This window comes from Magnolia sinica, chromosome 2, assembly GCF_029962835.1.
Source record: "Magnolia sinica isolate HGM2019 chromosome 2, MsV1, whole genome shotgun sequence".
NCBI lineage: Eukaryota > Viridiplantae > Streptophyta > Magnoliopsida > Magnoliales > Magnoliaceae > Magnolia > Magnolia sinica.
Genome location: NC_080574.1, coordinates 134,180,057 through 134,252,145, shown reverse-complemented (window position 1 = coordinate 134,252,145; position 72,089 = coordinate 134,180,057). Strand labels below are relative to the sequence as shown.

Sequence of the window (72,089 nt, the reverse complement as noted above, 5' to 3'; positions counted from 1 at the left end):
AGGATCCTTATACTGGACAGTGTGGATCACTTACACTTGTAGAGAATTAGCACATGTGATGGGTCATGTAATTTGAGATACTTCCAATTGATTTCAGGGAAAAGAATGAGGAAGCTATTTTCTTAGGCTTAGGCTAAGAAAGATGGAATAGTGGCAAACTTCTATTAGATTAATTGATTCTCCAACATGAGAAAGGTAATATGAGCCCGCCATACAAACAAAGGTGAGAAAATTGAGAGGAAAAATAGAGTAAGACCCAAAAATGATATTAATACCATTGATATTTTACTTATCTTTTAAGGATTGATGTTTTGGAATATCATTATCATTGTCATCATAGCCTTATCCTAAATAATTAAGGGGGGGGGGGGGGTTTACATGCATCCTTCTATGCTATTCCACTCTATCAAGGGTTATTACTCTAATTAGATTATGGGTTATTAAATCTTTTCTGAGTATCTTCACCCATATCCTCTTAGACTTTTCTCTTGCCCTGTTAGAGCCTCCAACTTATACCAAGTCAGTCACTCTTTTTTATTTGGTGTACTCCTTAGTCTTTGATGCACATAACCAAATAATTAAAGGGGGGGGGGGTTTACATGCATCCTTCTATGCTATTCCACTCTATCAAGGGTTATTACTCTAATTAGATTATGGGTTATTAAATCTTTTCTGAGTATCTTCACCCATATCCTCTTAGACTTTTCTCTTGCCCTGTTAGAGCCTCCAACTTATACCAAGTCAGTCACTCTTTTTTATTTGGTGTACTCCTTAGTCTTTGATGCACATAACCAAATCATTGGTTTATTTTTTCTCTCTTAAAATTCATTCAATGAAAAATGGCATGCTCATACAAATATTTTCGACACACAAGTGCGAGAGAGAATTAATTTTGAACAATATCATCTGCACAATCAATTATAGGAAAAAATAGTCATAAACTTTTAAATTTAAAAGGACATTTAAAGTGCCTCTGTGTCTTTAATTAAGAAAATTTTGTTTTGAAATCTTTTTATGTGAGTAACATACTCTCGCCCTTAATCTCCTCCTAGCCTGTACCCACCCCCTTGAATAAGAACTCATAAAGTGTCAGGGCAAAAAAAAATAATTATGAGGCCCATCATTGATGTCTATCTAACATCTACTTAGTCCATCTAGTATCCTAAATCATGTTAGGATGTCAACTAAAAGATAAGGCAAGTTTAAGATTCAAGTGGGCCACGACATTAGAATTAGAAGGATTGGGAGGCCCACCATTGAAATTTTACTGAGGCAATCATAATGTTTATATGCCTTTATCAAATAGACTAGCAAAATTGAATAGAATGATGAAGTGAAAAGTTTAATAAATTTAATGAGTCTCCACTAGCCAAAATCCTCGAAATCTACGGCGAGTTAGATGCTATGGAAATATTATAACCTACGAGTGAAGATGTGCAATTTGATTTGAATATAATTTCACGTAGTCTATGCTAGTTTAAAATGTTAAAAATCAAGATTTGAAAAAATCTAGGAAAATGATTTTTGTCTTTATTAACCCCCTTACCTCAATTGTATATAACTTTGTCATACATTGGAGAGTTGTTAGGAAAACTAAGCCTTTATATTGAAACCCCTCACTAATCCTTTGTATTAGAAAACAAGGGTATGCCATGAAAGCAACCTTGGTATGCCATAAAAGCAACCTCGCGTGTGTGGGTAATAGTCGTATTCGTGGTCGTGGTATAGTGCGATGCAATGTGATGTGTGTTTGATCGGCACTTTTGTTTTCTCTACGTAAGTACATAAGTTTTGTCATACTCAAGCAAATGAAGACAAAGAGTCACTGTACACCTACCTAATAATTAATGAGCTAGCATGTGCCACATGCATTTGTTATGTCACCCGCATGCGCCTCGAGCCTCAATCGCTACTTGCTTTTCTTTTATAAAGAGATTCCCTCTCCATTGCAAAATTCATCTGAAAAATTCTCTATTTTCTTGTTTTTCCTCCGAGTTCTTTCTGGGCAAATTAGTATGGGCATTCTTGAGTTCGTGTGGCAGAGATCGAGCGTGCACCTTATCAACGTTGTTTATCTTGGAGGAGAGTAGTTATATCTCGGGATAGACTTGATGGGAGCAGTGCATCAGGGATTGTCTTCCTCCGGGGGGTAAATTTGTCTTTAAGACAACGATTGTAACGTGTCTCAACTCTCCATATTCTTGTTTCTATTTTTCTGGTTCTATTTTTTAATTTTCTGTTATATCTCAGTATATTAAAACCAATAGTCTACATCCATAAGTTCCAAGTAATAGCCTTGGTTATAGAGAGTAAAGGTGTAGGGCACCCTTCCCCACTCATGCAAATGTACAATTTCTACTTTATATGATTTATGATTATTATGATTTTAGCTCTAAATTATCATTTGGAAATAACTAAATGAATAGGGGAGGAAATAAAGCATAAATACAACAAAAGGTCCATGAAAAGAAAATTGTAGCGATACGGTAGACAAAAGATAATGTAAAGAAAAATCATAAATGATCTGCTTGGACTAATTGAGAGGCTAGAGATGTAAATGGAGATAAAAGAACTTCGACTGTCTTTTGAGAGGAGATGATCAAAGCTCTTAGATCTTCGAATCTATTCTATTAAATCTTTAATCACAAAATGATAAACCTTAATTAAATATGTGAATGAAGAAGAAAAATCACTAGAACTTCAATATTAGATAAAATAATTGGAGCTCTTCGATCCATGCCCTATTCTTAAGACCCTCTTACACGAGGTTTGGGTAGGACTCTTAAAGAAAAGATCTCAAAGAGAATGGACAATCTTACCCTACCCTTTAATGCTTCATCATCTAGAACTCGATATGAGTATAAGTGGAAAAACATTTGTGAAAGGAGAGACTCTCACCCTACTCTTTAAGGCTTCCTTGCATAGAACTTGGAATGGAAAGACTTCCTAAAGAGAGAGGCTCTCAACCTAATCTTCAAGGCTTCTTCTTCTAAGGCTTGTAGATGGTTAAAAATAAGTGGATAGAGGGGTATTATTGTTGGGATTTATGCTGCGAAATCACACAGATCTAGATCTAAGATAGCAATCCAAGAGCACCAAGCAATCACAAGAGAAACACAGATTTAATGTGAAAAACCCTTGCTGGAAAAAACCACAGCACAAAGCGACAGATCTTCGCTATGAAAATAAAAATTACAAAGAGAGAAGACTTACTTAATTCGAACAACCTCGAATCCCACCCTTTGATAACCTTAGAACCCTTTTAGAAACCCTTTAACAAGCCTTAGAATTGATTAGAAAAGCCCTAAGGACCCCTATTTATAGTTTAGGAAACTCCACTTACGCACCTCTCTAAAACCGTCTCAAATTTATGCAGTCCGCGCAGAATCCGAGCACCATCTGCGTAACCTTTTACTGGTCAAGCTTGTCCCTCGACTGGTCGAAGACCTCGGGATTTTCAGAAATGCCGTTGCTGGACTTCGAGTCGAGCGAGCTTCGACTAGTCGAGGGGATCCTCGACTAGTCAAGGCAGCCCCTCGACTGGTCGAGTAGCGCAGTTGAACTAGATTTAAGACATCTGTTTTCAACAATCTCCTCCATGTCTTTAATCTTCAACTGTGTAGCTTTTTGACCTCTTCTCTTATTTCTGCATCACATCATAGCTTCTCGTGCACACTCGGTCCTCCTTTATGTCATCGTCAAGCCCAGAGAAGTTGCACAGAACTTCAACTTCTTTGCAAGAACGATCTACGTGATCATGTCTGCCAAATTTAAATTCATATGCCCAACCACTTTTGCTCCTGTCTTTCCAAAAGTAAAGACATAATCTTCTTACCATCTTACTGTCACCCAATATTGCTTGCCAGGGTATTTGCTCACAACACCGATAGCCTATGAAATAACCGGCCTAATACAGACCATGGCATACACTACCAACCGTGTTCGAATAAGGCTAATGAGATATATCCTACTTTTCCTCATCTGTTTTGGGACATATTTCGAGGAAAGCTTGAGGAGAGATGCATAGGGAACACTCTCCAACTTTGCCTGGTCCATCATATACTTGATCAATACCTACTTAAGGTATTCTTCCTAAGATAACCAAAGCCTACTCCTCTTTCAATTTCAATGCCGAGAACCATCTTTGCAACTCCTCGATCCTTCATCCTAAATGTCCCACTTAACTGAGTCTACAGTGTCATAATTGGTAATCTACATATCATTAACATAAAATACCTGACCCACCATGAAGGAATTAAACCATTGCCTATGCGACAAGTCGTACCACGACTTTCTGCAAACTTTTTTCTCAGCCCCTTTAACTTCGAACCGTTGCTTCATGTAGATCTGCTCTTCTAATTTTCTGTGTAGAAGTGTAAACTTCACGTCCATCCTTTCCAGCTCAAGATCGCATTGACTAACCAACGTCAATCACGAATCTAATAGACATCTGTTATACTATCGACGCGAATATCTTTGAGAAGTTGATCCCTTCTCTCTAAGCATAACCTTTCGCTACTAACTTCGCTCTGTATCTATGTTGTATCCTCCTAAAGATCCACTTGCATCCAACTATTTTTCGGCCCATTGGAAGGTCCACCAGCTCTCATGTATCGATCTAGTACATCGAGTCCATTACATCACCCATAGTTACTTTCCACTTCTCAGTACTAGGCTCACTTACAGTCATCTGAATAGAAGACGGATCCCCTACGATATTGGAGTCGTTTATGTACCTCGTCGATATTCTGCGATTATGCTATGTGATTTTTCTCACAAGTGGCTGCTCCACCTGCTCTGTGTCTCTGTCTGCGCATCTCAGCCTTCATATCTTACCCGCTCATGTGGTCATGCCTAACATGCCACATACGTGCAGAGGTGGAATCCACTACAACCACTGCAGCTCCACCTGTTGAAGTACTCCCGATCAACCTATAAACATTATCAAGTCGTTGTACTTTCATGATTACCCGTGCCTCCTTAGATACTTTAAGGACACCATCAATACTTGTGAACCTGCACCCTATAGCCTCGAGTGCACTAAAAGAAATCAGGCTCTTCTTCATGCCAAGAACGTGCCTCACCCCAGTCAGGGTACAATCTGTCCCATCAAACATCTTGACACACACCGTACCAACAGCTACAACATTACAGGCACTGTCATTGCCCATAAATACCTGTTCACCATCACACTCCTGTAAATGGTGAACCAACTCCGATATGGAGTCATGTGAAAGGATTCCCCTTTGTCTAGAATTCACTCGCCCTTACGATCATCATATGGGCGTCTGATAGTAGACACAGATAAAACATCACCATCACATCTACTCGATCCATCTGACGTGGCAGCATTGACATGCCTTAGATTCTTCTCTCTTAGATTTAAGATTTGTACAATCTTTCTTCACATGTCCTTCCATCCCACAGTTCCAATGCTTTACCTTTCCTTTGCATTTGCCCTTGGATTTGAATCTAGAACCTGAAGAACCTGTACCTTGTTTAAAATTTTTACCCTTGTAAGCAATGCATCAGAAGATATCCCTATGTCGACATTAAGCTTTTTCATAGCCTTTTTTTGAAGGGCTGAGATAACGGTGTCGACACTTAGAGTTTTATTCGGGATGCACATTGTGTCCTTGAATGACTCATATGACGCCGGAAGAGAATTCAGTAACATATATACTTGTTCTTCATCTTTCATCATTTCTTCCATATCTAGAAATTTGCAAACCAATTTATTAAAGTTACTGATGTTAGCCTCTAGATCTCCACCCTCTGCTATCTTGAAATTATACCATTGGCGCTTCAAGTGCAGGCGATTTTCAGAGAATTTTTTCGCATACACATCCTCTAACTTCGCTCATAACTTAACCGCAGTTTTCTCCCTCATGACATTATAGAGAACCTCATCCATAAGACATAAACGGATTGATGATAAGGCCTTTTTATTAAGAGTATTCCAATCTTCATCAATTATAGTAGACTTTTGATCCTCAAGAGCACTATCTTCGCCTTGCTTTCCTAAGGAACTGATCATCTTGATCTTCCATAACTCAAAATTATTTTTCCGTGAGTACTTCTCAATCTCATACCTAGTGCTGCCCATTAATGTTAACCCCTCAGATTCAGATCTGTGCCCCAACTTGGCTTTGATACCACTTGTTAGGATTTGTGCTGTGGAATCACAAAGATCCAGATCTAGAATAGCAATCCAAGAGCACCAAGCAATCACAAGAGAAATATAAAGATTTGACATGAAAAACCCTTGTGGGAAAAAATCACGGCACAAAGCGATAGAACTTCACTATGAAAGTAAAAATTATAAGGAGAGGACTTACCCGATTCGAACAACCTCGAACCTCACCCTTTCTACACCCTTTAATAACCTTAGAACCTTTTTAGAAACCCTTGAAAACCCTTTAAGAAGCCTTAGAATCGATTAGAAAAGCCCCAGGGACCCTTATTTATAGTTTAGGAAACTCCACTTATGCACCTCTCTGAAACCATTTCAAATTTACGCAGTTTGCGCAGAATCCGTGCACCATCTGCGTAACCTTCGACTGGTCGAGCCTGTCCCGCGACTAGTCAAAGACCTCGAAATTTTCAGAAACACCGTTGCTAGACTTCGAGTCGAGCCGGCTTCGACTGGTCGAGGGGATTTTTAACTAGTCGAGCAAGCCCCTCGACTAGTCGAGCAACGCGGTGAAACCAGATTTAAAACATCTGTTTTCAACATTTATAAGTGAAATTGATGTCATTTGATTTTTAATAAATAGGTGAAAGATAAAATATCACATGGTTTATTGTGATTGACTCTTAAAAACACTTGAACAATAACACATTCTCATTAAGTGATCAAGATGATAGGCTTAGTAATTTGAATGAAGTTTATCGGTGGAGATGTAACGTGTTTTTTTAAAGAATTTTTATAAATGAATAAGAAAATGGCCTATGATAAGGGGGAATGATAGGAAATTTAGAAGACCGAAAGAAATGATGTCATAATTGTTGTTGATTTCTAACAACAGGGTATGTTGTTGCCATCAACAGACCATTAGATGCCATCGAGAGTTGTTCGATGCCATCGACAGTTGCTCAATGCCATCAAGAAAATCCCGGTTGCTGGACACTTTAGGTATCCTGTTCAATGCCATCGAAGATGGTTCGATGCTATTAACGTGTCGTCAATGCCATCGAAGTCCCATCGAAGATGTCATCAGAAAAATTCATGTTTAGTTGCTAGAACGTTTTGTTGTTTAGTTTGATGACTTCGAAGATGTTCGATGCCATTGACAGTTTGTTGATGCCATGAAAGTTCTATCAAAGTATCATCAAACTATCGCATAGATTTATGCAGAGTTGCGTAAGTACGAGATTTGTTTCCTATTTTAATTGTAATTCTCATATAGGCTATATATATATGGGTGTAATCAGGATTATAGATGTATCATAGGAATCTTAAAGCTTTTTAATTCGTTCCAAAGGTTTTCGGGGCTTGTATGAAAGTTTCGAGGCTTGTTCGAATACGGTAAATGTCCATCAATTGTAATTTTCTACTTTCATAGTGCATTATTGTTATTTTGTGCCATGTTTTTTCTTTGTAAGGGTTTTTCTACGTTAAATTTAGAGTGTTTGTAATTGAACTTGATTGTGAGATTAGAATACTTTGCTTAATTCATTTCTATATACTTTTGTGGTCTCCCAACAATAATTAGGTCATCAAAAGAATAAGAAAATTAATTTCCATTCCCAGTATCTAATCAAAATTTGACATTTGACTTATGAACGTAGACCATCTCCTCCACTCCCTTTATTACAAGTGTGTGATGTGTCCACTTGCAAATGCTGGCGTGTTTAGCTCTTACCTTCAAATTTATCATTGACCAGAATTTCAATAAGGTAATTTAAAGCCATTGAATTTATATTTTCCTATAACAAGAAACTTGGCGTAATCAAATCGAACTTTTCAAAAATATTTTAATTTCCATTGCATTTCAAGGTAACCCAACAGCTCATGCCATGCTTGCTAAGACTATACCGTACCAGTACTGGAGTTTGTCAGCGGTCTCCACCATGCATTGGAGGCGGCTCACATTGTAAACGGTAGGCTCCAAAAAATCAGTCGTGGGCAACGTAATCTGAAACGGTGTGAAACATGCATGCCTAAAACCTTTAAAAGCACGTGGTGGGGCCCACCGGATTTATTTTTTTTATTTTTTAGAAATGGCCTATTTTTCGTGTATCCACCAGAGATAAGGACTGGGATAATTATTTTATTTAATTTGTATTTATTTATTTATTTGCATCTAGACCTAAAATGACTTGATCCACCTGAGGGATGGCTTGGATCTATGCAAAACAGCAATGTGGAGATTACAAAGGTCCACTTGCAAGTTGACTTACCATCTGATTATTTCTGACACACGTGTGCATGGGGGAGCGGATTAGGTGGGGCCCTTACTGCTTGATGTATGTATTTTATATTCATCCTTTCCATTCATTTTTTTTTTCAAGTCATTTTGGGGCATGAAGCAAAAAAATAAAAATAAAAAGAAAGAAACAGATCGAATTGTCAGATGGGTCATGCCATAGTAAGCAGTGGTGATTGAATGCCTACAGTTGAAAACTTCTTTAATCCCATTGTAATATTTCTAGAATGTTTATTTGCCATCCAACATATTGATAAGGTCACACGAACTTTAATTGAGGAAAAAACAAATACCGGCTTGATACTTAACTTTTGTGGCCTACAAGAAGTATTTAATGGTCAATCACCACTCTTTCTTATGGTATGGCCTACCTGAGATTTGGATCTATTTAATTTTTGAGCTCATGCCTAAATTGATATGGCAAAACTAATGCATGGCATAGGTGGATATAGAATACATACATCATGGTGGGCCCCACGGTCAGGGTTGCACCTAATCCACTCCTGTGCATGGGCATTCTTGGCATTGTAAGGGATGTCGATTAGGAGTGGGGCAGGGGCACCACCCTAATTGGTGGTGTGGTGATGTGGTGAGATTTGATTGGTGGTGACTGCCTGCTATTAGAGAGGGGCCGGCATACACTCCCACCAATTGAATCTCACCACATCACTGAAAACGGTGACGGTAGTTATCTCCTCACCATCTGCATCCAATCATATGGGGAGCAGATTATGTGAGCCCACCTTGATGCATGTATTTTATATCCACACTAAACATCTATTTTGCCAGATCATTTTAAGGCATGAGCTCATGAATGAAACAGGTTCAATTCTCAGGTGGACAATACTGTAGAAAACAATGGTGATTGACCATTAAAAACTTATTGTAGGCCACAAAAGTTTTGGATCAAGCTGAGATTTTTGTGTTTTTTTATATTAGCTTCAGTTTTCGGCACATGCCCTAAAATAGCCTGGCAAAACGGATGGACAGGGTAGTTATATAATACATACATCAAGGTTGGCCCTACAGTAAGGGCTGAACCTTCTTGGGTGCGGCAGGCCACACCCAATTCATCTCTCTCTCTCTCTCCCTCCTTCCCTCCGTGAGTTAAAATAAAGTCAAAAGCAACGATACTAGAGACAAAAGCGATAATGTCGAATACTAAAAGTTCTTGTGACCGTTTGCCTCCAGCTGTACCACAAGCTAGCCATGCCATCCTTTTTGTCCTAGTCATATATAAACCTTCACTAAAACTCATTGGCGAACGTGCTCTTTGATCAAAACCGTCCATTACAATGGCCACCTCTTGGCTGGTCCACTACCTAACAATCAGATGACAAAATAAAAAATAAAATCAAAGAAGTCATCTCCAATCTCCCTTATTTGCATGGACCGATCGATTCGGATTTTAGACAATGCCCCCATTCAAGAGATGCATTTCAATGCATGACTCAATGGTGGAGGCACTTCGTGAAAACACTGAGGTCATAGGTTCAACTACCCATGTGAGGGTGTGTTAAAAATAAATATATAAAAGATGTGGGACGTTGAATGACGGCTCAAATTAGTCGATGATAATGATTAGTTGCTTTGAGTAGGGAAATATTATATGTTTAAAAGAGTGACGTATTCTAGCATGTAATTTGGTGGTTAACTATAAAAGTGATAGGAGATAAATAAAAAAGTCTGTAATCATTATAAATTTATAATGTATTTATTAAAAATTCTTTGTTCAAATTTAGGAGTTACAATATTTTTTCGTATTAAATTGATTCTTATCATTACTAATGTAAAAACATCATCATTATAATTTTATCTTACCTATTCAAATATTAGAATTCTCAGTCCAAACTTCAATTGATTAGAAGATAGATTCTGTAATTTGTAATTATTGCACTTATATCATTCAAAATCATAATTAGTTGTCCAAACAAGCCCTTAATATGGCAGAGATGCAACCTTTGATGAGTCAACACATAACATTTTAACTCGAGTGAGAATATAACCTTGAGCCTTATATTTGACCCGGTCATCGGTCTTAGGATCCACCTGATGAGCCCCAAATTCTCCATCATGGGTTTTCATAAGAACATGCCAAGCCAAGGCCTCATCGCAAAAATGAAGGAAGAGAAATGATGATACAAGATGTCGTAGAAGTAGACAAAGCATGGGGAACGTTTAATGGGCCTCTCCATCCCAGTTGTGTCCTTGTGGTGTGGTCTACCATGACTTTGGATAGGTCTGATTTTTCTGTCAAAAGGGCCAAACAGCCTGTAGAATAGGGAGGATCCCGTGCATATTCATTGAATTATACCTTGGGAGAAAGGGATATGGTTGTCCACCCAAATAAATTCATTGATGAAAATGGTCCCAAATAAATTCATTGATGAAAATGGTGAGGCCCACTTTATTGAAAAATAGGTACACCGTAATAGATGCTTCCTAATATGAAACATTCTTGGGATTTTTATGCAAAACATTTTCGCCAATTTGGATTTTACTGAATAATGCCTCCACGATTGAAAATTTGACGACCATGTTTTTTGGGTGTCACATTACCAAAATTACATCATTTTCCCTGCGAAGTTTTGAAGTCAAGAATTGTGGGCCCAGTTGGCATGTGTATGACATCTAAGTCATCCAACGGATGCACCCTACCATGATGGTTATATAAACACAAAATATGGTGGATCTTATATTGGGTGGTCCACACCATAAAACAATTTACACTATCCAAAATACATTCAAATTCATTTGTAACCCATCCAATGATTTAATATGTAAAATATTTTGTTTGGGATCATATTCTATGTATTTGTTAGATGGGTTAGATGTCATATATAGAGGTGGACACGAGATGACTCGATCTGGCTAACTCGACTCGTCCAACTCGACCCGAACCAAATGGGTGAGTTGGTCCGAACCGAGTAGGCTTCGTCCAATCCGAACTCAAATCGAGTCGAGTTCGAGATATCTAATAACTCAACCCAAAACTCGATCTGGTTAGACCCAACTCGATCCGGAACCTGACTCTCTAATCATACCCGCCGTATCCTACCCCGACCCGATCCCAAAATCTCTCTCCCTCCCTCATCCTCCTCATCTTACAAACCTGGCAACCACTCATCACCATCACCCTCCTCCTCCTACTCCTTTCTCGATCTCTCCCTCCCTCATCTCTCAATCCGACTCGGTGCTAATTCGACCCGACTCGGTACTTCTAACCAAATCAAACTCAGTCTGTACTAATCCAGGCCAGACCGAACTCAAATCGAGTTAGGCATGCTGGACTCAGTATCGAGTCGGATCAAGTTCGGGTCAAGCCTATTTCAATACCGGATTGAGTCGAGTCTGCCCTAACTCGGTCCAACTTGACTCAATGCCAAGCTCTAGTCATATACAATTCCAAACTACTTCGGTAAAGTGTGATTGATGATATACTGGCAATTAGAAATTACATATTTGACATACAAGTAATTTAAATTAAGCTGTAAAAATGATGAGAGCTAGTGTAGATTTGTTATTTTTTTTAAACACACTCACATCACAAATGGATTTCACCACAATGGGTATTCAAACCCATGACCATGTGGCCTATTCATAAAACTCTTAGGAGTCTACCTACCACACGAGGCATGAGTACCTATGTAAATCAATCATGAATTAAGGGCCCGTTTGTTAAATTTGAAGTTGGAAGTCTGAACGTGAAATCAGTATTTAAGGTCCGAATCCGAAGTTAAAAAACTAATATTGAATTTAGAACAACCTATTTGTTAACTAATGTCTGAAATGTTTGGAATATGTTAATTTGGCACATTTGCCCGTATGAAACAATGTGAATTACTACCATTTAAAATCTTCATGTAAAATTTTTTCAAAAATCATTTACCACTTTTTCTTGTACCTTGGCCGCATTTGAGATTTGGATCGGCTTCATTTTTTATTTTTTTGGATCATGCCCAAAATCCCCCCCCCCCCCCCCCCCCCATCCAGATTGCGTACTAACCACGGCAATAACCCTTACCTATTGGACGGTATTGTGTGGCCCTCATCATAATGTATGTGTTTTATCCGATCCGTCCATTCATTTTTCCAAATCATTTTAGATATTGATCCCAAAAATGAGGATGATCTAAATCTCACGTGGCCTAGAACTTTTTAACGCCATTAATGGTCACTCACCACTATTTCCTACCATCTAGCATACTTGATAATTGGATTTGCTTTATTTTTTGTATAATGCCTCATAATTATTTGAAAAAACGGATGAACAGAGTAAACAGAGGATACATACATCAAGGTGGGCCCCACGGTTAGGGCCAAGGTAGGTGGCACGTGGCACACCACGCAATCCGCTAAACCCGACCCGGATTAGCTACGGTCAGTTTGAGTCGCAAGACTCTGCTTGAAGTGACGTCACCAAGTTACGTGGATCCCATCATGATGCATGTGTTGTATCCACACCGTTCATCCATTTCAAGAAATCATATTAGGGCGTGATCCAAAGAATGAGTCAGATCCAAACCTTGAGTGGACCCCACCACAGAAAACAGTAGGGAGAGTGACGCCCACCATTAAAAACTTCTGAGGGCTCCAAAAGTTTTTGACCAGGCTGATATATATATATATATATATATATATATATATATATATATATATATATATATATATATATATATCCCTCCTTTCATGTCTGCGTTAACACATGAACAGGTTGTATCTCGGATAAATATCATGGTGGACCTTAAAAGTTTCAACGGTGGGCCTCACTCTCCCTACTATTTTCTGCGGTGGGGTCCACTCCAGCTTTGGATCGGCCTCATTCGTTGGATAATACCCTAAAATGATCTCGCTACTCAACCTGACAGTAGCTAATCCGCGTCCGTCTTAGGTGAGGCGAGGGCCCACCTAATCCGCTCCCACAACGTATGGCCCTTTATTTTCCTTTAGTAAACAATCCCCACCTTTCAAAATTAGTAAATAATTCTAATTTTAGCCCCATCATGATTGAATGCCGACACTTTGAAGGGTGGAGATATATGATGCTCAGGCGGCCCATGACGCTTGATGCGCAGGCAACTCAGAAATTGCACACGTGGCATGCATAACTCAAACTAAACCAATTAGATTGTGGGAGCACTGTTCCTAAGTCAAAGTCACAAAATTAGATTGGTTTGAACGATCCAAACCTATCATTTTGTGGGCACTTGTTTGTTGAAATAGGACGATTGGATAGTTTTCATTTTTGATTGTTCAATAGATGTCCACTTGGATAGTAAAATAATCAAACTTTTTGGTTCATGATACATCTAAAGTGGAATCATAGTTTGTGTACAGTTAATTTTATGCAATTTCTAGTTAATTTCTCCGCGCCTGCGTATCATCAGTCACACTATGCCAGATTATCAAAATCTCTCTCTCACGCGGATTGGGTAGTACATCCTCTGCTCCGACCTTAGAACAGGTAAGGCTCTGAGGGGCCCACCATAATCTGTGGGTTTTATCTATACCGTCCATTCATTTTTTTTTTATATCATTTAAAGTTATAAGCCCAAAAACTAAGCAGATCCAATCACAAATAGACCACACAAAAGGAAGCAGAGGTGATACTGATGGCCACCATTGAAACCTTCCTAGTACCCACCGTGATGTTTATTTCCCATACGACCTGTTCATAAGGTCAGATAGACCTGGATTAAGGGACGATACAAAAATCAACATTGATTAAAACTTCTGCAACTCGGAAGAAGGTTTTAATGGTGGCCGTTCAATCCCTACTATGTGGTCCACTTTAGCTTGAATCTGCATCATTTTTTAGCTTATAACCTTAAAATGATATTTAAAAATGGATGGACAGTGTGGATAAGACTCAAACATCACGGTGGGCCCCTCAGATCCCCTCCTGTTCCGAGTTTGGAACTGGCGGGGTAGTATCCATTCGGTCTCAATCTCTCTCTCTCTCTCTCTCTCTCAATAATGCCATGTATGAAAACGACATTCGTGGACGGGGATTACCTGCGAATCCGGATCCAGCCAAACGGGTGAGACGCTGACCGTGGGTCCAGATGTATGCATTATATATCCACGCCATCCATCCGTTTTTCCAGCTTATTTTAGGCAATGGTCCTAAATCTACAAAAGTTTTGGATCAGGCTGCTATTTGTGTTCTCCCTTCACCCGGGTCTATATAACATTGTCAACAGGTTCGATGGGAAAACAAACATCACGGTGGGACCTAGGAAGTTTTTAACACCCACCGACCACTATTTTCTATGGTGTGATTCACTTGATATTTGTTTCTGCTTCATTTTTAGAATGCTCTAAAATAAGCTGGCAAAATGTGGATGGACATAGATTGCATCCTACGTCCGCTCGTCTCTAGCCAAGAACACGGAAGTGAATTGGCTGATGTACCTCACACCAGCTATATAGCTGTTGTTAGAGCTGGGCACGTCTGACCTGATCTGGTAAATTCGACCCGATTAGACCTGATTCGACCCGTTCCGAATCGAACTGATAGCCTGAATCAGTGTGGATCGAGTGGGGCCATCAAAATCCGATGGTTTTTCGGGTCAGGTTCAGATAGTGGTCCTTTTGAACTGATCTGATCCGAAAACCCGATTCAAATGGATCTGGACCGATCCGGAGTGGATAAACCACATGCATTCACAATGGGCCCCAATAGAGTTTACTTAGTACCACACACCAGCTATATTGGCAATTTTGAATTTTTCTTATCTCAATATTAACAAAATTTGAAGTCTCCTTCATATCCGAGATTTATCACCACGTGTACAACCCCTTCGGATCTGCCTTCCTTAACACGTCAATAAATAAATAAATAAGAGGCCATTTCCTGGTACAATGTTTGTCAAATAAGTTTATCCTACATTGTTGTGTGTGGGGCCCACCATGAGATAGGTCCTAAATCTACTCCATTCATAAGGTGCATCCTTCAAGTTTAGCCCATACCCAAAAGTCAGATCAATACGGAACACACAGGTGAGTCACACATCAGGGAACAGATGGGATGCATAAGTCTACCAATAAAATCTTTCAAATTGCGTGTGAAGCCTATAAATTTTCTATTTTCCATCCAATCCAACCAGAAGATGCAACACACCAATATTAATGGACAGACTAAAAAAATTAGTCCATTTAAAAATCAGGTGGGACACACGACAATGTGTTTTATCCATGATGTCGTGCAAATACGAGTACTGACGCTCCTAGAGCTCCGAGTTGTACTTGTACAAATGGTTCAAAGGAGATCAAAGTTATATGGACCCCACAATGATGTATTTTTTATATAACCTTTCATATATTTTTAGAGATCATTATAGAGCATTATCCAAAAAATGAATAATATCCAAAGATCATTTGGACTACACCACAAATAGCAACAAATATTATGATTTTCACCGTTAAACAATTCGTATGGTCCACTTGATAGTTAGATCTGTCTTATTTTTCATCTCAAGCCCTTGAGACGAGCTCGCAAAATGGATGGACGGTTTGGATATAACACATACCCCATGATCAAACCCACAGAACTTGCTAACGTCAATACAACAATGCAAACTCAACACAGCTACCTTTCGTGTTGTGCACGTCAACACAGCTACGCGCCTCAAGTTCCGAGTTGTATGAATGACTCAAATCAAATCAAAAAAATTTGATCCGAATCGTACCCAACCTGATCCGACTCGATTTTCCTGACTGAGTCGGACTCGGTTCGGGTCAGGCCAACCGTGCATCGGATAGGTTCAAGTTAGATGTCCCGGACTCGGTCCCGGATCAGATCAAGTTCGGATCAGCTTGTATGAATTTCAGATCAAATCGAGTTGGACCCAATCCAATCCGCCTCAGTCCGATGCCATCTCTAGCTATTGTATTGACATCAATCAGTTCTATGCGTCTGATCATGAGGTATGTGTTATATCCAAACCGTCCATCCATTTGGCGAGCTCGGCTTATGGTTTGAGAAGAAAAATAAGACAGATCTAACAACCAAGTGGACCACATTGCAAAACGCACTGGGGGATTGATTGTCTACCATTGAAACCCTTTTTGGGGTCACGGAAGTTTTGGATCAATATGAAATTTGTCTTTCCTCTTCATTCAGGTCTTTGTGACCTTATGAATAGATTGGATGGAAAATAAACGTTATGGTGGGCCCTACAAATCGTTTAACGGTGAAAATCATTATCTCTGCTGCTATTTGTGGTGTGGTCCAGATGATCTTTGGATATGATTCATTTTTTGGATAATGCTCTAAAATAATCTCTAAAAATATATGAAAGGTGTAGATATAATAAATACATCACTGTGGGCCCATGTAACTTTGATCTCCTTTGAATCCTTTCGTATAACTCGAGCTTGGGAAGGGTCAGTGCTTGTCCTCGCACGACACGAACTTACAACAGCTAGCTACTGAGTGGTACACTAGCCAATCCGCTTCTACGAACACGCGTGCCCACGTAATGTATCTGTTCATACACGCCGTCCATCCCTTTTTTCATGTCATTTAGACACATGAGCATGAAAATGAGGTAGATCCAACGCTCAACTGTCCCACATCATATATGACTTTTGCATTGCAAATGGCATTTACTTTAAAACGATAAAACTCACACATCACGGTGGGCCCCTCAGATCCCCTCCTGTTCCGAGCTCGGAATTGGGGGTAGTATCCAATCGATCTCTCTCTCTCTCTCTCTCTCTCTCTCTCTCTCTCTCTCTCTCTCTCTCTCAATAATGCTATGTATGAAAACGACATTCGTAGATAGGGATTACCTGCGAACCCGGATCCAGCCAAACGGGTGAGATGCTGACCATGGGTCCACCTTGATGTATGCATTGTATATCCATGCCATCCATCCGTTTTTCCAGCTTATTTTAACCAATGGTCCTAAATCTCAGGTGGACCACACAGTAGGAATTGAATTTCCACCACTAAAAGCTTCTTTACAAAAGTTTTGAATCAAGCTGCTATTTATGTTCTCCCTTCACCCGGGTCTGCATAACATTGTCAACAGGTTGGATGGAAAACAAACATTACAGTGGGCCCTAGAAAGTTTTTAATGGTGGGCGATCACTGACCACTCTTTTCTATGGTGTGATTCACTTGATATCTGTTTCTGCTTCATTTTTGGAATGCTCTAAAATAAGCTGGCAAAACGTGGAAATACACAGATTGCATCCATGAACAGGCAGTTCTGTAGGCATGCCCACGTGATGTATCTGTTTATCCATGCCGTTCAACCCTTTTCTTGTATCATTTAGATACGCGAGCATAAAAACGAGGTAGATCCAACGCTCAACCGTCCCACATCATATATGACTTTTGCATTGCAAATGGCATTTACCTCGTGCATTTATCGCAACCAACCTTACCATTTGATATAACCAACTTTAGCTTTGAGCCTTGGAATCTACTTATTTTTGTGCACATGCTTTAAAATGATATAAAAAAAAAGGATGGACGGCACGTATAAACGCATACATAACAGTCGGCCCACCCACAGAACTGCCTGTTCGGGACTAGAGATAGGTGGTGGTAGGACGCAATCCGCATCCGCGTGGATATACAACGCGTGCATGAAGGTGGCCCCACCGTCAGGGTCGCACCCACCTGGTTGGATCCATGGTCGCAGTTACTCGGCCTCCGTGTGATGCTTGATACGCAAGCACCAAGGAAGGGTCCCGGATTGGGTATTACCCTCGCCTGTCCCAAGCACGGAACATGCTTGGGCATTGAGTGGCCTACTGTGATGTATGTGTTTATCCACACCGTCCATCCATTTTTCCATATCATTTTAGTGTTTAATACGACGAAAAAAAAAACGGATAGAGGCTCAAGTGGACCACTCCACAAGAACCAGCGGTGATAATGATGTCCACCGTTGAAACCTTCCTGAGCCCACTGAGTGTTTTGTAGCCATCCAACAATAGGTTTTTAATGGTTGATGTTTAATCTCTACTCTATGGTCCACTTGAGAGTTGGATATTCATCACTTTTGGGCTTGTAATCTAAAATTATATGAAAAAAAATGGATGGACGGTGTGGATAAACCCATACATCATGGTAGCCTCTCAGAGCTCCAGCCGAGCTCGGGACAAGGGGTAGTACCCAATCCGCGCCACTAAATAGTGCACACGTGGCATACACTTAGATAAAACGATCCAAGCCGTGGGTCCTAATCCAGCGTAAACTGAAAATTACACTGGTTTGATATTTAAAATAAATAAATAAATAAATAAGTCTGATTTGTGGACATTTACCGGACGGCCTAGATGAAAAGTTACAACATCCGAATCCAACAAAAAAATGCCCATTAGTCAAAGGTAGAGAGATCTTCCTTTGACTAAATGGCGCATCTACAGCCTGTCACACAATTTGGACTGTTTACTTTGAGTCAAGGTATGACCCACTTACAACTTTAGTAGCCTGTGTATCATCTATCATACACCGCTAGAGTATTAATTAAATGACACGTCTTCAGGGTATACGCGGGCCATGCAAGTGCAACCACCAGTCACACTCACGTAGACCTTGAAGTCAACACGGTCAATCTTTCACACACGCGGTCTATGAAAAAAAAGCCTCTCAGGATGATTTTGACCAGTCAAAGATACCAGCCGTCCATTTCATGCGTTTATTGTTGCTCTGAACGGTGGGGGATCACATGATCCTTGATGATAAGTGGGGCCGTAGTGCATTGACCTGGACCATTGGTCTGATTGGGTTTGCTGAGGATGGACCATGTCCCAAAAAAAAAAAAAAAAACCCCAAACATTTAATTCCAGAAAGACTGACCTGACCTTACCTTCGATTTTTGGTATGCAAAACAGATGGGGTACGAAATCTGTGCAACCGTTCATGTTTATTGGATGGGAGGTAAAAGATTTGGATGGCTATGATCTCTCAGTCCAGGAGACTGGGAGAGCAATGTCCATCCATGATAGAACTCAATATATGGATGGACCCCATTGATACACAACATGCCACGCCACACCAAACGATCACTGAGTTTCAGAACTGGAAGATGGCAGAGCCGTCTATCCATAGTATGCGTGGTGATGCATCGAATGGGACCGTTCATCTAGTGGGCTCTATCATGGATGACTCGTGTCTCAAAAAAAAAAAAAAAATCGCCTGTCCATCGCATTTCTTCATTTTACTCAGTGAATATTTGGCCACTGACTATCTTCATCTCACAACCTGGATTTGAAGAACACCTTTTAGATGGTTGGAAAAATCAGATAGTGGTATATTTGGACACCATATCTAGCTCGACTAGGCAAACTCAACTCGTCCGACCCGACTTTATTTGAACTGAGTGGGTGAGTTGATCCGAATCAAATAGACTTCATCCAAATTGAACTCAAACCGAGTCGAGTTTGGATCACCCAGTAACTCGACTCGACTAGACCCGAAATCCAACCTAGTATTGACTGGAATCGATCCGAAACCTGGCTCATATTTTACATAACCTCAAATTTTACATTTCAAATCTAAGATGTCGTGTAGCTGATGGAGAGGTTGCAATTCTAGCAAGTTCACCTAGGTTTTGAGTTGTGATTTCAGCCTGTGGATACCCGCTACACCCAACTCGACTGGGTACTTGTGACCGGATCAAACTTAGTCTGGATTAGTCCAAGCTAGACCCGAACTCGGATCGAGTGAGGCATGTTGGACTCAGTACCGAGTTGGGGCAAGTTCAAGTCGATTCTATTTCAAAATCGGATTGAGTTGGGTCAGCCCTAACTAGGTCTGACTCGATGCCCAACTCTAACCATATCCATCAAGAGGAGGGCCAACTAAATGGATGGACCTGATAGATTCATCATGGAGAGTTAGCTCTTATCATATTCAATTGCACTAGTTATTCATCCCCATTATCATCATTCCTCTTAAGAGCCAATCAAAACATATTACATGTGATTTATACAAATTTGTATGGTGTATTTATATATTTGAAAAGATTTCTTTGCAAAAAATAGCTATAATGTATCAGACAATGCCATGTTAATGTCTAAGCGCTTGATGAATAAGCAATCATGGAGAAACGGTTACTGGACAGATAACAAATGGAGAAATAGAGGAATTCAAGTAGTGGTGAATGGTTATGGCAACCGTCAGAACATGAGAAGGATCCAAATGATCGGATTAAAAGTTATAAATAGTAAAAGAGTTCAACAAGAAAAATCATCTCATACCAATCCAATCGAACCAAACAATTACCAATTAATTTACATTTCATAGTGTAATCATTTATATTGCCTGCCAAGTAAATTACATTTCTTAGTGCGATTCTTTATTTTCAGCCTACTATTTACATTCCGTAGTGTAATCTATAGTGTTAATAAAGTAGCTAGTAACTTTTAATTGTAATTTGAGTCTACACTTGCACGTTGGATTCAATTCTTTATTCGGAAAAGTGTTTTGCAATTGTTCTTCATGACCAGTTGTAAGAATCTCTTCTCATATTATTATATTTGTATTGAAAGTCATCTCGTATGGAAGACAAAGTTGCAACCCATCATCAAAGGACGAATTCCACCCTCTAAATATCATCTGACCTTGTTTACACATTGAGCGAGTTGATGAATAAGCGGTCAATCTCATTAGATCTTGGTTATACACTACGTGTCTGCCTATTTTTGTGCTTGGAGTCATAGTTGTTCGGTTTGAATTGAAGCCGCAATTTCAATCATGGCACGCCGGCAAACGTAAAGCCAAAAACAGAACTAAACAACACCACCTATTGTATCACCTTGGCTTAAATGATAATAAATAAGGAATTACGATAAATGATTGCTGTTTGGTTTGAAGTTGGAATTTCACCTTCAAAATTAGAAAAAACTCAAACCTTGTAACAGGTAGGCCCCAACATGATGCATGTGCCATATCCATGCCATCTATTCTCTTCTTCTTCTTCTTCTTCTTCTTCTTCTTCTTTTTTAAAAAATAAAATTAAATTAAGATACATGAGGCAGATCCAAAGCTCAAGTGGACCACACCACAAAAAACCGCAGCAAGTATTGAATGCTTACCATGAAAAACTTCTTAGGGGCTACAAAGGATTTCGACCTGCCTCATTTTTAGGCTCATGACCTAGAATGATCTAATAAAATAAATAAACAATGAAATACATACATTACGGTGGGATCCATAAAGTTTATGTGAGTCTCTCTTTTCAAAACCTACACCTACCAACATCTCGTGCTACCGTAAATACCGAAGCAAATCATCATTATTTACAACCATTTACGTGCATTTACAGGTAACCAAACAAGCTCAAGAGAAGGTGACTTTAGCAAATTCATGAATTTACATTGAATTTAATTTTGGCATTTTATAAAATTCACTACCTTTTAAATTTTGGAGTGCACTTATTGGTAGAACATTTACTGCCAAAGAATTACATTTTTGGCTTTCCTCATGTCATTGTCAAGTCTTTATTTTTATTTCTTTTACCAAGAATTTATGCAGGTCCAGATTTGGAAAAACAACAAATTTGATAAATTCTCCATTAATTAATAATAATAAAAGAAGAAGATAGAAGTGAAATCTATGAATTTCATAAATTCTTGCCTCAAATCCCTAGAAATAACATAAAACTGCATAAGTAATTTAAATTAAACCATCCAAATCATGGGTCCTGGTTAGATGTCTTGTACCTTTATTTGATTAGGCTATAATCGGATCAGTGGATATTGGACGGTTGAAATGAATAATTATTAACAAACAAAAGTCCACGTTTAGGATTGTTCAACCAATCTTATTTTGGGACTTTGGCAGTGATAGTGGTCCCACAATTTACCCTGTTTAATTTATTTACCCCAAGTGTACAAGTTCTAAGTGCCTGCATATCAAATGGCATACACTGCCGGAGTATCAAATACCCCATGTGGGGCCCACCATGATTTCCATTAGAAATCTATTCCATCCATCAGTTTCGGCAGGACTTGAAGCAGATCCAAAACTAAAATGGCTACACAATAGGAAACAGTGTGAATCGAAACGCCCATTGTGGAAACCTTCCCAGGACCACTGTAATGCCTTCATGCCAATGGAACTGTTCATAAGGTTAGTCCCACCCAGATGAACTGAGACCACAAATATTAGACAGATCCAAAAAGCTTGTGTGGCTCCATGAAGGTTAAGGTGGTGGGCTTTCAATCCAAACATTTTCCTCCCACAAACCCTACATGAACTGGCCATAATGACGGATAGGAACGTAGGAAAAGGATGGATGTATGTACATTTTGGCCCACCTCAGTGGACCGACCTGATTTATGTTCTAGGGCATCCACAAGGTAGGCGTATCTGACGAACATCTTGCATCATGTAAGACGTAGGATGCAGGTGTAAACACCCAGATCCATACCTAAGTGGTAGACTGAGTGAAAGATACCTCCTTTCAACGTTGAGGTCTTGGTATTGATTCCCTAGTGTACTAACGAGCTGACAAAAAAAAAAAAAAATAGCAGGTGGAAGCAGATTGCGTACTGAGTACGTTAAGTAGTAAACTCTGTGGGTCACACTGTCATTCATGCAATTTATCCACTCCGTCGGTCTCACTGTCATTCATGCAATTTATCCACTCCGTCCATCCATTTTACCAGATAATTTTAGGCCTTTAGCCAAAAAATTAAGTATATCCAAAGCTCAAGTGGACCACACCACCAGAAACAGTGCGAATTGAACTTCTACTGTTGAAAAGTTCTTGTGGGGTCACAGAAATTTTAGATCAAGCTGATATTTGTGTTTTCCCTTCATCCATGTAGGTGTGATCTTATGAACAGGTTGGATGACAAATAAACATCACTCTAAGCATTAGGAATATTTCAATGGTGGAAATCAATAATTCCACTGTTTCTTATGGTATGGTCCACTTGAGCTTTGAATATGCTTCAATTTTGGTCTCAACCCCTAAAATGATCCGAAAAATCAGATAGACCGCATGGATAAACCACACAAATTCACGGTGGGCTCAACAGGGTTTAAGAGTTTACTCAGTACGATAAGAGCACAGTAACTCAGTACGCAATTCGATGCAGATGTAACTTTCGCATAGCATCCCTCCACATTGTCCGTGCACCACCCACCGCAGATGTACGGCTCGTTTTTCTCAAACATGTGGGCCCTTGATAAAAAGACCTGCCTGATTTTCAGGACAGAGAATCTTTGCAACTGGACCCATCTAATGAATGGCCCAGATGTCATGCACATGCCAGGTTAGCACCGCTAATCCAGTACCAAAACCACCAACTCATTCTACCTGCCTCACCATTTCAAGATAGATAAGCCACTCTCAAATCATACCATCACCTGTCCTAATCAGATAGAGCAGTGACTACAGCACAGCCACAAATGCGGTGGGCCCAAGGACGCCTACCACCATGACAATATGCAGGTTAGCATGCTCACACTGTAACTTCAATACTCAGTTTCACGCTTCTACGCCAAGCATGGACAGGCATTCATCAATCACGTGGTCGGTGCCCCGACAGGCGTGTCACCTTTATAACAGGTCTACCATACTGCGGCGCCTGCTATTTATCCAATGCACAATGGTAGGCTGATGAGAAGGTGTGAACTGGCGACCGTATAGTCATGCCCCCTCCCCTCACGTTTGGGCCGGCCCACTTATCCTTACCTTAAGAATCCAAGTCTCGTGGCGTGGTGCTTGGGGAACACCTTCGGAGAGCGGAGAGCGTCCATGTTGTTAGATGGACTTTGAAATGTGGTAAAAGGTCTTTTGTTGCCCGCCGGCCGCAGCAACTAACAATAACACGCAAATGAAGGTTTAAGAATATGGAATTGACTATGAAGAAATATCCGTCAGTGTAATAAAAATGCAATTACTAACTCCAAAAATAATACCAAATTGACATAACAACCAAAAAAAATAAAAACTGTTTTTCCAGTTATTACACGTGGAGGTCCATTGTTTGGTGATTCGGGCCATTGCTATGTTGTGTTTCTTGTGGATTGAATCACACCCATAAATTCTCTGCAATAGGACAATCCTGATCTTTCGAATTGAGGACTTCAATTGGATGGTTAATAAGAAATTCAGCAATGGTCTGCATTCACAAAGAGGAATCAAGATTGGATTTTTTTTTTTTAGTGGTGAAAGATAATCAAGAATGGTGGCTAGGATCTTCCATGCCCAGAGACTTCCAGTGCATGATCCAGCCATGGTGAATGGTTGAGATCACCAAACAATGGGCTTACTTGTCTGAGCTGTGAAAACTGGGTATTAAGTGGCCTGGGGTTGAGGTTCCTTCCATTAGTCATTATGCCTCTGGACGTGATGCACATGATGAGATTGTCTACACTATAGGGTTCTACAATGGACTCCTATCAAAAAATCACACCGCCCCAATCATCCTAGCCATCAATTGGAGGATTTTCAAACCTGCAATTTCAACCTTGGGTTGGACTTGTAAACTTCCTTTCATGTTTTGACATTTGTAATCCCAAAAGCCCACTGGCAGCTACGATACACTGACTAGCATATTTGGGTCATGTGCCATCCATGACAACGCCTTGCAGATGAACAGTACATGCATGGCAAGTGTATGGAAATGCAATGCATGATAACTTAGATAAACAGGTCCAAAATTAGATCATTTTCCATGCAAAGAGCTAGAAAGATCACAGCATGTTCCTAAAACACTTAGAATTTCATTTGATACATTTTCATAAAGAAAATATGTAAGTTATATTTCTTGCTGTAGATGAAGCTGCTGATATTACCAAAATAGCAATGTCCTGGAATCTCATTCGTCAGGTGTTTTCACATTGGTGCTTTCATAAGCATCCAATCCCAGCCGTAGACCAAGTAAATTTCAAACTGAGAAGAATCTCATCCTTAGATCATAGACAAACCAGAACAGCCTCAAATAACAGACAGCAACCATGTCTGGAAACACATCTTCACGCCTAATGAGTAGGCTGGCCCCCTCATCAGATGGGCTGCATATGTATGCCAGATACGACAGCTGGTTATCCAATTTCTAACCACCCGTTCTTTCTTGTATGGGTGGCCCACTCGATTAGTGAACCATCCAGAGTGGATGTAGGGGGTCAGCTCACAACAAGAGAACATCACTTGAAGGCTGTTGATGGTGGCCTGACAAAACAGGGATCTTAAATGATGCTCTCATTTCTAATTTCAGCACCACACTATGACATCCCTAACCTCTTCCTGGAATTTGGAGTATCCCAAGAAGTTTTATATTGGTTGATGAAGACATCTTTTCCTTGAGAAGTGGAAGGAAATCTATATGCAAATGGTTGCAAGAAAGAGGAGTTCATACTATAGTGAGAAACCAACATATTGTGAATGCATCCCTGTACACTTAGTTTCAGGAAGTTCTCTACCCACATCTGATAACCCAGCACATGGACATCATCCCAGCTGTGCAACAGGTGGGACACTACAGATGATCCAGTTGAAAGTTCAGATTGTTCAACTATCAGATAGGCCACATGTACTTGGGGCTGTTAACAGGTACCTGGACTACCCATGGGTACGTGATGGACCAACCCAATGTTAACAGGTCCAGGTCCAATTCCTCAGACCCGTTTAGTAATCAGGTCGGGTTTGGGTATGGCATTTGGCCTAGTAGAAAAACTGGGTCTAGTCGAGTCCAGGTCTAATGAGTAGTGGCAGGAACCTCAACCCAGGGCCCACTGTATACTCAAGACTTCTCAGCTCACACAAGTGAGGCCCATTGTTTATTGATCTGAACCATTCGTCATGCGTGGATCATACAGTGGACGTCTCTGAATAGAGAATGAAAGTTGGATGCCAATGCTTGGTTTGACAGTGCAAGATAGAGCTGGAGCAGGACCTGTTTCAGGAGCCAGATTGGAGAAGTGGCTGTTTTCAAATTTCCAAAGTCTTGATGCATGAGAAGCAGCAGTGGGAGCGTGATTCTGAAGCAGGACCCACACTTCGGCTAGAAGGCCCCTACAACTAAATCCTTTGGATGAAGAATTTCAAGAATGCATTGTATGAATACCTAACAGGAAAGTCTTTGGCATACTTAAAGAGAATAAATGGTGGGCCACAATAGCTATAGATAATGCACTCATTAAAGTAATCCAATCAAGTTTTCTGGAAAATTCAATAGAGAGGACTCTTGAGACATGCAAATGTCTGTCTTTGGAAAGACTCGGACTGGTTAAAATTCCACTGCCCCGTTCAACACGAGTTCCAGTCACATCGAAATCATAACTCAAACCTTGAATTGCGACCATATCATATGCAATGGAGCATCATCCCATTATGATCAAGGGTCAGACCGTTGAGGACATCCTTCATTTCTTACTAGAATCTCTCTCAGACTTGCGATCCATGTGAGCACCACTCAAGCTGGCACATGTTCCCCACAGATGACATCTGGCCAGCTCTAGGACATTGAAACCACTTGAGTCACCCAACTCAATTTCCTATTTCTACACCCACAAGTTACAATACCAGCAAGAGGTGCCTGCTTGATTTCCTGTTTCTACACCCACATTCAATGCCTACAAGCTGGCACATGTTCCCCACAGAACAATAACATCTGGCCAGCTCTAGGACATTGAAACCACTTGAGTCATCCAACTCAATTTCCTATTTCTATGCCCACAAGTTACAATACCAGCAAGAGATTCCTACTTGATTTCCTGTTTCTACACCCACATTCAATACCTATAAGCATGGATTCTGAATCTTCTCTCATCTCTACACTGTGGACCAGGACCCACAAGCGGATGTTAGGGTGTGATTCTAGGGCCTTAATCATCACCAGCTCAAAGCCTGCCTGCCATGCATCATGCCAACATAGTCTTTCCACAGTGCATCCATTTAACATCCAACATCTTCGTTGGAAGCTTAGTTACTCAAACCAGGGTTTCTGTTAACACTTCATCTCATTGTTAAGGAAGTCCTCACAATTTGAACAGAATTTCTGTTCCAATTGCAATTGGACGCTTAGCGGAAAGCATTCGGGATGCTAGTTCAAGTAAACAACCAACAAAACCATTGCAGCTGATGGTTTAAGAATATGGGATTGACTATGACGAGACATCCGCTAATGTAATAAAATATTATGATTTATAAACCGCTACTCAAAAAATCACACCTCCCCAATGATCCTAGCCATTGGGTTGAGGTTCCTCCCGTTACATGTGGTGCACATCATGTGATCCTCTACACTACAGGGTTCTACAATGGACTCCTCTCAAAAAATCACACCGCCCCAATGATCCTAGTCATCAATTGGAGGATTTTTCACCCCTAAAATTTCAACCTTGGGTAGGACTTGTAAACTTCCTTTTGTGTGTTTCCATTTGTAATCCCAAAAGTCCTCCTCCCGACAGCTATGATGCACTGACTAACGTATTTGGGCATGTGCCATCCATGACAAGGCCTTGCAGACAAACAGTTCAGATCTCATACATGCATGCCAAGTGTATGGAAATGCAATGCACAATAACTAACATAAACAGGTTCAAAATCAGATCATTTTCCATGCAAAGAATTAGACAGACCACAGCATGTTCCAAAAACACTTCTTTTGATACATTTTCATAAAGAAAATATGAATGGTTTACAATATTTATATTTCTTGATGTAGATGAAGCTGCTGATATTCCCAAAATAGCAATGTCCTGTAATCTCATTCACCAGGTGTCTTCATGTTGGCGCTTTCATAAGCATCCAATCCCAGCCGTAGACCAAGTAAATTTCAAACTGAGAAGAATCTCATCCTTAGATCATAGACAAACCAGATCAGCCTCAAATAACAGACAGCAACCAAGTCTGGAAACACATCTTCACGCCTAATGATTAGGCTGGCCCACTCGTCAGATGGGCTGCACATGTATGCCAGATATGACAGCTGGTTATCCTATTTCTAACCACCCGTTTTTTCTTGCATGGGTGGCCCACTTGATTAATGAACCATCCAGAGTGGATGTAGTAGGCCAGCTAACAACAAGAGAATAATATCATTTGAAAGCTGTTTATGGTGGCCCGACCAAATGACAAACAGAGAATCTCAAATGATGCTCTCATTTCTAATTCTGGCACCGACACTACGACATTTCTAAGCTCTCCATGGAATTTGGAGTATCCCAACAAGTTTTATTATGGTTGATTAAGCTATCTTATTTGAGAAGTGTGGAAGGAAATCTATATGCAAATGGATGCAAGAAAGAGGAGTTCATACTATAGTGGGAAACCGACATATTATGAATACATCCCTGTACACCAAGTTTCAGGAAATTCTCTAGCCTCATATGATAACCCAGCACGTGCACATCATCCCAGCTGTGCAACAGGTGGGACACTACAGATGATCCAGCTGAAAGTTCAACTATCAGGTAGGCCACATGTTCTTTGGGCTGTCAACAGGTACCCAGACCCATGGGTACTTGATGGACAGACCCAATGTTAACGGATCTAGGTCCAATTCCTCATACCCATTTAGTAATCAGGTCCAATGTTGTCAAAATCATCATCGTATCGTAAATCATAATAGGGTTTAAATCGTATCGTAAATCGAAAGATTTTTTTTTTTTTACAAAAAAATATATATAAAAAAAACACATGAAAAGATTCAAGTAAATCAGAAAGAATTAAAAACACATTAATCATCTATTTACCATCAACATGTAGAAAAAAAATAATACTTTGTATTATTATCATTTAAGAAAATGTATATGGTATGCATATCATGATAGTAAAGGATTCTTGTCCTTTCCCTTTGTTTTCTTTTGTTGTCTTTGAAAAAAATTATCTTAAAAGACATACAAGAGTCCTTTAAATAAAAATTCTTTTGTACCTTTCTTTTGTAAAATCATGTTAGAAAAAATGGCATTCAATTCTGTTCTGAATAAAAAGATATCTTGATTTCCTTGTTTTGGGTTTTTTAATATCAAAATCCCCAAATCTCTCTCTCTCTCTCTCTCTCTCAAAAGAAAAGAAATAAGGATATTTTTTAATATGGGAGAGCCTTTTTCATATTTTATGAGCAAAATGGTACAAAGAAAAAGAAAATTTTGAATAAAAAATTAATAAAAATTTGATTTTTAAAGTTTTTTTGGCCTCATTCATAAGTATGAAGTTGACATTCAAGTCTCAGAAATGTAGCATTTGGAAGTACCTCTAATCGACATTTGGTTGAATATGTCATTGGGTGTCCGTTTGGATAGGAAGAATAAAAAAATGTGGATATGGAAAACTGAGGTAAAAACTCCACAATCCCACTATTTGTTTTGAAACTAAATTTTCCATGGGAATCAATTTGTTTTTTTATTTTCCTTTGCCATTGTTTCGATGGAGGTTCTTTTTAGTTTTGAAAACCAAAAAGAACCCTCAACGTAAGTTGGTGTCCCCAATAAAGAGAGGAAAGACCCATGGATTTACCTTTTTAGGGAGACATTACATCACACTTTTTCTGAGGAAAAGTTATAATGACAATCTGTTTCCACAACTACCTTTTGCAATACAAACAGCCAAGAAAACCATATCCATGGAAATCTATTTCATTCCCAACCATTTCAAGCGTCCCAAACAGGGCAGAGTACATTTTGGTACTTTGAATTGGTTATCAATTTTCTTCTTTTTTGTCTGAAATAACAATTTCCTTTGTTTCAAGTATTACTCGAATGAAATATATATATATATATATATATATATATCAATTTGGCGGAAATGCATTCCACCTTGTCACAATTCCCAAGGTACTTCCAAACCAAACCCTAAGCTATGATTCGGACCTCAAGCACACGTGAAATCTAATTTTTTAGCAAAACCCTCTTTTAACCCTCGTTCATCAGGGAAAAAATATAAAGTTTGCAATTATGTTTACCTATGTCAATTGTGTTGTCACTGCTCGTTTGCTAAGCATTGTAAAATAAAACGTTCCACGAGCACCTGATCCTTCATGGTCAGCCATGAGAACTTCCTACTGGAAATGAAGGTGTGCTTGGGCAAAGGTACATGTCTGATATTTGATTGAAGCCTTTATATTATAGATAGTAACAGGCATGCATTTCTCATGCAATATACATTTTGATCCAATATGTGAGATCTTTCATAACCTAGGGAGGTGTCAAAAGAGATCAATCTAAACGAATTCACTAGAAAACTTTTACGGCACTCTTACTTCTTCAAGAATGAACGCACTCAGAAGCTGGGCATGGAAAACAGCCAAAATCAAATAATATATGATTAGGAGTTCTCCTTTGAGAAGTCTGAAACAGAGAGCAAATCTATTCATCGAGGAACTAAAGAAAGAATGATCGGTACTTCTTCCACATGGCCTCAGTTTGATGGTAAGTGTCACAGCTTTTGAGTTCTGAGGGACTCCAAAATCTTTTGCTAGAGAAATTCTATTGAGCTTCACTATAAACATGTTATTTTTAGCTTCTTTTTTTTTTTTTTTTTCCTATTACTTCTCCTCAAAACATGTTGACATCCATCTTAATAACCATGTCTCTTTGGGCCATGGGCTTGGGTAAGGGTGGCCCTCTAATTTCTCGTATATATATTTTTTTTCTATCTTTGTTTCCCTTTGCTCATTGCATGGGACAGGTTAGGACGAGTACTAGTCAAATATATAAACCGACCAACCAAGCAATGTTACATGCAGGGATCATCAAGAAGTTTCCCATCATCAGCCTAAAGCTTCTTGTTAAGCTCTAACAAGGAATCAATAGTTTTAGCACCAAGATTACCAGATAAAGTCAACGAATCATAAGCATATTTTTGTTGAGACAAAACAATTCCCTTCTTTAAACACGAAAACATTTTAGTAGGCTTAATGATGAGGACATCACGTCATGTACACCCTTACATACGTATCAGAGGAGGAGGCGGGCTGCGCCGATTTTCCTGTGGCTAGGCGAGTTCCCGTGATTGTGCTGAAGACCCCATGTGCATGTGCGAGCATCTGGAAGATCCCACATTGGGAAGATGCACATGAGTTGCTTTATGGAATGATCCAGACCGTTGGATCAGAGGGACGTGACGATCGGACAATTGGATCGCATCGATCACACGATCGGGCCATTGATCGTTAATCGTCCACATTAGTTTTAGACTTTATCATATTTTAGGATTTAGTTTTTTATTATTTTATATTTGGACACATTATGGGTGTTTTAGTTGATTTTATTTAGACTAGGGCTATTTTCGTTAAAATTCACAAGATGAAGATTTTTGTAAATTTTGAAACTTCTTGGATTTATAAAAAGAGGGGGGCGTGTGACCTCTCTCCCATTGAATTTCGTAATTGAAGAGAGAGAGAGAGAGAGAGAGAGAGAGACTCTTGTTTTCTTCTTCTATCTTCATGCGAATTGAAGATACTTCCATGTGATTTAGAATGAAGATTGGTGCGAGGCTAATCTTCATCAATGGAGGTGCGAGGTCTCCATCTATCCCTACACTATCTTCTATTTTCTTCTCCATCCAGGTATTTTCTTCAGGTTCTTCATTCTCTCCATTTCAGATCTTCGTCTTCTCCCCAACCCTATTTTCTCATACTCATCCACAATCCAAACCCCAACTTACCTAAACCTATCCTCCCACACCACACGTGTAAATGCCACCTGCCCCTTTTGGTTTCCCACCATCATTATATCAAAATCCCTTTCTTCCATCCCCGAAACCCTAAACCTAAATTTCTTACTTTCCCAAATTACCCAAACCCTAATTTTCACCCTAGGTTGTATTAGGTTTCCTATTTTAAAATAAACTATACCCTATGCTAATTGGATGTCCCTACATCTATTAAATCATAGTTTCTTTTTATTTAATGATCTTGTGTTACAATGTTGGTAGCTTAGATCAGGATTATGCATGATTTTCTTTTGATTTTCATGATATTTGTGATGAATATAGCAACGTTTGTGTTTTTTTGTTAAATATCTTAATTTGGTTATTTGATCTCGCATGTTACTTAGTTCATACATCGGTCCTACATCACCTAAATAAAACCTTGCTCGGATAGAGCCGCAATTCAAAAATCGCACTAGTTTCATTACCTATGACAATGATATCATCCACATGCACACTGACAATGATAATACCCTTTACACGCCGCTTAAAAAACAAAAAGTGATCTGAGTGAACACAAGTAAATCCAATATGAGGCCCCACTAAATTTCTCAAGCCAAGGTTAATGATGCAGGAAAATTAACCACTTTCTCTAAAAGCTTGAACTGATAGAGCATGGCGAATTAATCCTTTTATCTTATAGCCTATGCCCCAAATCCATGGGTTAGGTCCTCGGCTGAACCCTCCTCGTGGGCCTCAAATCCATAGGTTCCACCTCACATGGACCCTAAATCACATGGGTTCCACGGGCCGCCCACCCGAGTTTGCCCCCACATCCCACAGGCCACCCCACTTGAGCCCGGTGTGAAAATGCCCCCGCATTACTCAAGGACCCTACTTCAAATTATATATCGCCTTTTTTTAAGACAAGAAGCCTTCTTCTCCTCCCCCTTTTGCAAAACCAGGAGAAGGAATCACATAAATTTCCTCAACCAAATCACCATTCAAGAAGGTGTTCTTCACATCAAACTGGTACAATGGCCATATCAGATTAGCAGCAAGAGAAATGATTACCCATACTGAGTTCATCTTAGCAACATGAGTGAAAGTTTCATAAGAATCCTCACCATGTCTATGTAAATCATTTAACAACTAAACAAGCTTTATATCGAGCTATACTACCATCAAGGTGATAGTGAAGGGCATATACTAAGTGACAACCCACCGATGTCTTCCCAATGGGTAAATCAGTTATCTACCATGTACGATTCTTCTCAAGAACAACCATCTCCTCCTCCATAACTTGATGCCACAACGGAGAATTAAAAACCTTTTAAAACATTTTATGAATAGTGAGAGAAGAGTACTCAAGAGTAGAGACAAATGACCTATGTGCTAGAGACAAAAAAATGATAGGAAACAAAACGTTGAATAATATGAGAAGTACATTGTCTTTTGGCTTTTCCAACAACAATAGGCAAGTCCAAGGATTGATCTAAATATGGATCAGTATAAAAAGGAAGGCTAGTAGGAACTCTCTCAGTACATGGCATCAAAGGAGCATGCTTCGTGGTGGCCTTTGGGAAGATTGATTTCAAACATTCCTTCTTTCATACACCTTTAAATTTGGTTTAGGTGATTGTGAATTAGAAACAACCTTATCTATAAAACTATCAGTTTAGAATATACCTTTGGAATAGAAGAAACAGAAGCAATTGGTTTGAAATCAAGGACAGGTACAGGAAGAATAGTAGAATTGCGCTCCCTTGATCCCTAGAAAAATGTAGCGTCTTCAAAAAACTTGACATTCATGGAGACAACATTTTTTTACTGACCGGATCAAAACACTTATATCTTTTTTAACAATCCGAACATCCTAAGAAAACACGTTTAACAGCCCGATGTGACAATTTATTTCAATGAGGATCAATATTATAAACATAACAAACACACCTAAAGACTCGTAATGGAATTTGCAGAATAGAATAGAATGCTGAAAAATATTGAATAGGAGACTAACCAGAAAGAACCTTAGTAGGCAAACAATTAATCAGATAATGAGTAGTAAAAACAACATCTGACAAAAAAGACTTGGGAACGAACATACCATGAGAAGAGCATGATTAATTTTTAGAAAATGCATATTCTTTCTTTCATTGATATCATTCTGTTGCAGAGTATAAATACAAGTGTGAGAATTGATATCATGCTCTTGAAGATAAGACAACATAGAATGTGAAAGACATTCCTTCACATTAAAGGTACGGAGGGTGTCAACGTTTGTATTAAACTGATTTTTAATCCAAACGTAAAACAATTTGGAATCAAACTAACGCCATCTCTATTTTTCATCAAATAAGTCAATGTCCTACAATAAGCATCATCAATAAAGGAGACAAGATTTAAAGCCATTAGAAGTAATGAGAATTGGGCCCCAAACATGAGACTGAACAAATGAGAAATTTGCATTGGACTCTCTCCACAAAGGTATAAATAGACTTATGATGTTTAGCTAAAATACAAGCCTCACATTGGAAAGTTTTGGTATCACTAGACTTAACTAAGGCAACAAAGATTGTAAGACTAAATTAGAAGGATAGCTAAACCAATAATGTAAAAGATAAAACTCCTCATTTTTTACAATAAGACACTCACTAAATTGTTTTAAAGAATTCAAATAAAGAATCATTAATCCACCTATTTCACATCCACCACCAAGCAACTTCTTCGTCTTCATATTCTAACAGACACAATGATCAGGAAAAAAAAATGTCAAGCTATAATTTAGGTCCTTCGTAATCTGACTCACAAATAATAAATTAGAAGCAATATTAGGGACCGATAAAACAAAGGACAGAGAAAGATGGTGAAGCAAAAACAATACAATTTTACCAATTAGGCAATTAGTGTCCAAGTACCATATGCTAACTTCGCACAACCAAAAGTAGGATCAGGATAAACGAAGAAAAAGAGACAAATGTACCTGTCATATGATCAATAGCTAATGTTCTCAAATCACATATGCGATCGCATGTGAACAGCTTATTCCATTCGCATATGTGATTGCACAGACCTCTAGCCTTTTTCTTTTTCTTTTTTTGAAAATTAAAAAACTAATGTAAAGAAAAAGGGAAATTTTGGGGAAAAAAGGGAAAAAAAAAAAGTCTAAAAAATTAGGAAAAACTATACCTAATTACTACAAGTGATTGGATTGGATTTTTTTACCTATTTCATTGTAGTTTGTGTTTGATATTAGTAGACCATCTATAAGTTAAGTTATATACTCAATTACTTATATTATATTTATATGTAATATAACAAAGCGATCAACAAGTTACACTATGAGAATTGATTAATAAAAACTCCGAACATAGAAATTTTATTGATAACTTTACTTGAACAACTTATAACTTAACTTACAAATACAATTTGCAATTTACAAAAAATAAAATAAAATAAAATAAAATAAAAGAACAACTTACAAAGTTACAAGTTTCTCAACTTATTAACCTATGAATTTAAAATATAAAAAATAAACATACTAGTATAGGTTACTATACACATTGATCCAGTTGCCATTGAGGCATCGTTATCATCGTCGTCATTAGAGTCATCTCCTTCTTCAACATATACCTAATCTTATTTTATTTCCTCATCATCAATTTACACCAATACTTCATCCACATCTAATGGTTGATTTTGATCTCTTCTTTTTTATCCCCTTGATCTTGTCACTGCTTGGCATTGAGCGCTGCTAGGCCTGCTACTATTCGCCCCTCTTCTCTACCTTTGAGTGGAAGAAGAACTTTCTCCAAGTGTCGATCCAAATGTGGCATTTTCGAGTTGGGCCCATGTTAGGTCATTGCTTGCAAAGACTGGGTCGTTTGTCTCTACAAGTCACTTACTATTTGCCTCCAAATCATTTAAGTAGATAGGATCATAGAAACTATGCTTTTCTCACCTAGCCTGGAATCGTTCTCCCAACTTTTGGTTGTATTGGACAAAGACCAAGTCATTGAGCTTCTTTTGTTCAAGATGATTCCTTTTTTTGGTGTGAATCTGCATTAACATTTCATAAGAAAGTGCATTAGCAATGGTCATTTACTTTTAACTCTCCAAGATCTAAGACTAAAATCAACATTTAAGGAGTGAATTGCCATACTTGCCAACACGAACATACTCCAATTGCGCTCGTAGCCACTAGAAGAACATGTAAGGCCAAAAAATTTCATGGCCAACTTCTTTCATGTTACATCTTTTTTGTTCTGGTCCACTCCATAAGCAGCCCATCAGTCGACTACAAATAACAATTTAAGTTAGACTTTGTGCATTGTAAGAAACTATTTCTAAGTTACTTAGACCAATTCACTAAGGCGGTCATACTTAATTGGCAATTTCATAATTCTATACTTGATGACTATTTCTCTTGAAAAAATCGCCACACTCTGTGTACAAGTCTAATAGAGCATAATTCTACGTCGTCCATTCGTTTTTCCATCTAATTTAAGGGGTTGAGCCCAAATTTGAAGCATATCCAAGGATCAAGTGGATCATACCACAGGAAACAGTGGGGATAATGAGTTCCACCGTTGAAACCTTTCTAGGTTTCAACAGACATGGATGAAGGGAAAACATAAATATAAGCTTCATCTAAAACTTCTGTGGCCCCCAAGAATTTTTCAACGGTAGACATTCAATTAAATTGTTTCTTGTGGTGTGGTCCAATTAAACATTCTATACGCTTCATTTTTTGGGCTCAGGCCTTAAAATTATCTAGTAAAATGGATGGACGGAGTGGTTCAGGTACATAAATCATGGTGGACCACATAGAGTTTACTCAGTACACTAAGCGTAGTGAGTTACTCACTACGCAATCCGCTTCCGTAAAATACAAATATCAGCTAGGTTGGTGTACATCACCACGTTTTGTGGCCCCCACCATGCTGTAAGTGTTGTATCTGCACCGTCCATCCATTTAGAGAGATCATTTTAGGACAGCCAAAGAATGAGGTAGATCCAAAGCTCAAGTGGACCCCACAACAAAAAACAATGGGGATTGAACGCTTACCATTAAAAACTTCTTTGGCCACAGAAGTTGTCGATCGAGCTGATATTTGTATTTTACATAATTCCATGTCTGTATTAACTTATAAACAGGTTGGATCTCAAATAAACATCATGGTGGGCCCTAGGAATATTTCAACGGCCAGTGTCACTATTGGTGGTGTGTGGTCCATCATGATGCGTGTGTGTTATCCACACCATTCATCCATTGAGATATCTCATTTTAGGGCATGAGCCCAAAATGTAGGCAGATAGCCCAAGTGGACCACACAAAATGTGAAGTCATGGTGACATCGATATTTACCATTGAAGCTTCCCTATATATTGCATTATTTTTTACTTGAGTTGCTTACTGCCTATTGGATTGTGCTCTATGGCCCCACCATGATGTATGTGTTTTATAAACGCCATCCATATGAGATTTGGATAATTCCCATTTTTAGGATCAATCCTTAAAATAATATGGTAAAATGGATGGGCGGCATGGATACACAACACATGCACCAAGGTGGGCCCTAAGCCCCTAACAAGTTTTAATATGATATTCTTTTACAGATAAAATGGAGGGAGACAACCTGATAAAGGGTGGTAATATGGCCGGCCCACTCCCGATAATCGATTCGGGAGTATATATAATTTATATGGCCATGTATTGAGGAGTTGTGGGGTTACCCGCTTGAAGGAGCATTTGGGGGGTATCATAGTGTTGTGGATTGCCTTAAGTGCCCACAAGATGTGCGAAAAGAGATGAGGGCCATATTGAAGAAAAAAAAATGTCAAGACAAAAGATGAACAATATGCACGGGAGAGGGAGATTAGGGAGGAGCTGGGGCGGCCACCATATATAGGTGATGAGGATGTAGTGGATCTCGATGGCGATGATGATCCCGAATATAGACACACCGTTCAAAAGTCCATACGGGATTAGTGGGAGGGGGACCAACAGAGAAGGTGGGACACGAGCAGGCCTTAATTTGAGGGGTCTATCCATGAGCGTGGTGGAGGGAGTGGAGTAGGTGGGAGTATTAAGGGTAGGGGAGGGGAGGGTAGTAGGTGGAGAGGATTATGGGGCATGGGCAGGAGTAGTAGCGTGTAAGTGTCGGATCTACCTTCATATCTGAGGATGTGCAAAGAGGCAGGAGGGACAAAAGAAAATAAAAGACATGTTTAGTAGAGGGGATGTGAGGAAGAAAGTTGGAAAGTTTATAGCAAAGTTTTTTATATACGATCAAATTCCCGCGAATGCCGCCACAAGCCCGCACTTCAAAAATATGATAAGTGAAGTGCAGCATGGGGGTGAGGGTGTGCAGCCGCCCACGCCCTTTGAGATCATGGGGAAGTATTTGGATGATGAACATGCAGAAATGAAGACATGTCGATTCTTATAAGCAGTCATGAGAGATGTACAACTGCATCGTCATATGTGACGATTGGATCGGACTGATGAAGATGTCGGTCATAAATTTTATGGTCTATTGCAGGGGACGGACGGTGTTCCTAAAGTCTGTAGATGCGAGTAATAAGATTAAAGACACTAACTACATTTACAAACTAATACACAACGTCATACAAAATGTTGGGAGGAGAAACATCGTGCAGTTTGTTACGGACAATGGGAGTGCATTTGTCAAGGTGGAGAAGGATACTCAGAACAAGTATCATATGTATTGGACCCCATGGGCATCGGACTAAGTCGGATCGGATTGGGTCCAACTCGACTCAGTCCGGATCTTACGTGGCCCAACTCGAACTCAGACCGAGCCAAGACCGAGTCCGGGTCATCTGACTCGGACCGACCTGAACCCCTGCTGGCCTGAACCAATCCGAGTCCGACTCGGTCAAGAAAACCGAATCAGATCAGATTGGGCAAGGTTCAGATTGGAAAAGATCAAATAAGACCACTTGATAAGAAAATTATGTTAATCCAACGGTAAGGTAAGCCAAACCTGTACGTAGTGGCAGATCGTCAATTAGGCATTGATTTTAATGGTATGGCACATCTACTACTTGTATAGATTAGGTGTATTTGTGACCAACCTTTTATATGGCTAGGATGGACAACAATAACTGTCAATAAGGGCCGTAGTAAAAGGCAGAGCGGATCAAGGGAGTTGGAAAAGAAGGGAAGGTGTGGAGCATGCAAAGCGTGTGGGAGAGTAGGATGGATGGATGTAAAGAAGGAATTGGAAGGAGGGGGTAGGTAGAGGAGGGAAAGGTTGTAGTTTGGTAAAAGGGAAGAGAGAAAAGGGGCAGAAGTGTAAATAGGAAAATAAAAAGGGGAAGGGCAGAGGTCTGCATCATCATCCCCCCTGAGGACGTAAAAAGCGTCCAACTCCCCAACCTGGCAACGATACAAGATAACTTCCGATTGCCACCGATTTCCTTCTCTCTTTTCCCATTACTCTCTCTCTCTCTCTCTCTCTCTCTCTCTCTCTCTCACCTGAATATAAATGCCATCAGAAGCTCCGAAGTTCATTCGTCTTCCTAAATATTTTTTGCCATTTTATTCTTCTTCTATTCAAGTAGCACCCACTACCGCCAGAAGAAGAGGAGAGGAAGAAGATCGTTCGGGCGAGAGAGGGTAGGGTAAGAAAAGAGGGAGGGTAGAAACGATTTGGGTGGGTTAGGTTTAGGGTAAAATTAATATTTATACTACCCGACTATCCACTTCGGGTCGGGTCGGGTCAGTCCGGACCCTTTCGGTTCGGGTTTTCAAATTGGATCTGTTCGAATACACCACTATCCGAACCCGACCCGAAAAACGATCGGATCTAGGTGGACAGACTCGATCAGGCTGATCTAAGCCGTCGGTTCTGTTCGGAACGGTACTGAGTCGGGTCGGATCGGGTCCAACATGCTCACCTCTACCTATGCAGCCCATTGCATCGATCTCATGCTAGAGGCGATCGGGGATAGGCCGTCGATGAAGACCGTAATTACTAATGCACGGCTCATCACAAACTTCATATACAACCACACCTGGTTATTAGCTACAATGCACGAGAGGTGTGGTGGGGATATAGTGCGCCTCGGGACGACGTGGTTCGCCACAAATTATATCGCCTTAAGTAGCCTCCTCAAACACAAACAGGAGTTACAAGAGTTTTTCGCCTCTCATGATTATGAAGAATGAAAAAGGAGGTTGACGAAAGTAACTTGGAGAATCAAGGAGCTGGTGCTGAGAAATACATTATGGGATCGCGTGCGTGGTGTAGTGAATATTTTAGAGCTCATTTATGTGGTGTTGAGGATAGTGGACAATGAGACAAATCAGTTGATGGGGTCGCTGTATCCGTCCATACAGCTAATAAAAGAGGCCATCATGGCTAGAGCTCCCAACACATATAAGTGGGTGCATGCAATAATAGACGATTGTTGGGAAAGGACACTTTCTCACCTACTACATAAGACCGGTAAGTACTTACATGAATTTTTTTTTCTATATGCAATAATAAACGAGGGTTGTACTGATGTGTAGATATTGGTTTTCAGCATATTTCTTGAATCTCAAATACCACTACAGCCGGAAACTCTATGAAGATAATTCATTAAAGAGGGTCGTACATGAGGTGTATGATCACTTGTTCCTCGACTGTACGGGGAAAGACACCTTTGGTAGTGAGGTAAATATGTTCCACACTTATATTCTCCTTATCTTCATCTCAACCATTCCATACTTATCCTGGTTGCTATACGCCATCAAAAAATTGTTAGATTCCACAACACGGTTAGAATGTTTGGGTGCCACCCTATGGTGAAGTCAAGGAACACCATGATGGCATGTGAGTTACTGCGATAAACATAAATTTCATATTATTTTGGAAAATCTAAAATTATGAAAGAATTTTATGATATGCAGGCGAATAGTGGTCCATGTACGGGACTTGCGAGGTTTTACAGCGATTGACTGTCCATATGCTTGCACAGACGATGTCCTCGTCACCCTGTGAAAGGAATTGGAGTACATTCTCCCTCATCCACACAAATAAACATAATATACTAGGTTATGAGAGGCTTCGAAAGCTAGTGTATTGTCACTATAATATGAAGTTACAAGAAAGGCTGTTCCGCGCAGAAGGAAGAAGAAAAGCACAGGAAGACCCATTGGACCTGATGACGGTCTGACAACATGCATATGTTGAGGATGAGGATAACCCAGTTTACCAGTGGGTTAATTCAGATGACTTGGATACCTCGGATGGGCAACCAAAGACACATGTTACGGCGGAAGTAGAGACATAAGGGATTGATGTTGATGCACATGTGGAGCAACAGAGGTCTACTGATGAGACATTCGACCCATTGACGAGGAGTCTGGAGGGTAGCCCGCAACAGTCACTATCACGGGGGACACATGGTGAGGAGACATTGTTTAACACTGAGACTGATCAGAGAGTGATGTGAGGAATGGGCCCAGTGATGGTGATGGCAGCGATAAGGGTGATGATGACTCTGATGACAGTAACGATGATTATGGCAACGAGAATGGTGGTGGCGCAGGTGGGAGTCAGGATAAGAGGCCTCTTAGTCCTTTCACCGGAGAGGAGAATTTCGATCATGCCACGCAGGACCCTGACCATGGTTCTCGTCTAGGAGAACCATGACCCCGTCTTATTTACAAAAGACACACACGTCAAAAGTTACTGAAGAAAAAGCAGACTCAGAAACTTTCAGATTTTGAGGAGCTGCTGGTAAAATGTATGAGGGACACAAGCATTCGTGACAGGCGAGGTGGCTCTAAATTTGGATCACGGAAGAGGGAGGGGAGCTCAAGTTACATGCCACAACATGAATCTGGATCACAAACACAGGAGAGTAGACCGAGTTCTATGCCACAGTATGGGCATGGATAAGGACCTAGTGGATATGCGGGGAGTGACTCTAGCAGTTACAACATATCATTTTTCAACTATGGCCAAGAGTTCACTTCTGTATATGGGTAGGGATATGAGCAGCAGTATGGATATGGCCAACAATATGGATACCAAGGAGCTTCATATATGCCCTTCCCAGATCTATATCAGTCACAGACTGTGACGATTACGCAATACCCATGGATGGGCGTTTTGATTCAGTTCGGAGAGGATGAGTACCAGCGTTATGTTAGGGAGTATCTTAACTAGTACCACTCTACTATGACCTGGGCACAATATTGTTGATTTGTGGAGCAGTAGTACTATTCCCAGCCCATCGAGATGGAGATAATGATTATGAGCCACCACGCAACTCTATGTGGGTCTAGACCACAACCAATCTCCATCATTGATATGTATATTTCTCAATTTTTACTTCTTTTGATTTTCAATGAATTGGTTGTGTTTTCATGTCTTTGATACATTTATAAATGTCATGCATTCAATTTAAATATAGTTGCATTAGTTCAGTTAAACATCACATAACTTTGGACCCTATATAAAGGAAATTTATTATGTGCACCTTTTTTTTAAAATGTTATGATTTAAAAGTGTGTATCAAGGGCTTTTTTAACAATTACTGAAGTTTCATTTAAAAATTCAACCATTTTCCCGATGTTTCTCCATGTTTCCCAAAAAGTGCGATAAATTACGCGATACAAACAATATATTTCGTGCAATAACCGATACATATCTATATCCCAAGGGTGCGATACATAGCGCGATACCAATATTTCGAACACTGATTATTACACACAAACTCAAAAGATCACAAAAAGCAAGTGCACATAATAAGTTTTCTTTGTAAAGGGTCCTAAACTATGCGAGTATGTGTTGTTTGATAATTACATCACTTTTGTCAAACAGAGCATAGCTAGTTAGGACTCTATACAAAGGAAACTTATTATGTGTACTTGTTTTTTGTAATCTTTTGAGCTCTAACTTCTAATTGTGTAATAATGTTTTGTTTTTGTTTTTTTTTAATCCCTGTAGTTTCATTGAAAATTTTGATCAACTTCCCAATGTTTCCCAAAAACAGTGATACATTCTGTGATACATGAGATATTTCCCATGCGATACCGATATTTTTCCATATCCCATGAGTGCGATGCATGCGTCAATACCAATATTTAAATCACTGATAACTACTACAGTAGATCATCCTATAGCCATACAAGCCATATCCATAATGCAACAAGGAAGTGGAAATCCCCTACCCGTCACTAACATATACGAATCCAAGGCTCCATACAATAGCCTTGTGACGTGGTAGTTGTTATTTACAACGCAGATCATCATCAGCATCTTCCTAGCCTTATCCCAACTAATTGGGATCGGCTGCATGAATCCTTCTCCATTTCTACCATTCCACCCTATCAAGGGCCATAACATCACACCCTAGCATGAGTTTTGAATGTCATATTGTTCGCATTCATGTTGGAAGTTATGGCATAAGTTCGACACTGGCTGCCAACCTGACACAACCCTCCTTCATCCGGGCTGGGGATCAGCAATGAGAGCATAAAAGTCCCACAGGTGCAATGTAATAGACTATTACATAGGTTGATTACAATCAAGGAGTATCTAATAAGTCTTTGCATAGGTTGATTACAATCAGCGAGTTTGTTTCTTACAATGCAGATCTTAGGAAATATTAGCAAGTATCAGGAAATATAATAGATATAGTTAAATATGAGGAAATATCGCACATATTGGCATACAATCAATCTATTGCAAAATACAGGATCCAACCATATTTCATATTGCGTATGTGGAAAACCCGTTATATCAAACAATATGACTGCCAATATAGCCAATATTTAGAACACTGAGCTAGATGACAAATGGAAAATGAACAAACCAAGGTAACCTGGATCATGGGTCCTCTGGAACATGGTACAGGAACAGGTATGTAGTATGCTACTTCCTCCAATACATGGTATGCTCTAGATAGGATCATGTGTGTTGCTCCAACAAATACAAAGTATGTGCAATATAGTTTTTATCTACTAATTGATATTGTAATTTATCTATGAAATTATGATTATTATCTAATAGATTCCACACACAGTATTATACTATCACAAGCTATTACATATATCATAACATAAATCTCTACATGCTTCACAACTTAATTGACACTAAGATTATAGAACCATAATTTAGGGTTCAAAATAAATATATAGAACCATAATTTAGGATTTCAAATTGGTAAAAGTAGCAATCCAGATGGCAAATGAACCATAATCCAGATTGTGATATTCAAAATGGAAAATGTAAGGGGATTAGCAGTTTAGGTAACATTGGAACAAATGCAGCAGAAAATGCGATGCAAAAATGAACCAAAAAGAAACACCATGTAGTATACTACTTTGCTACCAAGAGAAAAGCTACCATAAGATAGAGAAGCATCTAGTACAGGCCTGATTTGAGCAGCTGCAAAAGTTCACAAGCTATAACCACAATCAAGTCTCGACTGTTTTGGTTTTACAATCCCAAGGAGAAGCAAATCAAAAACGGGTGCATGGTGGCATTGAAGCCTCAAACAGAGCTCAACCAGTAGGACCGAAATAAAAGAAAAGTGGTTCAGGACATGATGCATCCAAAATCAGAAACAGCGACTGTAATAAAAAACCCCATATATTCTTTTCAAGTTTAAATAAATTATCCAAGGGGAAAAAAATGTCATTGAGGATACCCTGATACTACTGCTGTCATCTGCATCTTGGCCAAGCTCATCGTCCCTGTTATAGCGTCGTTGCAAACCCTATCATCGGGCACAAAAATCGAAGTCAAGTCGCTAAAAAATTGTAAAAGATATGAAGCAACCGGAAGCATAAGACATAAAAAATGAAGGAAAACAAGAAAACAGAAATACCTTCTGAAAGCCATCCCCAATTTCCAGACTTAAAAGAAAGCATGGAAGTGAGCAGTGCTGAAGCAGTAACACTATGCAATGGCATCAAAGACTGCGCACAACCCAACTCCACAGGACTCCTGAAAAACAACATTCCTCTAGTATTTCAGCCATCCATTCATGAAGAATACAATATCAGAATTGCAGTCTCACTCAATTATAATATTATTTATTTATTTTTATTATTTTTTTTTAAAGGAAAAGAAAGAGAGAGGGAGTATCCAACACAAATCACTAGCAATATTCAAGTTAGTTATCAAGCTGATGGGGACATCACGGGCACACGCACGCCCCCCCAACGCACGTACGCAAGGAGAAGGAGGGCCCCACCATCGATCTGGATCGATGACGACTTCCAAGGAGGGCTTCCTAGTTAAAGAACTGCGTTTTGGTTCATTGGAGTTGACCTGATCGTCATGTGAATCCCATCATGAGATCTCATGATCGTGGCCCACTATTCTAAATAATCTAGTACTTTGGGTTTTGCTTATTATTGTTATTAAGAATATCATGGACGGTTTAGCTTGCTTTGATTAGTTGTTATTTTTTATTACTTCGTCTCCAAGTAATAGGGTGCGCACATGGCGCAAGTTTTGCGGTATAGGATTTTATTATAAATAGGCACCCCTTGTAGTCTTTTTTACTCATTGATGATTGGAATAAACTCTCTGCATTTTCCTGCTTCTCTCTGAGTTGTGAAAACCTAATTGGTTGCGAAACCCTCCCCTCCCTTCTTCGAAGGGCTACTACCGTGGTGCGAAGCCACACCCATCCCGATTCGCCCCCATCTTCTACTATCCACATTCACCTTTTCCTATAGCCATCCAACCTTCAAATCCATTGTTATTTTGCAGTCAATCCTTCCCTACAGCAGATTTCCAGAATTTGGCCCTGCAAGAGGGCTGCGACTTCAGCAGAGCACCACGCCTGGACCGAAACTCGGATCGGGCTGAAACTTGGGGGTTGTGTGGCCCAGCCCTGGCCGACCAGACCTAAGTTGAGGTTTTTTGGGTTCGTGGGCCCCACACACGTGCGGACAACCCTCAGTGCACGTGCGTCAGGCCTGGCCTGCTGTCCACAAGTGCGGGCTAGCTTTAGGTTCAGTCTCTCCTCTCTTTCATTCCTCTCTTACTTGATTTTCTTAAGCCTAACCCTAGATTGTCTTAAATCCCAATTTTTATGCCCTTTTCTTCGACCCTATGGTTCCCCGAATTGAAACCTGTGAATCCCTTGGGTTGGGGAAATATTTATGTGCATGTGTGGATGAATTTACTCTCCTTTGAGCATCTTTTGGTCTATAACTTTAATTGATTTAGCCATAGCATGTGTAGGCCTGGACCCGCATAGATTCCCCTTGATTGAGTGCTTGACTTTATGTGGGATATGGAATTTTGTGTAATTGTTTTGAACTAATATGATCTAAAGCTTGGAATATCGCATATCATGTTTAAAATTCCATGTCCTGCATCAAATTTGGTATCAGAGCTTAGGGTTCTTATAGGGGATTGCACTGCATGTTTAGGGTTTGGTCTATTCGCGTTTAGTTTGCATTAACTCTCATCATAGAGTCTTGTAGGATCATTTAGTCTCATTTAGACGCATATAGTTGTGTTAGAGGGTCCTTGAGTTGGGGAGTAGTTGTATGCCCACACGTACTGGTCGCGGTTTTGGTTTACACCTTACGCTAAACATGGAGCAATTGCAAGAATCAATGGACTACCTAACTCGGCAGTTTGAGTCTTTGGTTAAGCTCTTGGAACAACGTATTAACCATCACCTTGTACAAATTAATGTGCGCGTTACCCAATTAGAGATCTCCTCCGCCCGGGCAAACCCCACCACTGGGTAAGATGCCCAATCTCAGGCAGGTGGTCAGGAGGATAGACCAAGGAATTGAGGTGGCCAAGGAATCGGTTATGGGCATGCACCCGTGCACCCACCCCGCGAGGGACATCAAGACCACTATGACCCCGATGCGCAACTCCTCAAGGGAGTTAAAGTAGAAGCCCCCACGTTTGATGGCACTTGGACCCTAAAGCTTTTCTAGATTGGTTGGCGGATATGAACCACTATTTTGAGTGGTATGACATATCGGATGCTCATTGAATCCGATTCACCAAGATGAAGCTTGTGAGCCAAGCAAAGAGGTTTTGGGCTATTGTAGAGCGAAAGAAAGAAAGGGCGAGGGAGCTCCCAATGGTTCATTAGGGAAAAATGAAAGAAAGTCGTAAGGAAAAATACCTCCCTTTTTCTTACCACTTGAGGTTGGTTGAGGAATGGCAGTCTCTACGACAAGGTTCCATGAGTGTTGCTGAATACATTGAGAAGTTCGAAGAGTACTTGACCCGTTGTGAAGTTGATGAGGACCCTATACTCACTCTTGCTCGATTTAAGACGGGCCTCTGTTCTAACATTAGGAGAGAATTGCTTGCCAATGACATAGACACTCTTGAACAGATGTATCAAGTAGTGTTGGAGGTCGAGCAATACCTTAAAGCATCAGCGGGAAGGTGATTTGAGTCTCGTGATTCTGGCGCCAAGGCTAACCCTTCTGGGGATAAACCTAGTACTGAATATCAGTATAAGCCTTCTAGTAGCTCTCAGTCTAGGCCCAAGGATCATAAGGGTAAAGAAGTTGTCGAATCTGGTTCGCGCAGAAGCGGGGCGACTAGGTGTTTTAGGTGTCAGGGGTTTGGTCACTTTACCCACCAGTGTTGCATGAAAGAGGGCGCCAAGGTATTCCTTATTGAGGGGCAAGTAGAAGTAGTGCCCCCAAAAAATAAGGTGATGAAGAATATGAGCTAGTAGAAGCCCCTAGTGATGAGGAAGAGGAAGCGCAAGAGTCTGTGACCCTTGCGATTATCCGTTGTGCCTTTACACAAGCAAAGAATACCAACGATTGGCGCCGCAACAAGATCTCCAATACTAACACAAAATGTGGTGATAAGAGTTACGAGATGATCGTGAATAGCGATGGTTGTGCCAACGTGGCATCGACTAGCACTGTGAACCGTCTGGACTTGAAACTTGAAGCTCACACTCAACCCTATAGATTGTCTTGGGTTGATGAAACTTCTATTCGAATCTCACACCGTTGTCTTGTTCCTATTCAATTTGGATCATATAAAGACACATTTTGGTGTGACGTTGTTCCTATTCAATTTGGGATGTATAAACCTAGGAGGCCTATTGATCTTACCTCTATGTCCCTGTCTCATAGGCCATCAGAGTCTGCAGAGTCCTTTGCGTATTACATTCATTCATTGATTCGAGAAATTAGGCAAAAGATCAATACTAGTAATGAACGTTATAAAATTTCGGTAGACCAACATAAACGTTTCAAGGAATTCAACGTAGAGAACTCTCTGATGGTCCGCATCAGGCCCGAACGGTACCCTCAGGGAGCCGTTCGTAAATTACACGCACGTAGCGCTGGACCTTTCAAAATTATAAAACAAAAAGGTCTCAATGCATATGTGGTAGATCTTCCACCTTCCATGGAAATTAGTTCCACATTCTATATAGAGGATCTAGTTGCTTTTCAGGGGACCACTGATACATTGTCCGACCTTTCGCCCAACCATCCTGATTCTCCAAACATGTCCCTTGATCTATGACATCTTCCCGATCCTTCTTCTCAGCCTCTACCTCTCATACCTACCCTTCCCACACCCAGAGAGAAGATGGAGGATATCCTGGACCATCAGATACTATCGACATCGGACAGCGGATTTCAAAAGTTCCTGGTCAAGTGGAAGTCATGCCCGACTTTAGATAGTACGTGGCTCACTAAGGAGGAGCTTCAAAGACTTGATCCTAACATCTTAGAGCGGTCCAAGAGTTTTGTTTCGCCAGTAGTGAAATCTTCGCAGCCAGGGAGAGTTCATGAGGACATCACGCACACACGCACACCCCCCTACGCACGTACGCAAGGAAGAGGGCACCACCATCGATCTGGATCAATGACGATGTCCAGGGAAGGCCTCCTAGTTAGAGGACTGCGTTTTGGTTCATTGGAGTGGACCCGATCGTCATTTGAATCCTACCATGAGATCTTATGATCGTGGCCCACTATTCTAAATAATCTAGTACTTTGCGTTTTACTTATTATTGTTATTAGGAATATCATGGACGGTTTAAATTGCTTTGATTAGTTGTTATTTTTTATTACTTCGTCTCTAAGTAATAAGGTGCGCACATGGCGCGAGTTTTGGGGTATAAGATTTTATTATAAATAGGCACCCCTTGTAGTCTTTTTTTCTCATTGATGATTGGAATAAAATTTGTGTTTTTTTGCTTCTCTCTGAGTTGTGAAAACCTAATTAGGTGCAAAACTCTCCCTTCTTCGAAAGGCAACTACCATGGTGTGAAGCCACACCCATCCCGATTCGCCCCCATCTCCTACTATCCATATTCACCTTTTCCTACAGCCATCCAACCTTCAAATCTATTGTTATTTTGCAGCCAATCCTTCCATACAATAGATTTCTAGAATCTGGCCTTGCAAGAGGGCTGAAACTTCGGCGGAGCACCACGCGCGGACCAAAACTCCGATCGAGCTGAAACTTAGGGGTTGTGTGGCCCAGCCCTGGCCGACCAGACCCAAGTTGGGGTTTTTTGGGTTCGTGGGCCCCACACACTTACGGACAGCCCTCAGCGCACGTGATTCAGGCCTGGCCTGCTGTCCACACGTGCGGGCTAGCTTCAGGTTCACTCTCTCCTCTCTTTCATTCCTCTCTTACTTGATTTCCCTAACCCTAACCCTAGATTGTCTTAAATCCTTATTTTTATGCCATTTTCTTCGACCCTAGGGTTCCTCGAATTGAAAAATATGAATCCCTTGGGTTGGAGAAATATTTCTATGCATGTGTGGATGAATTTACTCTCCTTTGAGCATTATTTGATCTATAACTTTAATTGATCCAGCCATAGCATGTATAGGCCTGGACCCGCATAGATTCCCCTTGATTGAGTGCTTGACTTTATGTGGGATGTGGAATTTCGTGTGATTGTTTTGAACTAGTATGATCTAAAGCCTGGAACCTTGCATATCATGTTTAAAATTTCATGTCCTGCATCACAAGCAATCAATCTCCTTACATGTAGCACACATACATGAGACCTGTACTGTTCATCTTGTGCCCAAAGGCTTAAAAATCAGTTTTTGTGTACCATATCAATCACCACAGAAACCGATACATACTGGCTGATTTAGGCTAATACACCCCTTCCAGAAAAAGAAACAAAAAAATAAATAAATAAATAAATAAATAAATAAATGCTGAAAATGAGAATTTGTAATTTTGCACAACTACCCGTCTTCTTCTCACAAAATAATGGAGGTCAACTTCTTGAAATTAGACTTCTATGCACAACTACCCTTACTTTTGAGATGACTGAGTATCAAAATTTTATCTTTCACCACAATCCGGGCAAGACTCATCTTTCGTAAGAATTACAAGAAAAGACTTGGCTGCATACCCACTTGCTGATGTCCACTCTAAATTATCGAACCATCTCCACTTTTCGAGCCGAGGATGCTTGTGAGCTCAAGAAACTGGGAAGCCTCTTTGTCTCTTAAGTTTATCTTGAAAATAATACACTAAACCATCTTACCTCCTATGAATTCATAATTGATGATGACCGTACATGTAGTAAGACACGTGCCAACATCAAGGAAATACTGCGATTTGGCGAGCAACTCAATAACAAATCATGTTGATAGGTTCTAATGTACCCCGAGTGGCTCAACGACGGGAAAACAAAACCTTCAAAGAAAGGACTGCTGCGCACGGGAGCAGGGAAATCACAATTTCACAATCACACACACACACTTGTGCAAGAAAAAATGGCCTACTTCATTCCATGCAAAAGGATGACAGAGCTACACATATTGGCAACATATTCTTCACGAAGATTATACAACTTCATGGGGTACCAAAAACAACAACTTGGAACCACGATCCAAAGTCTGTGGGGCACTTCTAGTGCACTCTATGAAAGCATTAGAGGACTAAGCTTCAATTCTCCGGGGTATATCATCCTCAAACAAACAGCCAAAACAAGGTAGTCCACAAGAGTCTCAGTAACCTCTTAAGGTATATCGCGGGCAACAATGGGGTTTGGCTATACCCTAATCTGAGTATGCTTACGATAACTTAGTAAATCATATCACCAGAAAATCCTCATTTGAAATCATGAAAGGGAGAAGTCCACATTATGTACTGAGCACAGTTACTGGTACAAGATCAAATGAGTGAAGATGCTAATGCTTTTGCCAAGCACATCTAAAACATGCATGCTCAACTGAAGAAGAGGATTTTCCATGTACCAAGACGTTGCGAATAAACACCATTGAAAGAAGATATACAAGAACTTATCAAAAAAAGAACACACACACACACACACACACAAAAGATGGTGGCTTGGTTATGGTTCATCTCCAATAAAGATGTCCGATGCGTACTTATAACAAGCTAAAATCTACGAAGATTGGGCCATGCCAAGTCAAGAGGAAGTTGGGTGAACAACGCCCATGAGATTATGATGGTGGATTTGTTCGAGTATGATGGCGAGGTGCTTGACATAGTTACTGCCGATATGGACAAACAACTTTCAAAGAGAAAGAAGGAAGAAGTTGAATGAGTGTTGTGCATGAAGACCACTGACACTCGACAAGGCAACTACAAGCAATACTGAAAACGAAGGATAAGCCTTATTTTGAATGCACATGGATCACAAGCAACAGATTGAGAATATTGGATCCGAACCACTAATAGAAAGCATCAAACTTATCAGAGTCGAGTTCTCTCCAACCAAGCGATGAATGATGTAAGCTCAAGGCCCCCCCCCCCCCCATAGGGCCTAATCTACATTGAATGTTGGGTTGCTTATGGCTAGTTTTGAGGGCTAAATGTCAAAGACTACTATTTTTAAAAGATAAGGAAGTTGATTTTGACAATATTATTGAAGATTTTGAGGATTATTTGTTAAATTTGGTTTTACTACTTTTAGGTCATTACAATAGGGCCAAGTATTTGTTTGTGAGTTGTTGCTAATTTAAATAGATTAAGTTGAATTGAAGTCAATTAGATTGATTCGAAACTAATCTAATAGTATGGGGATCTTAATTAAAAGATTTATTGGGATTTAGGATGTGTCTTTTAGGTTTACAAAAAGGGGTTGATCTATAAGGTAAAGCATTCCAATATTCTGCGTTTTGTATGTTTTTGCTTACTCATAAGAAGAATTTTCAACAAAGTCATTTATCCAGTCCAACATTCTTCTATGTTCTTCATCCATTCTTGCGATTCATATATTGAAACCCTACTGATTGGATAACTGGATTGCGTAAGAAGATTATAAAAACTGGCCAAGATATAGCTTCCTTTTCATAGAGCTTTAGAAAATGCTCCACAAAATGTTTTTTAATTGAGTCCTTATCTTTGATAGTCTCTTCCCCAACCATCACTCTGGTTATGGTGTTACTCCACAATATGGCATTGGCCATTCTATGGAAGAAACTGGTCTGTTTATCCCCTTCAGCCATATAGGATCTTTGTCTCTAATCAATTTCCTCCAGTCTGCTAAACTGATGATATTCTTTATGAAGACAGATTCGGTGAACTTTTCATCCTCAAAGAGACAACATACTTCCTCTTTCCCATCCATTCCTTAATCTCCTTGAGCAATATTTTCTTTTCTTTTTTGCAACAACCTCAACAAAAAAGCAAGTTCTATGCCTTTAAAGACTTCCTCAGATTCTTTTTCTTTATTTCTTTCAGATACCAGAGCCCACCCGACACATGAGATATTTTTCCACCACGTGTCAACCATTGATGTGAATCCTAGGAATCTAGTCATTGGCCCACAACTTCTACCATGTCCCAAGATATTCAAGATGCAGCAGTACAGAATGGTTTGGCCAATTTACCAGCATTTTCATTTGAGCCAGCATTCCTTGCACGTGCACCCCATCTTTTAGTCATCAAGACCATCCATCTGATGGGCCTCACTGTAGACAAGAGATGGACCAGAAATCTCCAATATTAAAAGAATACATTCCATCCAATCAGTGCACATTTCTGTTGCACATGGAACATTGCCTATGCATCATTCTAACCATCCATTTCATGGAAAAATTGTTAGATGGCAAGGATTATTTGACAGGGGAGTCCTTTGCAGCATCTTCCATCCACCATGGAGCCCAGTAGATAAACAGTATGGATCACTGAAAGGTGACCCATACAGTATGGAAAGCTTGCCCAAATCCAAAATTCCATTTCCAGGCCAACCATTGTATTTTCCTATTCAGGAAATACTGTCAAAATCAATTGAATCGATTAGTAATGAAGGGGGAAGAACCCCAGAAAATTCAGATGGGTCTTCACAAATTACAGTCTTTATATATATGCTAAATATTCTAAAAAGCCTAAACAAGAAACGAAATAAAGAAACGAAAAAACCTAGAAAATCCTAAATGAGTACTCATGCAATATAGCCAAAACCCATTAGGTCGAAGTAAAAACACTAACAGAAGATTCAAAATTTCTAAACCAGTTTCAGCAACCACGATCTCAATCAACTAAAACCAAAAAAAAAATCCAACAAAGACTAGAGGGTTGTTTGGATGTTGTAAAATCCTAAGTTGGAAAGGGTTTATAGGTAAAAGACTACCGGGTTGCTTCGATGTTGTAAAATCCTTAGTTGGAAATTATAGGTAAAGACTTTACATGTAGGTGTTTAGATGGCAAAACTTTCCTATAAAGTGTTTACAAGTTGTAAATACTTTATAGTTTTATTCGAACTAGGATTTTTATTAGAGTTAGGATTTTGCTATTTTTGGTAATTACGAATTTTCAGTTTATTTTCTATATTAATTGTGTAACCGGGACATACATGTCAGACAATTATCTATCAATAAACTTATTTCGAATTTTCTAGGATTAATTTCTATTTTCCCTCGTGGATTCGAGGCATCTCTATGAGGAATCCAGAGAAGCTTCGTGGATTTGGAACAATTATCCCCCTGAGGACGACGGTGCTCGACCTCACATCCTTCTCTGCGTCAGTTTAATATCAGAGAAAGGCTTTCTCCTCGGATCTATGGCTTCTAAAAATGGGTCGGGCAACAATCCCATGGATGGTGCTCTAGGGAATTATCATTCAACAGCGGTGTGGCTTTCGAAGCAACGTGGCGAGAGAATTGACAAGTCATGCAAGGGCTGCAGGCTTCCATCAATCGCTTGGTAGAGGCCATACAACAGTTCCATATTCGTGGCGGTAATCCACCCCCAATAGGCACTAGAACTCATAATCGCATTGATCGCAGGACGATGTCAGCAATGAACTACTAGATCACTCCTTGGAAGGTGGGATCCAGCGATATGATTCCACAACATCTTGGGCAAGGCATTGATCGAATAAAACAAATGAATAGAGAATTCAAAATGAGAGTGGATCTTCCTAGCTTCAACAGCCAACTTCACATTGAGAATTTCCTCGATTGGCTTTCTGAAGTTGAGCAATTCTTCGACTATATGGAAATCCCTAAAGCAAATAAGGTTAAGCTTGTGGCCTACAAGTTGAAGGGCGGCGCTTCAACTTGTTGGGAACAACTTCAATTTGATCGGATGAGACAGATGAAGGCATCAATTCGCACGTGGTCGCGGATGAAACAATTGTTGCGCATGTGATTCCTCCCTACCAACTATGATCAGGTATTATTCCAACAAAACCAAAATTACTGGCAGGATAGCCAATCAATAAGGAGTTATGTAGAGAAATCTCATTATTTGTCGGTGAGAGATGACCACATCGAAATAAAGTTGCAACAGGCTGCAAGATTCATCAATGGCGGACATGTGGCACCTATGAGAACGGAGAACAACCAAAGACTTTTAAAGTGGAGGAGCAATCTCTCATAACTGAACAGGATTTTGTTAAACAATATGAGGAAACAGGATATATACGTGCATTAATTAAAAATGAAAAATATATGGAGCCTATGAATATCCTAGAAGATTTGAAACCAGTGTTACAGGAGTTCAAGGCGATTGTGTTCGATGAACTCCCTAATAAATTTCCTCTCATATGAGATATACAAAACCACATTGATCTTGTCTCAGGGGCAAGTCTGACTAATTGCCCATGTTATTTAAATTTATTTATTTTTTTTAAAAAAAGGATGTGATATCTTGCAGACATAAGTGAAGGAACTAATCCATACTAGCCAAGTCAAGGAAAGCATGAGTCCATGTATTGTGTCAACTCAAGAGCCTAATGCAAAGTACAATGAAAAGACTGATACACATCGGCGCCATAAATTGTTTGAGTATCATAAGCAAAGTCATTTAGATAACTCGAGGACGAGTTATTTTTTTTCAAGTGGAGGGGTTTGATGTAGGACGTGACATCGATACATTCCTAGCATGGTTGGACCATAAGAAAGTGGACCGTAAATTGATCATAACTTTTGATCCAGGTATTATTACGAGAAGGTCCATCCGAGGTGAACCGACCCAAAAAGTGGGTCGCATCTATCATTTTCATCAAAAAGAGTGCACCTCCAGCTCAAAAATGGAAATTTAAGAAAAAATACTATTTTTAGTAATTCCGATTTTTAAAATTTTTTTCTTATTTTTAGAGTTTTAGATTTTCTTCTTTTTTAGAAACAACTCCTAATCATGTTAGGACTCTTCTAGCAAATGTTTATTTGGAATTTTTATTTTTAGAAATTAGGCATAAAAGAGTTTTATTAGAACTAGGATTTTTATTAGAGTTAGGATTTTGCTATTTTTGATAATTATGAATTTTCGGTCTTTTTTCTATATTTATGGTGTAACAGGGACACACATGTCAGACAATTATCTATCAATAAACTTATTTCGATTTTTCTAGAATTAATTTCTATTTTTCCTCGTGGATTCAAGGCATCTCTGTGAGGAGTCCATAGAAGCTCCGTGGATTCTGAACAGTTATCCCCCTGAGGAAGAAGGTGCTCGACCTCACGTCCTTCTCTATGTCAAAAACCCACCCAATCTATTTTTCTATATCATGTTAGGACATGAGCCCAAAAATGAGGCAAATCCAAAACTCAAGTGGGCCGCACAAGAGGAAAAAGTGGATAAGGAAATGCCTACCATTGAAACCTTCCTAGGGTCCACCATGATGTTTAGATGCCATCCAAACCGTTCATAAGGTCATTCCTAATGAACTGAAAACACAAAGTCCAAAACGTGTGACCAACGGTGGACATTCAATCCTCATTGTTTGCTGTCATGCTGCCCACTTGAGTTTTGGATCCGCCTCATTCTTGGGCTCATGTCCTAACATAATCTGGAAAAACGGATGGTCAAGGTTGATTTCTCACAAACATCGCAGTGGGCCCCACCAAGCTTCTGAACACAGAAATCCCTTTCAGCAGGCAATCAGCATCCAAAGTCTTTACACCTGAAAAGACATTATACATAGTAGAACACGATGTTTGATGCACATGTGTGTTGTGTGGACCCACCATGATGTGCACAGTACATCCAATCTGTCCATCATGTGTGTCCCTTGATGTTCTCCTATAGCCCCAAAAAATCAAAAAAACCAAAAAAGGCCATATCTGAGATATCACAGATTTACATACAAAGTCAGGTGATACTGGGTTGGGTGACGCAGGGATGAACGTGATGAGGATAACTACTCCGAATCCACGGAGCTTCTCTGGACTCCTCACAGAGACTTCTCGAATCCACGAGGAAAGAAAGCAGAAAATAGAAATAAATTCTAATAAATTCGAAATTGATTAATTGATGAATAAAAACGAGGTCACAACCCTTTAAATAGGGGTACCAAGCAATGGGAAAGAAATTAGAATCAAACTACAACTCAAACTCCTAGAATCCGCGACTTACTATAAATAGTAAACTTACTATTTATAGACGGTCGTGATGTCTACTAGTGCGTGAGGTTTTCGGCCAAAAATAGTAAGTGTCCTATTTGGCTTCACTAAACCGTTCTCCTAATTATTCTAAGCTCTTTTCACGTTGGGCGCAACTCCTAAAGCCCGACGGATGAAGAGTTATAATCAAACTAAAACTTACTATTTATAGTAAAAACGAAATTAAAACAGGGAAACGACCGTCGATCCAGGGGTTTTTCGCAATTCCGGGCTGCGCAACCCGGCGTAGCTGGGTTGGCTTCAGTAGCTCATTCTACCCCAAAATCATATATTTTACGTCAGGTAACTCATTCCGGATTGCAAGATACGCCCAATTTAAGGTTCGATGGTCTGGATCACTTCTGTCGTCGACCGGGCCTTTTCTGATCCATCTTGGCCATGTAACTGTCCGCGACCCGCTCTACATCACCTTCCAGATAGTGTTGCAGGACATCCAATCCGCGCATCATGTGTTTCCTTTGAGGCTCTCCTAGGGCTCCAAAAAATTTAGTCCTTTTTATGTGATTTGAATATTTTGGTGGGAATGGGATTAACTACCCCAAGCTGCATGTGGTGCAAATACCCACTTTATACATTGTAAACACTTTACAAGTCAGCCAAACACAAACTGTTTACGTGTGCACACCTGACTTCTTACTAAAAGCCAAACAAGATAGCATGTAAACAGCTTACATCTGAAAAAACGACCCCTACAATACCAAATGCATAAACCAAAGCAAAAGAAAAAGAAACAAAGAAAAAGGCAAAAAACAAAAAAAACAAAAAACAAAAAAAAAAAAAGCGAATATGAATCTCAGAAACTCCCAAATGGGTACTCATGAATTACATCCATTATCAATTGAAATGATGTAAAATGCAAACAGGAATTCAAATTTTCAAAAAATTCAAACCGTTTTCAGCAAATACCATCACAATAACTCAAAACAAGAAAAACTCAATAAAGAATACCAAAAAAGAAAATGATATTTTAGTAATACCAAACAGAATCAACAAAAAATGAAGAAAATGCAAACATAAAAAGAACATATCTCTACCTTGAGATGAATGAGAGCCTGTGTCGAGAGGAGCGGAAAAAGGCGGGAGCTGCAGAAGAGAATCCACAGTTCATTTTGGTAGCTGGCCCACCAGTAGAGAATGATTTTAAACCGCAAAATAGAGTAGCAGCTGAAGAGGAGGAGCTTTGAAGGGTTCGTCTTGCACAAGCGCTTGCCATTTTTTTTTTCCCGATTCCAGACGCAGAAATCCTGTTTATGTTGTTTATAGAAACCAAAAGATACTGTGGTAGTCAGCCACCATTTTCAAATGGTGGTGACTCATTCACTCTTAGATGTGGCACACGTGTACATATATCCAGACCATCCAAGTTCCTGCGCATGTCGTGGATGGATAATATTCCAAAGATGATGTTGATCTAGGAATCGTAACGGTCGAATGGGGATCTATTAAGTGGAAGATTAAGAGTGAAACGGTGAGTTGTCCAAATTCAACGGGGAAACTCGGAATTTTTTGTCTTCTGATTAATGTGATTGTCAGGTTCTGTTACAAACACAGGCGGGTCAGAGATTTTGACGGTCTGGATTTCCGTAGATGTGTCACCACCATTTTTTATAATGGTGGGTAACTAATAAGTTTGGAGACGCAGGAGGAATTACACCGCCGTCTTTGCACGATGGGTATGGGTCCACCGTAAAAGTTTTGAATGCGGGGGGCCCACCGCGACAGTTGAATGCAGTCAAATCAGCCATCATTTACACAATTTCTTGTGATCCTCGGATCCAAAATCAGGCTATTTCCAAAATTCACGAGGCCCACACCATGTAAAATCATGCCTAAATTCTAAAATCACGTGGTGTGGCCCACCCGAGGTGTGGGATAGTCTGATGTTGGGTTCATACGTACATTCGTGTCCCACGTGATGGAAGAGTTGAATGCTATTCACACATCAGGATGGGCCGACAAAGCTTTGCAGTGACCTCGGTTTTTAGTTCGAATAATTGGGGGCCATTGCACGGTAATCCATCCTACTTATGCATCGTATCACATTGTAGATCAGCTGCTCCCTGATACTGATCCTTAATGGGACAATCTTAACCGTTAGATTTTTGGCCCAAATGTAGGCGGTTGAGGTGAAATGTGATCAGGATCCACATTAAACTGAAAAAAAAAGAAAAGAAAAACAGGCAAGACAGGTGAGGTCAGAGATCCTCCTGTTGGGCTTCAATTCGGACACTTGGCTATACGTACAGGTAAACTAGCAAATTCGTGAGGGACGGTCAATCTAAAGTTGAATGCATCGTACAAATGGTTTAGATTACCATGCCACCACATAGAATGTACAACCGGTAGAATCCAAAGGCTCCAAAACTAGCTGCACCAGGACATACCAGAGACCAAACGGTCGTGTCGGGGCTCTGTGAGGCCGTCCGTGATATGTGTTTCATCCATGCATTCAGTCAATTTTTGACATCTGTTTTTGGCATCATTTTAAGGCATAAGCCCAAAAAGGGGATAGATCGAAAGCTCGAGTGGACTACACCACATGACGCAGTGGTGGCAATCACCCAGATCAAAGGCTCAAGTGAGCCGCACCACAGGAAGCAGTGGTGACAATGATCCCCATCCTTGAAACCTTCCTAGGGCCCACCATGATGTTTATTTGCCACCGTACCTGTTCATAAGGTCACATATATTGGATGAAAAGAAAACATAAATATCATCTTGTTCCAAAACTTGTGGCCTCCAAGAGGTTTTCAGGTGGAGTTTAATCCCTACTGTTTCCTGTGGTGTGGTCCACTTGAGCACTCGATCTGCCTCATTTTTGGGCTCATCACCTAAAATGATTTTTCCACAAAATACATACATCACGGTGGGCCCTCCAACCAGTAAAGTTCCTCCCAGTGCCTACAGAATCTCTGTAAGGGACCAACAATTGGACGGCTGGTATAAAGGGCTAATCCCGGAGGGCTTCACAACCCCAAAGAAAACACTGAAACAAAACCGGAAATTTTAGTAGAAGGGTGTAATAAAGTAGAACTATATATTGCATAATGTCATTTTCCATAATCCAAAAGCATAACCTGAGTCATTTCATGTCCAAATGAAACAACCAAAAAGCATATAAGATTTAGAGATAGAAACCCAATAAAGTTATACGGATAGTTGCCAATCAGGTGCAATCACCAGACCAGATGATTCTTCTGACTGGATCTGAAGGTTCCATTGCCTGACTTGAGCGTTGTGGAAGGGGGTTCAACTCCTCTTGGTAGCTTCAAGATTGTAACCTCAGACTTGCTTTCTTTCTTCCTAAAAGAGCATTTGCCCAAAACTGCATTTGGGCCTCAAAAAAACCACAAAATCACATCATGTGTTCGCTTCGGGTAAGTAGTAGAAGATTGCAGCTCATGGGTCACTCTTCCACGACATTCACCAGTTCGTATTCCACCAGTGACAGGTTGTTATCTTCCTTCACCGTGAAATCTGCCGGATCGGTGACTTCAACACGGCCCCACTTATCTACGGCAAGCCTCATTGACCCCTTGAACATGTCGATCTTCGCATTGCGCAGGATCACAGTTGTATCAGGTTTCATCAAGTCCACTGTACAAAATGTTCAAAAAAATAATAATAATAAAAATCAGGTCCACAATACAAAAGACACACATTGTAAGAAGGAACAAGATTGCAGGAACAAATAAAACCATGGGAGGCTGGACCAAGATGTCTAATAGCTTGTTTTGTGCTTCCGTTTTATTTTTATTATTTATTTATTTATTTTGTAAGAGTCATGTTCATGAAGAAAATACAATAAAGACTGTTTTCTAGGAATAAATTTTGACGTAAAATTTGTTTTGGATCTTTCTTAGTTTTCTATAAGATGTCAGTAATTATATTTATCATCATGGTTGAAAGTCATGGTTAAAAGACTCAGCCACTCGGATCAACTTGTTCAGCCCTGAATCAAGTTGGGAATCACCCGAGTTGGGGCCGAATCAGCCAGAGACTCACACGAATTGGGGGTGACTAGTGGTGCCAAACCAGATCAGGTCCGACAGAGTCCGAGTCACACCCGACTCAGATAAGTCTTAAAACTATGTTTGCCATTTCCCTATAATAAAAATAAAAAATAATAAATCAGCAGAGTTTAAATTCAACCAATATGCAAATATGAAACATAATGATTAATTTCTGATAAGCTATGAAATCCTTGTGTGGGCCATCTGGATTTCTGCAGTCATAAGTGCCGCTGTAGCAACTGAAGTGAGCCAAACCTCCGATATGTTAGAAAACTTGCTGGGATTAGCTACACAAATCCTGTTATGCCATAAGCAAGTCTTTCCTTACTACTTCCACCCACATCCTTTTAGTGCCTTCAACTTGAACCTGCACTCCTAACCAGTGTGATTCTTGATCTCCGTTGAACACGGTTGGCCAAACCATCTAAAAGTCCACTTTCCCTCATCTTATTATCCATTGGTGCTACTCTTCAGTTTCCTCAAGTGCAATCTTTTCCAATTCTATTGTTCTGTCTTAACACTCATCCATCTCAGCATCCTCATTTCAGCTACACACGCCCAATGAACATGATGTTCCTTGACTGCCTAATATTTTGTCCCATAAAGAATGGCTGATGGTATAGCCATCCTACAAAAATTTCCCCTTCAGTTTCGTTGCTATGCGGTGATCATGTAAAACTTTGGAGGCACATCTCCACTTCTTCATCCACCCAGCCCTAATTCCATGTGCAACAACCTTCACAACCTCCCCTCTCCTAAATTATCGACCATAGACATCCAAAAAAAAAAGGGGTCATTTTTTGGTACAACTCATTTCCACTCCTATTGGTACTAAAATTGCATTCCACACATTCTGTTTTTCTATTATCTTTTTATTTTTTATTTTTTTGGAAGGTAACATGATGAGGACATCTGAGCACCATACCAGAGGGCTGAACCAGTCTCCTTATGGTTAGATGACCATTACATGGTAGCCCACTTGGCCCAATTCACTCCTAGGCAGGTTGAAGACCCATGTGCATGTTCATGCATGTGAGTTAAATAGGAGCTTAATGGACACATCGGACCGTTGGATCAAGTGGACATGAATGAAAGAGATTTCTCTCCTTTTGCTTTGAGATTGAGCAAAAAAAAAAAAAAAATCATCCTATGATTGGATTGGTGGTGCGAAACCATGGAGAGCGATTCCCTAGTTATCTTTCTACTTCTCTCTTCTCAACAAAGTATCATCTTTCTCATCTTCTTCTTTTCTTCCTTCTTCATCTCTTCCTTTTTTTATTCATTATTACCATCCAAAACCTATATCAACCCATCACAAGCCCAAACCAACCACAACGGCCATCCTTTGTTGTCAGTACGAACATACGGACACACGTACAGTTGTCCATAAGAACAACCTTGTACAGTGGCCCCCTTTCGTCACAAATGTTTTCCTTCCCTTTGCTTCCCTCTTCAAAACCCTTAAACTAATTTCACCAAATTCTAACCTTAAAATTCTCAAATTCTAAAATCCCCAATTTTTTCAAACCCAAATCTCCAAAATCTGAAAATCCCTTGTCCAAATCATAAATCCCTATTTCACATAACCTGAAACTCATATTCCTAATTCTAGAAACCCTAAATCCTAAATCCCTTAAACCCAAAATCTGAAATCCTAACCCCGAAACTTCCCAAAACCTGAACCCTAATGTTCCAAACCCTAATTCCTCTATGCCTAGATACCCCAAACCCATTTAACACATTCCCTAGCCTTTAAACAACCCTAACGCGTCAAAACTCTTACAAGACACATGATTTCCATTGGATTCAGATTTAATCCTATTGTAAGATGGGGGTTTTATCTCCCGTAGGTCCCGGTTAATCAGTAATTTATGAGATTCGCATTGCAGGACCATCGTAGGCTTGAATTTGGACATGTCATGAATCTAAAATTTCTGAATTTATGGTATATTAGCTTTATTTTGTCATTCCATTGCTCTATTTAATCTGTCTTTTAATTTCATGGCATCATATTATGTTAGATCATTCTGTCCCGTATCATAACATTACCAGGGATTGAACCCAGGTCACTCACACACACTATACTACACCGTCTCCACCAGCTCATCTAATGAGCAGGAGACATACTCTGATTTTGTCCAAAATAATTTAAAAGCTTTTAGATCCCGTGTCTAGTTATCAGAACTATGTCATTTGCAAACAACATAAGCAACAAGACCTATTCCTGTAAATGCCTCACTAAAGTCAGCAGTAACCAATGCAAAAAGATACAAGCTCGATATTGAACTTTGGTTTATGCTAAGGATAACTGGGAGCACCACTTGTTTCTCCACTAATCGTCTAGACATTTGTAACCGCTCACTAATGCATATTCTTAATCATGTCAATACAACCTCTTGAGACTCCTTTTTTTTCCCAACACCCACCAGACTAACACAGGGATCCTATTGTGTACTTTCTCTTAAATTAATAAAGACTCTGGACTTTCTCCGGGTATGAAAATAGCCTCAATGTTCGACCTTCCTGGCATGAATCCAAATTAAGTTTTTGATATATTCATTCCACGCATTAATGTTTTGCTCACACACACTCTCAAAGTTTCAATGTTCAACCTTCCTAGCTGTTATCCAAACTGATTTTCTGATGTATTCATCTCAAGACTAAATCTTTGCTCGATCACTCTCACAAAGTTTCACAGTATGACTCATCAATTTACTACAATAGTTAGTGGAACTTTGTATGTTTCCTTTCCCCTGATAAATTACATACCAGCTTTGCCTCCATTCGCCTGACTTTTTTCTTCAATCATACAATTTCGTTGAATAACTTTGTAAACCAACATCTTATGGGCACCGCAAACCTCTACAAGTATATCATCTAGTCCAAGGGTCTTTCCTATCTTCACCTTTCTCAAAGCTTTTTTCATTTAGATATCCTATACTACGAAAGTATTTGTGGCATCCACCCTCATTTGGGGTTATGATTCTCTCTATCCCCAAGCTCTTAGAGTGATCGCCATTTAACAAGCTCATATAGCTTCTCCACCTTTCATCAATCTCATCATCCCTAACCATACCTCTAGTCATTGCTCTTAATGCATCTATCGTGGTCAAAGTCCCTAACTTCCCCGCTCTCATTTTTTCTAGTTTGAAGACATCATTCCCACCTTCTCATCCCCAATCAATTGCAAAGATTAGGGGCAAGATCATTATATGCCTTGCGCGCGTGTGTGTGTGTAGATAGATAGAGTGAGTGAGAGAGCAAGTGGTGGAAAGATTGTATGTGAGGTGTTAAAATGTGCCCAGCTGATAGTTTGTATAGCGCATTCAAGTTTCAAGTTGATATGAGCCCCTGGCTCATAACCCAAACTGCTGATATGATGGGGCCTCACCATGGATGGCCATGCACCAGAAATCCCTGATGTTGAAGAATCCTAGCTATATAACATTTGGCCTTTTTAAGGTTGAACCGTTGAAGGTAAAGTGCTGCAGTATTTTCCTCAACCTTCCTATTTTTTTGGCCTTTTTTTATGCTGGCACTAAAGCGCTGCAGTTTTTTCTTTCTTAACTGTCTATTTGTTGGACCCATTGGAGGATTATTATTATTTTTGGTCAATGCGCCATTAAAAGCAGAGCCATAAACATAATATCAACAATTTGGGACCATGGCTCCACTTGGTGAAACTCAGGACACATGATATATTGATATTGTACAAACTTCTAAAAAGAGCATTGTATGATGAGTAATGACCAGATACAACAGTTGTATCATAATTTATAAGTTAATTTCTGGCCAAAATGTCACTTGTATAGTATATCTTATTCTTAAAAATTAAAAAAATAATAATAATAATAATAAATAAAAATGTGAGTCACACCAAGATGATCACCTGGTATCGAAATCAGGACAATCCACTCACTGGGTGGGCCAAACCAGTGCACTAAGTCCTACCATTTGCTTTCCATAACATGTCCCGCTGTATGTGTGAATCAACCTGATTTCATATCAGGTGATCAGAAAGGTGTGTGCCTTTTGAATGGATAGGATATTATGCACATGTGACCAATTAGCAAAAAAAAAAAACTGGCAGTTACTTAACTGATGATATAGCCTCTATAGCCGATCATTTCTCTTGTATAATACCTCAACTTCAATTACCCCCCTACCTATATTGATATGCCACATGAGCCTTCATCAATGATCCTTTTTCTACAAACTGCTGAAGTGTTCCTGATGCACCAACTTGCATCACTTTTGGATAACGTTTCCATTATACAATTATACCCAAATCTCAGTGATGAAACACAAATGGGTAGGATTTGAACAGGTTTGAGTTCCAGAGCCGACCTATTAAATAATCAAGATTAGGCCCACTAATAAGTGGTTTGAATATGGATTGAAATAAGCCGACTCATTTACTAAATGGGCTGGTTCTGTCTATGAGTATCCAAACCTTTTTCTTTTTTAAATAGTGACACACTTTATTGTAAAAAAGAAAACCTGGAAACAAGGATACAGATCAAAAAGAGAAGATGAGGGATGATCTCAAACACAAAAAGAACCCCAACCCAAATACAAAAAGGCTCAACCCAAAAGGGCATGCCTCTTCCCACCACAAGAGGCTCCCTTGAAGCTAGGTCAAAAGGAAGATTCCCCCAACTTGGCAAATAGCTCACTCCTATACAATAACTTTGAGTCTTTCTTTCTAAGGAATTTGGCTAGGTGATTATCTTAACAATCCTTAGATTCCTCTCTCTCCAAATGCCCCATAAAATTGCATATGGAAGCATTTCCCCACAGGATCTCCCCTCTCAAAGAGAAGGGTCCTCTACCCTTGAGGAGAAAAAAAAGTCATGCATGAAAAGATATATTACGTCTTCCAAAAAAACAATGTTGTATTTAGTCTTCTTCTTTTTTGTGTAAAGGACTGATCACCTACATTGGCCGTGCCTTAACCAACAACCCATTTTACAACTATTTTGCAAATTGCAAAAAAGCAATGAAGCTGTATTTATTTAATCATATTTTACATAAATGATATTGCATATATTCATATATAAGGACTGTTCAACTACAATTGGCTGTGTGAACTTAACCTGCCCATTTTACAAGTGTTTTATTCTTAAAATTATCAGTGGAACCTACAAAAAGGTTGAATACAAGTAGTGTAGTGTTCTAGTTGATTTGCACTTTTTAGAGTAGCCCTATATATTAATCAGCTGCTGGATACAAGCTTTATAATAAATAACCGTACATCAGTTCTTTACCATATGGCTGTGTAAAGGATCCATACAGCTGAAGTTGGAATCCTGGACGGAATTAATTGTATGGAAATAGCACTAAATGTTCCCAACTTTCAGCCAATTGCTAAACATAAAGCTCATGATAGTCCACATGGTGGTATACAGACCGTATTTCACATTTATTGGAGGTTTTTGCATTATGTACTGTACAGCCTATTTTGAAAGTTTGGCCCCTCCCTCCTTTCCTCCCTCCCTGGCTGGAAGTTTGATCACCTACGCAGTGCATGACCAGGCTCTGGAAATTTTTCAGTCCTGTCTTTGCACCTAAAATTATCTGTCCGAGTCTAGAAGGGATCATCACTGTACTGCTAACGTCTGGTCCAATGGGGCTCCTAAAAATGCTGTGTTCACCTGGCTTGCTGGGAAGAGAAGGATTCTGACGATCGATAATCTTCGTAAAAGAGCCATGGTGCACTTCTTATTGCCTACTTGATGTGCCCAAGTGTGGAGGAATCCATGGATCACCTCTTTATTCATTGCTCCTTCTCCAAGGTGGTGTGGTTTGGCATCCTTCGATCCTCTGGTGTTTCTTGGGTAGATGCCTGAGTCAATAGATGCTCTGTTCCAGTCCTGGCATGATGGAATGGGAGGCAATTTTGTTATCTGGAGATGGAGACCTGCCTTTTTGGCCATGTTATGGTTGATCCGGTTGGAAAGGAATAATCAAGTCTGTCGTAATCAGAGTAGCCCTGCAGGTGGGGTACTTAATCAGGTCATTTATGTTGATGTTTAATTCATTGCCCAAGGTTGTTCCAAGGTGGGGTTTTTGGCAGTTTTGTATTTTCCCTTTATTTATTGTGTTGCTCTTTTTCCTTGGCCTTCGGCCCTAATAAAATTGCATCATCTTTCAAAAAGAAAAAATGACCAGACTCCTGATGCAAAATTCAATTCTTGTGCACGCTTGACTATTTTGCATACAGCCCCAAGCCCAAGCAACAGTCATTCCACAGATTATAAATCCATTTTCAATTTTGGAAGGTGGGCCATGCTGTGTAGATCCACTGGGGCAAAACTCTTCGTAGTTCAACAATAAAATATACAAGAAATGATGGATTGTAAATATTATCATCAATCAACATATTCTATAACAGTAACTGTAGTTGTAAAAGACGTTTATTTATTTATTTATTAAAAAAAAAAAACATTTCAGCCCCGTAACGGACCGTTATGGCCACTACGAGCCCTCGAGGGTCAATTTTTCCATAATAGCCATTACAACCCAATAATGGGTAACGGACTAACAGTTACCACCATTACCATTATAGCCATTACATAACCATTTGGAATACCCTTCTTACCAATGGTCCATATGCAATGTACTTAGCCTGCCAGATGACAAGCAATACCCACCCTCTCTCAGCTCTGCAAATTACATTGCTCACATGCCACCATGCATTTGACATGTACACCTAGTACATGAAAGTTCAATAGGTTCAGCAATTTTAGTGACCTGGCACGTGAATGAATCAAATACCAGCACAAATGTACTTGGTATGCTTTACACCCTTATTTGGCCATGGTATAAGACACAGACCTGGGGTGGGTATAAGTGTTGCTTTGGGGGGCGTGCACATCTCTCCCTTCTTTTAATCATCTCTTGATTTAACATTTGGTGCATATTATCATCTGGTGTCCATTGCGCTATCCTGTGTTGATTGCATAGTTGGTCGCCAGATGGGACGGTGGACTGGAGCAGTTTCGACAATCAGATCCTTGCTTTGGAAAACAACTCTTCAAGCAAAATATTATGTGGATCTGGCTTAGAATGATTTGCAGAAATTTTCATGGGCATAATAGTGAAGCATTAGCAGAATTCTCCAAGACTATGATAAGGCAAAAGTGCAAGAGTGGTTGTTTGCAGTTACAAAGCTGCCAAGATGATGGAAATATGGTTGCACGGTGCATGAAGCGAAAAGGCAACAGATTCAGGTGCTGGAGCAGGGGAGCATCTGGGAGCAAGTATGAAACAGCTAGGAAGCAGAAGAGGGAGCTGGTGCATGATTTCAGAAGTCATATTTGCAGGTGCAGAAATCCTAAACTTGTATAAATAATAATAATAATATTATTAGTATTAGTAATAACAACAACAACAACAATAACAATGCTAATAATGATGACGATGATAAACAGAGTGCAGCCCAGGCTCCGGCCCGGCTTGGTCCGATTCCCCTAATTTGCTTTTTGTACTATTTTGCAAAATCATGAATATTTGGTTTCAGAACAGAATTGGGGATAGGGGATTTCATTCCTATACAGAGTCAATCCCTGAAAAGCAGAGTTCAGATGCAAGACCATCCTGATTTAATTCAATCGGGTTAAATGATTAGAAGCGTTGGCATTCAAGTGGGGTGTCTGCAAGTGTCCATTGAGCCATCCTTATATAGATTGCAAATTTGGTTGCAAGATGGTGAAATGCGGCAGTTTCAAGAATTGGATCCTTGCTTTAGAAAATGGCTCACATGGGCTATTTGGCTTAAAAGGAATTGCAAATGTTTTGAAAAGCAGAGTTCAGATGCAAGACCATCCTGATTTAATTCCATCGGGTTAAATGATTAGAAGCGTTGGCATTCAAGTGGGGTGTCTGCAAGTATCCATTGAGCCATCCTTATATTGATTGCAAATTTGGTTGCAAGATGGTGGAATGTGGCAGTTTCAAGAATTGGATCCATGCTTTAGAAAATGGCTCACATGGGCTATTTGGCTTAAAAGGAATTGCAAATGTTTTGAAGAGCATAGTGGTGAAACAGCGATTGTTTCTTTGCTGTATAAAGGAATGATCATGGAACTGGGGAAATTCATTTAAGCCTTTGTGGGATTCTCAAAAATCATGATAAGACAAAACTGCGAGCGGTTGCTTGAAGCTATAATGCAGCCAAGATCATGGAAACATAGTTGCATGAAGCACAAAGCGAAGCAGCAGAAATTCGAGTGGAAATTCAAGTGTGGAAGCATAGTTGCATCTGTTAGCCAGCATAAAACACAAGGAAACAGGAGCAAGTGCGACTGTGCGAGAGTCCAAAGCATGATTCAAAACAGGACAGCATCTGGTTGAAAGGATCACAGCTAAAGGTGGAAAGCTCTGCCTCCAGGATCAGCACTGAGTTTTGATGGCAGTTCCATGGTTAGGTTTTGCGGGAATTCCAATTACAACACAAATATATCAAGCTGTCTCTGCAAGATGGTTGGTTGGCTATGCTGCAGCTAAGGTGATGGAAAGGTGGGAAGCTCTGCCTGTTGGTACGATAAAGCTGCATTTGATGGCAATTCACAGCCGGGTTTGGGTGGATTATTCATAACCACACAAGTATCCAAGATTTCTAGGGCCCTCTTGGTAATTGTGATTCCAAGGCTTCTGAGGCTAAGGCAATGCTCCAGGTAATCAGGATCTTACAGAATCACATAAGTGGTCCTGTAGGGGTTCAGGGAGAACTACCCTACCTGCCTCGAATATGTAGCCTAGAGACGTCCAACAGGAGGCTAATTGTAGGGCTGACTACCTGGCAGGGTAATGGATTTCTAAGGGTCTGGCAATTTTCGACTAATTCCCTAACATGAACAGAGAAGAATGGTCAACGCTGCTTTCTTATGGTTATGTTCTTTCTCAACTAATTCCCTAACACGAACAGAGAAGAATGGCCTACGCTGCTTTCTTAAAGTTACCAAATCCCCAAGGGCTTTCTCCTTTGACTCACTACTCAGGATTTTCTTTTTCTTCTTTTTCTTTTTTATACAACAACCAGCTTCAACATTGCAACATAGAGTACCGTACAACTGAGCCACGAATAGACTGCATGTTATATTGGTTCCCTAATAAGCACCATTGATAAAAGTTCAAAACAGAAACTTCTGGATACTACAGACACTATCAAATATTCAAGTAAGGCAAAGCCATTAAAAATCAATAGGATATTAGGATTAGCCTATTCTTCAGAAAGAGAACTTTCATATAAAATTAACAAAAGTATACCTTGCTCATTCCTGGCTGTAAAGACAATCATTCCCGTTTCATCTCCGACCAAGCATTCAGCGATGCGCATCTGTCGAACTTGCGGCCCATCAGGGCGGCCCTTCTGCAACACCATCTTTGAGCTCACCACCTTCACTGTAAGTGTATGCCCACTGGTTCCAGGCCGAAGCTGATCAACCTTGGTAAATACCGGTTTCCTCATTCCTGGCTTTGCATCCGCCATTTCTATCAAATCATGGAGCGCACAATAAGGAATCTTTGAGAATATCAACATTTGGATTAAATATAAATACAAAATTCAGGGCTGGCTACTGCTGTTTGTTGTAGACCCAATATTCCATAAAGGTAGGGCCTACCTTTCAATGGTTCAGATATTTCCCCTTGTGAGGCAATGCTAGACATCTGATAATTGGTCCGCAAATGGACAGCTAAAAACAAAATACAGCATATGGTCAATATACAACAATAACTCCACCAATGGAATGGTTGTGGTAATCATCTACCAACAGTAGGCGCAACCAGATCAATGATCAGATCTCACTCAACTACTAGTCCATTCACAAGAAATGCTGCCCTAAATAATAATGATGAAGCAAAGAAAACATAATACATCCAAATCGAAGCAATCGTTTGAATTTATTACTGAAAAAAGCAAGTTCAGATCATTTATTCTAGATGCGAAAAGAAAAGGAAATAACAAATCTACAATCAACGGTCAATCTAAAATTTTCAGATAACAACAAGTCCGCAGGGGAATTTAAAAAAGAGCAATTACTTCCTTTTCTTGGAAGGTTTTAGGGTTTGTCAACGATCGATCAGGATTCAACCCAGCACAATAAGACTAATCAGAAATTACACGTAAATTGGAAAATTATAAATAAATAAATCAATGCAGAAGCAGATCGTGGCAGGATCAGTAAAGATACCAACCCTAGAAAACAAATCAAAACGCTAATTACATAAAAAAGAGAATTTTCATCTTAAATGACGTAAAAAATAGGGGAAAAAGGAAAATCAACGACAGATATATGCAGGGGGAGAGAGAGAGTGTGTGTGTGCGTGTGTGAGAGAGAGAGAGAGAGGGAGGGATTCAAACCCTAGTTCTGAGATCGATTTGAAATGAGATTTTTCGTCTGCAGAGAGTGGAATAGCTAGGGTTTGGAAATTACCTTTTTTGGAGAAAGCGAGAGAGAGAGAGAGAGAGGGTGAGATTTGGGGATTTGAAGATCTGACGGGAGTTGGTTGAGAAAGGCCACCCCTTCGAGCTGGGCTTTTAGAAGGATGGGGCGATGAGTTTCAGCCGTCCGATCGAGGATTTTGCAGCGTTTATCTCAGCCGTACAGGTGTCAACCGTACACTGTAGACCGGACGAGATTGATCCTCGCAGAACATAGCACTGGCAACGGTACTGTGTATACGTGCAAAACTCTGTGGGACCCACTATGATGAATGTGTTATATCCACACGGTCCATCCGCTTTTTCAGATCATTTTATTATAAATTGAAAAAAAATAAGCACATCCAAAACTCAATTAGACCACATCACGTAACGCAGTGGGGATTAAACGCCTACCATTGAAAACTTTTTTAAAGGCCGTCTAAGTTTTAGACCAAGCTAATATATATTTGTTGTCCCTCGTCCAGGCCTGTGTGACCTTGTGAACCGTTTGATGGCAAATAAACATGATATATAAGCATTACTTGCACCTGCGTCGATGGGATACTACGCCTACCAGGACGCCGATTAGCTACTGAAGTGACGTTACCAAGTTCTGTGGGCCCACCATGATGAATGTACTGTACCTACCCTGTCCATTCAAGCATTCTATGGCATGAGAAAAAAGTAGATGCATATCTAAAGCTGTAGCGGGCCCCACCACAAAAAACAGTGGGGAGAATGACGCCATCCGATTAAACCTTCCTAAGGCTTACCTTTATGTTAATTTGAAATCCAACTTGT

The 72,089-nt window shown here is 39.9% G+C and overlaps 2 protein-coding genes across 3 annotated transcripts; both read right to left on the bottom strand.

Annotated features, from left to right (window-relative positions):
• Positions 1 to 44,667: 44,667 nt before the first annotated feature.
• On the bottom strand, positions 44,668 to 58,594 carry LOC131237742 (protein NUCLEAR FUSION DEFECTIVE 6, mitochondrial-like). Its single transcript, XM_058235696.1, has 3 exons — positions 57,881 to 58,594; positions 44,858 to 44,976; positions 44,668 to 44,746 (listed from the first exon to the last, which is right to left on the bottom strand). Exons 1-3 carry the CDS (start codon positions 58,057 to 58,059, stop codon positions 44,727 to 44,729), a joined length of 318 nt encoding a protein of 105 aa, XP_058091679.1. The 5' UTR covers positions 58,060 to 58,594; the 3' UTR covers positions 44,668 to 44,726.
• A 1,272-nt stretch (positions 58,595 to 59,866) lies between these two features.
• Positions 59,867 to 71,449, bottom strand: LOC131237741 (uncharacterized protein At4g28440-like). 2 transcript variants are annotated; one of them, XM_058235694.1, is made up of 4 exons: positions 71,299 to 71,366; positions 70,486 to 70,557; positions 70,130 to 70,354; positions 59,867 to 60,443 (listed from the first exon to the last, which is right to left on the bottom strand). In XM_058235694.1, exons 2-4 carry the CDS (start codon positions 70,529 to 70,531, stop codon positions 60,253 to 60,255), a joined length of 462 nt encoding a protein of 153 aa, XP_058091677.1. In that variant the 5' UTR covers positions 70,532 to 70,557; positions 71,299 to 71,366; the 3' UTR covers positions 59,867 to 60,252. The 2 variants fall into 2 exon arrangements, with proteins under 2 accessions (XP_058091677.1, XP_058091678.1); XM_058235695.1 differs by lacking the exon at positions 70,486 to 70,557 and having other exon boundaries at positions 71,299 to 71,449.
• Positions 71,450 to 72,089: the final 640 nt, after the last annotated feature.

Bases quoted from the DNA above. Each gene is read 5' to 3' on its own strand.
- LOC131237742 (XM_058235696.1), bottom strand. From the start codon at position 58,059: ATGGCAAGCGCTTGTGCAAGACGAACCCTTCAAAGCTCCTCCTCTTCA. The intron at 44,977-57,880 runs GTAGAGATATGT...GTTGTTTTTCAG, and splicing joins AGGCTCTCATTCATCTCAAG to GAGTCCTGTGGAGTTGGGTT. The intron at 44,747-44,857 runs GTATTTCTGTTT...GCCCGATGATAG, and splicing joins TTGGGGATGGCTTTCAGAAG to GGTTTGCAACGACGCTATAA.
- LOC131237741 (XM_058235694.1), bottom strand. From the start codon at position 70,531: ATGTCTAGCATTGCCTCACAAGGGGAAATATCTGAACCATTGAAAG. The intron at 70,355-70,485 runs GTAGGCCCTACC...ATGATTTGATAG, and splicing joins AATATCTGAACCATTGAAAG to AAATGGCGGATGCAAAGCCA. The intron at 60,444-70,129 runs GTATACTTTTGT...CATTTTGTACAG, and splicing joins TACAGCCAGGAATGAGCAAG to TGGACTTGATGAAACCTGAT.